Below are 72,089 nucleotides of genomic sequence, written 5' to 3'. Positions count from 1 at the left end.
TCCCCACCGGGGCAAAGAGACCTCACAAGTACCGATTCCTCTCAGGAGTCAGGTCACGCCCCGTGGGAGACGAGATAGTCAGCTCACTCCGCCAGCCTCACAAGGAAATATCAGAAATAGGTCCGAGGATATTCAGCCTAATAGGACCAATCCTCCTCGGCATTCACAGCAAGAAAATGACGGTTCACTAGCAAGTAACCAATTTGGGGTTTGAGGTGCGAACTTGAGACAGGGCCTCTCCATCCCTCGTGATAGCCAGCCCCAGAATCCCACAAGGAACCAATAGTTACCTCGCAATAGAGCGGTATCGGAGCATACCGAAGTCAGCAGCACCAACTCCAAACTAGTGAAGAAGCAACAGTGGTGACGTCGCAAAACACGTCGTACCTCGGTCAGGAACAGTTTGCCAGCAAAGCCAGAAGAGCAAATCAAAGGGAAGGAAGAAGTGAGCTCGATGGCTACGAAGACTGTGCCTCCACTGCTTTGTCAGTCGTCCCCTCTATCTCTCAAGTTCTTGGCGACTCCAATGCCTAAAGACTTCAAGATGCCTCCCTTGGAAAAATACGACAGGTCATTCGACCCCAATGACCATGTGGACTCTTTTCAGTCTCAGATGCACCTAGCTAGGGCTGATGAGTCTTGTATGTGTGTGGCCTTCTCCACTACATTCAAAGGGGTGGTCCGCACCTGGTACCGGAATCTCATGCCAGGCTTCATCAAAAGTTGGTCCTAGTTCGTAGACTTATTTACCTTGCACTTCATCACTAGCAAGAAGTGCCCAAAGTCACAAGAAAGCCTTCTCAATGTAGTTTAGAGGGAAGGAGAATTGATCAGAAGCTATATTAAGCACTTCAACGACACCTACCTACAGATACCAGACCTCGCATCGGCAGTAAGACTCACTACAGCGAAGAAAGGAATAACCCACATGGAGTTTAAATGGCATGTGGTGGCCAACAAACCAAAGGATATCACCGATTCCTTAGGCTAGCTGATTAGTTCATCGGTACCGAAAAGGAAATCAATCAGAAGGCCGACAACCCCCCAACAAAAAAGAGGAAAAGAGACAATGAAGAAACAAGTAATGGCAGACAAAAAAGAAGGAAAAGCAAGTCCTCGAGCAGGGGAAGAAACAAATCTAGAAGCTAGTCTCCCTCGTGAACTTGCAAATCAGGTCGGCGCTCTAGAACCCTACCTGTTGAAAAAACGAACTACACGCCATTGAGCACTAAGTGAGTAGAAATCCTAATAGCCATTAAGGACTCCTTCTTCGTCAAATGGCCTCTCAGGTTAAGGGGAGATCCTACAACAAGGAACCAAAATGTCTACTGTCATTTCCATAGAGATCGAGAAGCTCCGCGATGAGATCGAGAAGCTTATCCGCCGTGGATACCTAAAGAATTTCATACTGTGAGAAGAGAGAGGCCAAGTAGATCAACAAATAGATCGACAGGGGGACCAGAGAAGGAATGCCCCCAGGACCAGCAGGCATAATGAGCAATCGCCATGACAGTTGCCTGAGGAAAGACCGATCCACGGGGTAACTAACATGATTACCAGCGGGTCCATCATCGAGGGGTGTACATCAGTAGCCGGGAGGACCTCAGTCCGCGAACTAGAAAATGAAGAGGAAAACCTGCCAAAGTGACCTCGGCTTGAAGAACCAATATACTTCACAGAGGACGATGCACACGGGATCCAATACCCTCATGACGATGCCCTAGTGGTAAAAACGAGAATCAACGACTTCGAAGTGAAGCGCATCCTAGTGGACTCAGGTAGTTTGACGGATATATTATTCAAGGAGACTTTTGACAAGCTACAGCTACAACAGAGCGATCTAAAACTGGCAGACGCTCCTCTGGTAGGCTTCAGCGGTAAGGAAGTCAGACCTCTTGAACGAGTCATGGTACCTGTAGAGGCCGGCATGTGGCCAAATATCGTGAGGTTTGAGCACACATTCTTGGTGGTTGTGACTCCCTCTCCCTATAACGCCATAGTAGGTCAACCCATCACGCATGTCCTACGTGCAATAGTATCCACCTACTATATGCTAATGAAGTTTCCAACTGATTATGGAATAGGAGTTGTGCGAGGTGACTAGCTTGAATCTTACAAATGCTACGTAGCTGCTCTCAAAGGAAACGAAGCTAGCGGATGATGTCGTGCTTGAGCGACTAGCAGAATATGCTGACGAGTGAGCTGCCTGACAGAGGAGACGGTCCACATCCCGATCTCAATTGACGACCTGACCAAGACTCTCTAGATCGGTGCCTCGATCAACGAACCACTCCTCTCCAAACTAGTAAGTTTCCTACACAGAAACTTTGATATTTTTTCTTGGTCCGTGGTAGAAATGCTCGGAATAGACTCCAAGATTCTAACTCACAAATTGAATACCGACCCCTTAGTCAGGTTAGTAAGATAGAAGAAGCGCAACCTCGCCCCAGAATGCTGGAAGGTAGTCGATGAAGAAGTTGGGAAGCTCCTCGCGACAGACTTCATCAGGGAAGTCCATTACCCGAGCTGGGTGGCTAACCCGGTGCTGGTGAAAAAGGCCAATGACAAGTGGCGCATGTGCATCAATTATACTGAAATGAATAGAGCCTGCCTGAAATATAGCTTCCCGCTACCCAAGATCGACCGCCTGGTGGACGCGACCTCAGGGTATGAGTTGCTAAGCTTCCTGGATGCCTATTCCGGTTACAACCATATTAGGATGGACCCTGCCGACGAAGAGAAAACTGCTTTTATAACGGAGCTCGGGTTGTACTGTTACAAGGTCATGCCCTTCGGATTAAAAAATGCCAGGGCAACTTTCCAACTTCTTATAAATAAGATTTTTGAGCCATTGATCAGCCATGAAATAGAGTGTTATGCAGATGACATGGTCGTGAAGACCCAATTGTCAAATTCTTTATTAAATGATTTAAAGAGTGTTTTTCAAATTTTGCGAAAATACAACATGAAGTTAAATCCAAACAAGTGTGTCTTTGGAGTCACCTTGGGTAAATTCCTAAGCTATATAGTCAACCGACGTGGCATCGAAGCCAACCCAGAGAAAACAAAGGCCATCCTAGATATGAGACCACCCTGCAAGATAAAAGAGGTTCAAAGGCTGATTGGCTGGATAGTTGCCTTGAGCCGCTTCATGTCCAAATCGGCAGACCGGTGCTTACCCTTTTTTAAATCCCTAAAAAAGAGTAAGGACTTCGAATGGACTGAAGAATGCCAGCTCACCTTCGACAAGCTGAAAAGATACTTAGGTACTACCCCAGTTTTAACCTGACCCGAGGAAGGGGATGTATTAAAGCTATACCTCTTTGTGAGTGACGAGGTGGTTAGCTCGGTACTAATCAAAGAAGTAGATCGGGTCCAACGACCCATCTACTATGTTAGTAAATTTTGCAGGATGTAGAAACCAGGTACTCGGAGATCGAGAAATTAACATATGCGCTAATCATAGCAGCTCGCAAGCTTTGTCCTTATTTCTAGGCCCACACTATCGCCGTCCTCACCAACAAACATCTGAGGCTCATTATGCTCAAACCCGAGGTGTCTGTGAGATTGACGAAGTGGTCTATTAAGCTGAGCGAGTACGAGCCTCGGCCAGTAATCAAAGCCCAAGTCTTGGCCAATTTTGTAGCGGAATGCATGTTCATCACTACAACCCCCGAGTTGTCCGAGCTCAATCACACGACGGGAGCTTCAACCAGCGCGACACCAGTCCCAGTTAGAGTAGGACCGACCTGGGACGAGGAGCCCTGGATTCTCCATGTCGACGGCTCATCTAACCAGTAGGGAAGTGGTGCAGGACTGATTCTGTATGGCTTGAGCGAGGTGAAGCGGAATATGCTCTCCGGTTCGAATTCATGGCATCAAACAATGAGGCAGAGTATGAAGCATTGGTCACCGAGTTAATCCTAGCAAAGGAAATGAAGGCAAAGCACCTCGTCATATGCAGCGACTCACAACTAGTGGTAAACCAAGTCACCGGTGAGTATGAAGCCCATGACCCCACTATGGCTACTTACTTGGCCAAAGTTAGAGAGATCCTATGCGGCTTCGTCTCCTACTTCATCAGATAGATTTCGAGATCTGAGAACACTGAGGCCGACAACTTGTCCCGATTAGCCAGAACAAGCAGTAACACCATGCAGACTGTGTACATAGAGGACTTACCTCGGCCTAGCATTCTCAGGGGGGCAGAAGAAGTCGCTCCCATATCACAAGCATAACCGAGCTGGATCGACCCACTCGTAAGTTATCTGCTTCATGGGACCCTACCTGCAGAATGCAATGCAGCTTGAAGGGTAGAGCGTCAGTCAGCTAAGTACATCCTTATAGATGGACAACTGTATAGACGGTCTTTTACGCTCCCCTACCTGCGTTGCTTGCGACCCTTAGAGGCCGAGCACCCACGACACCCATGAAGGCTTGTGTAGTGGACATTTGGGGGGCAAGGCTCTCACACAGAAAGCATTACGACAAGGCTATTATTGGCCCACGATGAAGGCAAATGCACTCGAGTTCATCAAGAAGTGTGACAGGTGTCAGAGGCACACCAACATTCACCATCAACCCGCTGCCAATTGAAATATCTCACTAGTCCGTGGTCCTACGTATAGTGGGGAATCGACATCCTTGGCCCTTTCCCGCCAGCAACATGGTTGAGGAAGTTCTTGGTTGTAGCAGTAGACTACTTTACGAAGTGTGTGGAATCCGAACCTTTGGTAACGATCACAGCCCGCAACATACAAAATTTCTTTTGGAAAAACATAGTATGTCACTTCGGGCTACCTCGGGTGCTGATATCCGACAATCGGAAGCAGTTCGAGGATATCAAGTTTCAAAAATGGTGTGCCAAAATGGGAATTCAATAGAATTTCACCTCGGTGGCTCACCCTCAGGCAAACAGTTAAGCGGAAGTCACTAACAGGGCAATACTTCACAGGTTGAAAGCTTGCTTTGCCCGAGCCAAGGGATTGTGGGTGAAAGAACTGCTCAGTGTCCTTTGGGCCTACCAGACCACTCCAAAACTGCCATAGGTGAAACCCCCTTCAACCTTACATACGACACAGAGGCGGTGATCCCGACAGAAATCGATGTACCTATGTTACGATTGGGGCCTACGATGAGGAGGCGAATAATGACGAGCTTTGTACCAACCTAGACCTAGTAGAAGAGGTACGAGACTTGGCTTACATTCGAACTGCAACATACCAACAAAGAGTAGCTTGGCACTATAATGCATGGTCAGAAAATGACACTTCCGCGTCAGTGACCTGGTTCTTCGGAAGGTTATGGTACTTGAGCCCAGTGTTGGTAAGCTTGGACCGAATTGGGAAGGTCCGTACCAAGTAAGACGGGTGTTCAGGGAAGGCACTTATGAGCTTGAGACTTTGCAAGGGAAGCAGATACCTCTAGCATGGAATATCGACAACCTGAGAAGGTACTACATGTGACCACCAAACTGGTCAAAAAGCTTGACCAAACTAGAGAGAGGATTGCGAGTCACTCCCAAAAGCCTAAGGGCCATGGTGCCAAGCTAATAGAAGACCTCGGCACTGCGATAAGTCCTAGTTGCTTCTTCGGCATAGGCATACAAGTCCTAGTCGCCTCTTCGGTATAGGCAGACAAGTTCTAATCGCCTCTTCGGTATAGGCAAACAAGTTCTAATCGCCTCTTCGGCATAGGCAAACAAGTCCTAGTTGCCTCTTCGGCATAGGCAGACCAGTCTTAGCCACCTGAGAGATATAGACAGCTTGGGGGCAAACCCTACAGTGTGCAGACAGGTTGGGTGTATGCTGTACAGTGTCTGCCCACCTTGGCGCACAATGACACGAGGTTATTCCTACTTGGAGTCCAGCTCGTTAGCTTGACAATTCGGGGTAACTTATACTTGGAAAAAGTTCGCTCCTATTTGGTTCAGCTCGCTAGTTCGGGAGTAATATACACTTAGAAAACTTTTGCACAAAGATTGCAAAAACACTTGTATTTCATTAGTATGGAATTTCGAGTACAAAAGAAATTACAATGGACTGAGCTCAGAGGCTCAAAGTATTACAGAAAGAGGGGGATCCAAGAAAAGAGGCATTTAGTCACTTCGGGGCTCCTCGTCCTTACTGGAGGCTTCAGTAGGGGGATATGTCTCCATGTGGTCCTCGAAAGCACCGGTCTTCACATCCTCATCAAGTAGGTCGTTGTCACTTTCTGCTTTGGAGTCTCGGTCCTGGGCAGCTTCATCGGCCATCTCCTCTGTGATCTTCGATGTAGTTATGGCAATGAGGTCGAGCTAGGGAAATTCACATGGGCCTCCTCTACAGCCTTAGCCTTGGCCTCCTCCACCACTTGAAGAAGCAGCTCGGTCCATTCTTTTACATGGGCCAAGAGGTTCTCCACCTCCCTCTTTAGTTCTGCCTCATGCTCCTTGAGCTACTTTTTCTCCGACATCAACAAGGTAATCAACTCCTTCTTAGCTCACACGCCATTTTTCAGTTGGTTATTCTAGTTGTGAGCTAAGTTCAGTTAGGCGTGGGCTTTCTGGGAAGACTCCTTGGCTTCGAGAGCCCGCTTCAAGTTCACCTCGGACTGATAAGCCAAGGCATGAATGGAGGAGTTCACCTGCCAAGAGAAGAAAATAAGCATCGGTATATAAAGAAATTCAAGTATAAGATTGGAAAGACAAGTTCAGGAACTTACCACCATACAATGAGTAGCCGCTCAAGCCCCGAGCTGAGCAACTGGTAGTTTGGCCCAACGAGAAACCTCCTCGGCAAATATCGCATCCTTGCTCTTGAGGAGGCTGAACCTTGGAGTCAAAATGCTTCGAGCTGCGTCATCACTACCCAAAGAAGTGGCGGCCGCAGGAACGAACTCTGAAGACGTAGTCTCCTCGGGCATGCGGGGTGGGGAGGGCTTGCTCGAGTCCTCCTCGACTAGATCTAATACGGGAGGCTGATTGGCAGACGGGTGCTCGGGCTCGGGAATGGTGGCTGGTGGGTGCTCAACACGAGCCCTTTTTGAGGCTCTCTTCTTTTGTTTCCCCCTCTTCATGTTCCCGAAGAGCTCTGCGGCGGGGTTGTCCACGGCAACTGCAACAAAAAACAAGCTAAGTCAGATACAGTATTAAGGTAAAACAAATGGAAAAAGTACAACAAACAATGACCTACCAGGACTCAGACCGGCTTGCACGAGCTTCTCCTCGGTGACAAAGTCTTCGAATTTCAGGCCGAGCTCCGACCAAGATCAGAGCACCCCCCTTGTCTTTAGGTCCAACCTAACACCGAGGTCCTGGATGGCTGCCCTCCAGTGAGTTGGGAAGGGCCACCCCTCAATGTTGCGGACCACGAAATAGCGCCTCTTCCAGGCTGGGACCTTGTTAGGGAGCTTCTGCAAAAGTTTGAAACCAGGGTGAGGTGACAAATAGTAAGTTCGCCTATGCTCGGACAGAACACAAGACAAATTCTTCTTGATGGAAAGAATAGAAGAAAAGATGTCAAGGTCAAGAGGAAGATTGCAATCGTGGAAAAGTGAAATGGTCCCTATGATGTTGCGGATGGAGTTCGGGTGTAGCTGATCTATAGGGATGTCAAAAAATTTTATGACCTCAACTATGAGAGCGTGAAGTGGAAGACGAAGACCAACAACGAGCTACTCCTCAAAGATCACGATCTCGTTATGACCATGATCCCAAGGGAAGTTAGCTAAGGAATGCTATAGATGAGGTCATTGGGAAGTTTGTACCAGGCTACTAAGGTTAGGAGCCTGTCCGCCGTCATTGTCGACGAGCCAAAGTTGTTTGGCAGCCGACCTCGGTGTGAGGTGGAAACCAAGTTAGCCGAGGCCTCTCGCTCCTGACCCGAAGCAACCTCCTAGGTGGGACAGGGATCCATGGTCTGAGCCGAGGTACCCACTTCGGCTCCAACGGACTCACTGCTCCCACCTAAGAGACTATTAAAACTAAAGCTAGACATGCTAGAAAGACAAGTAATCAAAAAGAAAAAGCAACGGGGGACTCACCAAAAGAAAGACCGAAGAAAGGAAGGCGACCTTGGAAAGACACCGAATTGAAAGACTCGAGCACGACCTCAGATTGCGGATCCGCGAACTTATGGAGAAGAAAATGAGCCCCTTGGCCCCTATTTATAGCCAGATTGTCCGGGAATCAATGGTCGAGATCAATATGATCCGATGACTCCTAGAGAAACCGATTGCATAACCCCTGAGGTTGAAATTGATTTACTATGTGTTTTGACGTCCGCAGAGTTTATAAACAGTGTGACGCCCGCGCGTGACTCGTAAGCGACCTGGGTTATTACTTGGTTGAGTCGGGCGGTCGAATAGGTCCGACCGGTTATTCGCCCTTCAAGTCGCCTAGACTTCGTGCCAAATCCACATAGACTCGTCATGAACTCCCTGCACCGGGTTGAGACCCTTGGCATGAGGAGTGGGGGGCAATTGATGAAGGGCGATTTGGCATGACCTAGCAAGAAGGGGACACGTGGACGCGATCAGATCAAGGGATGACAACTCAGCTTGGCAAGTCTAGTTCGCAACATTCGGAGCTCGGGTATTCAGCCACCTTGGCCCAAATCCCACCTCAGTGTAGAGACACCTCGACATCCAATCCAATTTGAGACTACAAAACTGAAGTACCAGCTCGAAGCTAATGACCCGAATCACTATGTAACCGACTCCAGAGGCTTCTCCAACGGATCTCGAGTTTCTCGGGATCACGATGAGCCAACAGATCCCAAGTTTTTAGAGATCACTATGAGCTAACAGATTCTGACTTTCCCGAGATCTGACTATAGTCAGATCACGCAACAACATTAGTCCTCTATGTTGTAGTATCGGGAGCATGTCAAGCTAGGTCTACAATGGCTGATTGGCTCGGGTCAGCAAGTTAATGCTTTGAAGGATCCTTCGATTGATGGGTGGAGTTAGGGGTGCTCATGGTTCGGTTAACCGAACTGTGGGGAATATTTTGGAACCAAACTAGTACTACCAGTTTTTAGAAAAACGGTAACCGGAATTGAATCGAAGCCAGTTGGTTAACCGATTTGTTTAACTATCAGTTTGGTTCATCGGTTTTTCAGTTTTTCAATTTTTACAATATATATTATAAAAATATATAAATATAAAATAAAAATTATAAATGTATATAAAATTTTATATTTTAAATAATAAATAATATATAATATTTTATAAATATATATTTATATATAATGCATATTTATTAATTTATAAAATATAAAAATATAAGATATATAAAATATAATATACATAAATATATATAAAATATATAAAAATATAAAAATATATGTATTCCAATCGATTCGGTTAACTCCCAATTTTCTATATTGATTAATCGAAACTGAACTGGTACTTTCGGTTTGTTAAAAACACCAAACCAATCGATTTGGTTAACCGATTTTTCAGTTTGGTTTCGGTCGGTTTGGTTTTTCGATTTTTTTTCTTACCCCTAGGTGGAGCCCTGACATGATTCATGAAGCTGGGGTAAACCTCAATTGCCGAGTTGATGCTTTAATTGATCACTCGCGCTATTGTTGGAAGTAGGAATTAATCGAGAGAGAATTTCTTACAGAAATCACAAATGCTATTCTAAATATGAGGCTTACTTCTAATATGGACAGAGATGATGTACTAGTCTTGAAATTTACACCTGTGGCAACCTGACTACATCATCAGTGTGCAAATTTTTGAATAGAAGTCTTGCCCAATTGGCCAATGCTCAAATGACTTTTTTGTGATGTTTCATGGAGGGATTTTTGGCATTACAAAAACATTCCCCCTCGAGTTCACCATGCATCAACAATGGTACCCCCGTGAAACCTCTGTTTGAAAAAAGGATCAACAATATCGACCATTCTTGTAGCATTTGCTCTAAACATGAAGAGACATTGGACATGTGTTATTTCAGTGTGAATCTCCAAGACGGGTTTGGTAGGGTTCCTCATTGGGTCTTCACATAGATTTTCACCAAGGTTGGAAGGTTACAAATTGGATTTCTCACTAGACTGAAACTGAAAATCCACTAGAGTCTGGCAAATTATCAACTCTTGCTTGATGTGCTATTGTAATGTGGCATATCTGAAAGACTCCTGATGCTGCGCAATCCGAGCACTCCTAAATGGCAGTTTACTGGCTCCTATCTGGCGATGGACGGTACTTGAGAAGAAGACGGTGAAGGATTCCCGGGGGACTTGCCAGGTGAAAATACGGTGCGGGTAGCGCAAGATCAAAGAAAGTTTGAGATTAACTCAAGATACAAGATGCAAGATACCTTTTCCCCTTCGACCATGGGGCTCTTAAATGCAGGTGTTCTTGTCAAAACAGGCGTAACCGCCACTAGCTCTCTATCACAACCATTATTTGCCAGGGCTGCGCAGGTAACTATTGCAGGGTACCTAGAAGGGATAGACACGCCACCACCTGTCGAGCGACGTGGGTGCAGTCTGCTGGGTTGGTAGGGATTCCGCCATCAGCGAGGAGACGTGATGTAGTCTGACGGGTATGGTCTTGTCAGATAAAAAGCTTCCTGAGAACTCCCCGTCACTTGACAGTGAGCTGCCTTGTAGCGAGCCATCCCATAGCGAGCTGCCCTGTAGCGAGCTATCCCATAGCGAGCTGCCTTGTAGCGAGCTATCCCATAGCGAGCTGCCTTGTAGGGAGCTCCTGGATGGGTCCCGAGGTGATTCCACCTGAGGTTACCTTTGGGGCAGTCTTCTTGCCTAAGTATTAGAGCGAGCTGGTTCTCTCAGTTCGCGATCTGGGATAGACTTGTCTTGGAGTATTCCCTTTCAACATACTGGGGTTCTCGAACTCGCACTGTAGCGAGCTCATTCTACGACGAGCTGTCCTGCGAGCTCGTTACTTAGTTGCAACCAGGATGTTATGCTGAGCTGTTGCTTATGCTGAGTCATGTCCACGTGTCACCTTATCAGGAGGTCGGGTCAAATCACCCTCCATCAATTGCTCCTCACTCCTCGAGCTAAGGATTCTACTCTAGCACGAGGAGTTCATGGAGTGTGACGGGTGGAATTGACCTAAAATTCAAACTTGATTGACCAATCGCATTAAATACACACGTGGATGTCAGGACTTTTCGAATGCCAAAAAGTGCGCCAAAATGGCTCTCACCTCCGAAAGTCGTGCAGCCAACATTACCTTAATCATGGAAGACGTGCAGCCAGTCACATTTCGGTTTCAGTAGACATACAGTCAGCTTGATTATGAACCGTTGATTTTGTGGACACAGTGGCTATAAATAGGAGGGCCCCATGCCTCATTTCCTTCATGCCAACTTGCCTTGCCTTCGGATTCTGAGGTCGCGCCTTCATCTAGCTACTTGAGCTCTTCTTCTGTTCACACCGTCTTTCCTATTCAACTTTCCTTGGTGAGTCTTATCACTTTGTCATTATTTCTAGGTACCCGTACAATAACTTTCCCCGGGGCAGTGACCAAGATGACACCCCCTCGAGCACAAGGGGAGCTTGGGGGTAGGCCCCGGAGGCTCGTGAGGCCTCCAGCGAGACAGCTTCTACCTCCTGGGGTAGGGAGCCGGACAGCTTTAGTCCTTCCTCTATGTTGATGGAGAGACTTAGGACCTTGGTTCTTCAGTTTAACCTTCCCAGAGACCTCGTCTACAATCTCCCTTTCGGTGACTATCCTTGGGAGCACGGTCCCCACGAGATAGCGATCTTCTAGGAACAGCTCATCGCTGGCCTTCGTCTTCCTCTGCATCCTCTGATAGTGGAGGTTTTGAACCACTTCAATGTTACTATTGACCAGCTTCACCGATAGTTGGGACTATCTCTTTAGTTTATGAATGCTTCTCCTAGAGCACCTCTAGAAAGGCGTTCCTATTATTTTTCTCCCCGTTTCAGCTTCAAGCTCTTGCACGAGCTACCGAACAGGTTCCTGACCTAGAAGCGGGACTATTTTGTAGTCCGCAACCCTGAAGGGTGGCCCTTCCCAACTCACTGGAGGGCCGCCATCCAGGATTTGGGTGTTGACTTGGATTCCAAAGTTTGAGAAACGCTGTAATCCTAGGCAGCAGTTGGCTTCCATTGGTCGGACTACTTGACCAAGGACAAGCTCGCTCAAGCCGGCCTGAGCCCTGGTAGGTTGCGTAATGCCTTGTAAAAAAAGTTTTTTATTTTTATTTACTAGACTAATGGATTGTGATTTTTTGGAAACTATCCTGTCTGGTGTAGATGCACACCGCCTTCTGTCCAGCAACCAGAAGCGTAGGGCGAAGAGGTCGTGCCCTGGCCGCTTCCACTTCCGGGAGTACTGAGTTCGGGGCTGCTGATCCAGCCTTTGTTTCTCCACCACCTGAGGTCCCACCGGTCCCGTTCGATGGAGTAGCCACAAAAGGTGGCGCAGAAGAGCCCGAGCTCCCGGCACAAGGGTTGTTCCCTCCGCCTGAGCAGTCACACCCTTTCCCTTTCCCGCGGTTTCCCACCCGCTGGTGGGAAAGCGTCACTGACTTCACCGTGGCTTCGCGAAGGAGCCGAAAGGCGGTCTCCCACAAGGAGGTCGCTAGCTGGGGAGGGATGGACCCCAAGCAGCTCACCAGGCTAGCCTTCGCTCACTACATGGTGGTAAGTGACTACCTTTTTTTTTTTCTTCTTTTCCTTTCTTCTCCTTTTTTTTTGACCTCGGCCTTTTGTTGGCAGGTGAACTCTGCTATCCACGCCATGGCCCTCCAGACCAACATTCACTCCGGCGATGCTCTCGCTCAGAGGTCAACCGTGCAAAAGCTCCAACGTGAGCTCGATCAGGCCCGAGGTGAGGTCCTTCAGGCTCAAAAGGGGAGCGAGGCCCAGGAGCTGCTTGTCCAGGACCAAGAGGCACATATCGCCCGACTATCTGAGGAGAGAGCTCGCTAACGGGAGGAGTCATCGAAGGTGGTAAAGGAGAGAGAGCTTCTTCGTCAGCATGTCCGGGACTTGGAGTCCATGCTTCAGGATTGGACTCCAAACTTCGACACCATGGTGGAGGCTGAGCGAGCCAAGGCGGTGTGGGACTTCAAGGACTACCAGGAGTACCATGAACTCTAGGTGGAGTATGGCTCGAGCTCCTTCCATTTTGGATTTAAACTCTTCCGCTGAGTGGTCCGAAAGAAGTTCTCTAGGTTCAACCTCAATGGTATAACAATGAAGGGTCTGGATCCAAGGACGACAGACCTAGCGGAGGAGGAGGAGCCTGACTCTCCGGAGAATGATGAGGATATGGAGGCGGTGGATCCCTGAGGCCGGTTGCTGCTCTTCTGTTTTCTTTTTCTGAATGGATTCTGGTGGTTCCTGGGTGTTAGAACCCGGTTTTAAATATCTCTTTTTTGAAGAACTCTCTTGGGCGGTTGGGCCCCACTTTTTATTTGCTTTTTGTTGAACTTTTCCCGAGCTGTTAAGCCCAGTTTTTTGTTTACAGTAATGAAATGTCTTATCTTTCTCTGCTAAGTGTTGTGTGCTCTTTACTTTCTGCCGAAGCAATTTTATCACTCGAGCTATTACAGCTACATGTACGGAGTAGGATCTTTCAGTAGTTTTACCCCGAGCTGTTCCTTATCGAGTTCAACTAGTATACCGAGGTGATCTATGCTTCATAGGTCTCATTCCCGAGCTGCCTACGCCTTTGGTATTAGTACTTAGCCATTGTCGATGAAATGGTTAGGTCTTTTACAGTGTCGAGGTCTTAGTTAGCTCGGCGTTTTAGCCCTTAGGCTGAGGGAGTGACTCATAGTCTACTCAGTAGTTTGCCCATGCCATAGAGGCGATTGGGTCTTATCGCGCTGAGGTCTGTGTTAGCTCGGAATTTTGGCCCTTAGGCTCTAAGAGTGACTCGTGGTCTACTTAATAGTTCGCCCATGCGATGGAGGCAACTGGGTCTTATCGCGTTGAGGTCTGTGTGGCATTTTGGCCCTTAGGCTCTGAGAGTGACTCGTGGTCTACTCAGTAATTCGCTCATGCCATGGAGGCGACTGAGTTTTATCATGCCGAGGTCTGTGTTAGTTTGGCATTTTAGCCCTTAGGCTCTAGGAGTGACTCGTGGTCTACTTAGTAGTTATAGGTAATATTGCCTTAGGTTGACAATATTCCATGCCCGAGGTACTTGTTTCCCTTCTAGGGTTTCAAGCTCGTATGTTCTTTCCCTGAGCACTTGCTTTACTCGGTAGGGTCCTTCCCAATTTGGCCCGACCTTACCAACACCGGGCTTAGGCACCATAACTTTGCAAAGGACCAGGTCGTCGACGTAAAGGTTCTGCTTCTTGACCCTAGCATTATAGTACCGAGCTACTCTCTGTTGGTAGGCCGTGGTCCTAATATATGTGAGGTCCCGTACTTCATCAAGGAGGTCGAGGTTAGTGCGTAGCTCGTCTCCATTTGCCTTATCATCATACGCTTCTAGTTGTAGCGAGGGAACCTCAATCTCGGCTGGGATGACTACTTTAGTGCCGTAGGTGAGGTTGAAGGGGGTTTCGCCTGTGGCGGTCCTCACTGTAGTCCGGTAAGCCCATAGAGCACTGGGTAGCACGTTTGCCCATAGTCCCTTAGCTCGGGACTATGCGAATACTCTCTTGCCACCTCCCTGCTCTTGCCGCCCTGTTTGCCAGTTCGATCTCCAGCTGTGGGAGAAGTCAAGATTGGATCTTGACATCAGTTCTTTGAGAAAGGACTGAAAAGGGAAGTTGTGCTCACATTCCATCCTGCTGTTTCGTGTGAAGGACAGAGTTCTTGGGAAGAACACTGCTGATTCTGCTCCATCCTGCATTGCGCCATCTTCAGTGGGAGCAGTCTTTGGATCCTTCCTTGGGCGTGAAGACCTTCGTTGGGAGATATTACTTCTCCGTATCAGGTATTATTCTCTCCCATTTCTTTTGGTTCAGATCTGGTTCAGTTTAAGGTTCAAGATTTATCCTTGAAAATATGATTTTCTAAATAGGGAATGTGATTCCCAGTTGAAGGGAGAGAAAAATTTTTGAAATTCGCCCCTTATTCCGCAATCTTTGGGCGTCCATGTGATGGATCTCTCAACCCTTCACCGGGTCCATCCTGATTTGGTTGTAGCCTGAATTGGCGTCTAAGAAGCTCAACAACTCGTGCTCTGAGGTCGCGTCCACCAGACGGTCGATCTTGGGGAGTGGGAAGCAGTCCTATGGGCAAGTTCGATTCAGGTCGGTGTAGTTGACGCACATGCGCCATTTACCGTTAGTCTTTTTTACCAGAACAGGGTTGGCCACCCAGCTCGGGTAGTGGACTTTCCTAATAAAGTTGGTTGCGAGGAGCTTCCCAACCTCCTCGTCGACTGCCCTCCATCGCTCTAGGGCTAAGTTGCATTTCTTCTATGTAACGGACCTAACTACAGGATCAGTATTAAGCTTGTGAGTTATGATGTTGGGGTCTATGCCGGACATCTCTGCCGCGGACCATGGAAAAACATCTAAATTTTCAAGTAAGAAGCGTGCCAATTGAGATCATAGGGGCTCTTCTATAGAAGCGTCGATCTGATGTGTCCGAGTTGGATCCTCTGCCGATGCCGGAATGGAGACAATTTCTTCTGTGGGTGCAGCTTGCTCCTCGCACTGCTCCGTTGGTCGCTACAGCTCGAGGTCGTCGGCCACCTTGGCTTTCCCTTTGAGGGTGGCGATGTAGCACTTGCGAGACTCAAGCTGGTCACCTCGCACTATCCCGATTCTGAAGTCCGTGGGGAAATTCATCGCCAAGTAGTAAGTGGAGACCACTGCATATAGGGCATGGGTGATCGGCCAACCTACTATGGCATTGTACGGGGAGGGGGTTGCGACCACTAAGAAGTCATGGTTGAGCCTCACAGTTCTAGGCCAGGTGCCGACTTCCGTAGGTACTGTAATCCTTCCCAAGGGCCTGACTTCCTCTCCGTTGAAGCCTACCAGAGGAGTGTTCGCGGGCTTCAGGTCGCTTTCTTGGAGCTGGAGCTAGCCAAATGTTGTTTTGAAGAGGATATCTACCGAGCTGCTAGAGTCGACAAGGACATGCCTAACTTCAAAGTCATTGATCTTGATCTTTTTGACGAGCGTGTCATCATGGGGGTAGTGGACCCCATTCGTGTCGTCCTCCATGAAGAAGATTGAATCTTCTGTCCTTGGCCGATTCGGTGGGTTCTATTCTTCTCTTGTGGCCTCGCAAGCTGATGTCCAAGCTGCAGCTGTGGTACAGCCCGTGACAATCGAACCTCCAATGATTACGTGGATAGTCCCCTAAACTGGTCTCTCTTTCGGGGGCTGCCTCGACGGTTGCTCTGCCTGCCTACTGGATTTGGGAGCATCTCTATTCTGCTCCCCCTGCCAACATGCCTTATTATTATTATTATTTTTTTTATTTTGTACAAAATTTCTCAAGTATCTGCGACGGATGAGCTCTTCTATCTCGTCGCGGAGGTTTTTACAAATTTTGGTGCTATGATCGTGATCTTTATGGAAACTACAATACAAATTTTTATTCCTTACACTAGGATCGGCCTTCAGCCAAGGTGGCCATTTCACATATGGGGCGTCCTTGATCGCCATAAGGATTTCGGCCCACTTTGTGTTCAGGGGCGTATAGTCTGTTCTTTCTACTGTTGGAGCTCAGGAAGGCTGACTCGGCCTCGCCCCCTGAGCTAGGTCTTTTTTCTTTTTACCGCCCCCTTGAATCGAGGACTCAAATTCCCTTTTTCTCTTTTCGGGTGCACTTGCGTGCTTCTAGATGATTTCCTCCTCGGTCCCTATAAATTGATCCACGAGCTTGAGGAACTCGGTCATAGTCTTGGGTTGGTTAACTACCACATGCCACTTGAATTCTTTATGAGTGATGCCTCACTTGGCTGCGGTGAGACGAACTGCGGAGTCCAGATCACGTATTTGCAAACAAGCATCATTGAACCGCTTGATATAACTCCTAATGGACTCCCCTTCCTTCTGGACTATGCCAAGGAGGCTCTCTTGAGTTTTTGGGCACCTTTTGCTGGTGACAAAGTGGGAGGTGAAGACTTGCACGAACTGTGCCCAACTTCTTATCAATCTGGGCACAAGGTTTTGGTACCATGTGCGAGCCACCCCTTTGAAGGTGGTGGAGAAAGCCACGCACATATAGGATTCACTAGCCCTTGCCAGGTGCATCTGGGACTGAAAGGCATCTACATGATCATTCAGATCGAAGGATCCATTGTACTTATCTAGGGAAGGGAGCTTGAAATCCTTCGACATAGGGACTGCAAGAAGTTCTGATGACAGAGGGGAAGGGACCGACAGGAGAGGAATAGCTTTTACTTCTTCTGAGCTTACCTCCTTCTTATCCTTGAGCTCGGGCAGGACGCGGGTGGTGGTTCGGCGAGCTCGTTGGAGCCTCCGCTGATGCTTCATCGGCTTGACGTTGGAGCTGCTGGCTTCAGTATTACCGAGCTCGATGGGCTCGGACTGCTGATGATAGCTGTGAACCAAAGGGCCCTGCCTGTAATCTGTGGCTAGGACCTCGAACTGGTTTTTTGCGAGCGGGAGCTCGAACTGAGAGTGCTGAAGTGATGCGGGCCTGACCAGCTGGGAGGCCCCCAACCTGCCCACAGGCTGTGAGGCGGGGGTGACTGGTCTCTCCTTCCTACCGCGGGACAAGGCTTGGCTTTTGGAAGGGTTCTGGGTTTGAGAGGCCTCTCCCTGGCTAGGACGTTCGCTCCGACAGGAGGGCTTGGCCTGCTTCGAGGCCGGATGTCGAGGGGGACGCGACTGCTGGGCCTGAGGCAGTAAAGGGAACTGTTGTTGGTACTGGTACTGAGAAACTTGATGCAACACTTGTTGTTGGTAGAGTTGAAACTGCTAGAACTGTTGCATTTGAGCCTGCATGGCTCGCATGCACTGCACCAGGTCTTCAAGCTGGTTTTGGTGGCTCACTGGGGGAACAACGGAAGGTTCAGTAAAGGTTGCTCCGGCCGCAGAAGGGAGTGGAGAGTTCACAGGTGCCACTGTGTGAGGCACGTTCAAGCTGGGAATTCCGTCCATGGAGAGGGGGACAGTGAACTGTCCGATGCAAACAGTGGGGAGCTGAGGTTGTTCCCTAGGATCATTCTGGTCGGCACCACGTCCGACATTACTAGAGGAAGCCATGAATGCTGAGTTTTTGAGAGGGAGTTGTGGAGATTAGAGGAAGGATTTTTGAAGCGTTCCCACAGACAATGCCAAATGATGTTGCACAATCCGAGCACTCCTAGCTGGCAGTTGACTGGCTCCTAGCTGGTGACGGACGGTATCTGAGAAGAAGACGATGAAGGATTCTCGGGGGACTTGCCCAGTGGTAATACTCCGATGCTTAAGTTAGAACACCTGAGAGAGCGATAAGGAATGCAGAGAGAGCTAAGAGTGCGGATAGCGCTAGATCAATGAAAGTTTGAGATTAACTCAAGATACAAGATGCAAGATACCTTTTCCCCTTCGACCATGGGGCTCTTAAATGCAGGTGTTCTTGTCAAAATGGGCATAACCGCCACCGGATCTCTATCGCAGCCATTATTTTCCAGGGTTGCACAGGTAACTGTTGCAGGGTACTGCCCAATCGGATGAGAGACACGTACCCGGAAGGGACAGACATGCCACCACCTGTTGAGGGACGTGGGTGCAATCTGTTGGGTTGGCAGGGACTGCACCGTCAGCGAGGAGATGTGATGCATCTGACGGGTACGGTCTTGTCAGATAAGAAGCTTCCTGAGAACTCTGCGTCACTTGACAGCGAGCTGCCCTGTAGTGAGCCATCCCATAGCGAGCTGCCTTGTAGGGAGCTCCTGGATGGGTCCCGAGGTGATTCTGCCTGAGGTTGCCTTTGGGGCAGTCTTCTTGCCTAAGTATTGGATCGAGCTGGTTCTCTCAGCTCGGGAGCTGGGATAGACTTGTCTTAGGCTATTCCCTTTCAGCATACTGGGGTTCTCGAACTCGCGCTGTAGCGAGCTCATTTTGTGGTGAGCTGTAATGTAGCGAGCTGTCCTGCGAGCTCGTTACTTAGTCGCAGCCAGGCTGTTATGCTGAGCTGTTGCTTATGCTGAGTCATGTCCACGTGTCACCTTCTCAGGAGGTCGGGTCAAATCACCCTCCATCAACTCCGAATCTTTTGTGCATGAGAACCCTGTCCATGCCTACCCACAATACACCATCCCAGTGAATTGGGAACATCTTTCCCTGTATAATACTATGCAAAGGATGAGATGTTCTCCATGTGTGACTGCGATAAACGTGAGCAGGAGATCCGGGTTTTATCTGAAAAGTTAGATCCAACGATCTAGCCTTAAAGGGAATTAAACTTGAACCCCATAGGATTGTAGTCAAATCTAGTTCTCACATCAAGACCATGGAGGAGATGATTTGTTCGAATGGGCCAGATGAGGAAGCTACAAGTACTCTGAATCTGGATTACATTACTACTGGTCCAAGCTGTCTACGGGTTGGATAAAGTTAAGTTTTGATGCTTATTTTATTGGAACTAAAACTGGCGATGGGCTTGCCTCAAGGGACCACTCTGGCTCCTTAATTTTCACAAGATCACTGAACTTGGACTCTAAATCGGCAGTAGAAAGTGAGTCCTTGGCTTTATTAGAGGCTCTATGATTTATTAAGAATCTCCAACCAAACAAGATTCTTTGACGTGATGCTCTTGAGGTTATTAGCTCTCTGTTGGGGAACTCCACCCCTCCTTGGCGTATCAAACTTCTGATTGCAGAGTGTAGAGAGATCTTTTTGTCCCTCTAAGATTGTTCAATCCATTTTGTTCCAAGAAGTTTGAATAAGGCAGTGCATGAATTGACTAAACATGATCTATCTCTTAATAGCATGCATACCTTGGTCCTCAGCCCTAGGCTTACTTGTGGATATCTTAGTTGAAGACACGTCTTCCTTTGGTTGATGGATTGAGTATGTGGTGTTGCCAAACTGGCATAAAAAAGGTGGAATCTCTATTGGGTAGCTGCTTGTGCTTCTATATGTCTTTACACGATAATCAACCACTCTCTAGAATAAGTTATCAAGCATCAAGGTTTTCACTAAAGGCTTGAAGTTGCTAAAGATCGATTTTCTACAACAATTCAACTGGAAAACAACATTTTTACATTAAGTGGTAATAAATTATTTTTTAATCTTTTTCTAGAATCTTGATGTAAATCAAATGTGTGATACACTTCATAGATGCTAAAAAAACTGAACTCAATCTTCCTTAGAAAGCATAATTCTTTTTGGGTTCGTCTCCTTGTCTTTCTTAAGCTTAAATATGTTATGAAAGTCAGAAAACATTTTTAAAATCCAAATGAAAGGTTTCCAAACATATGGGAAAAATGTGCCAAGATTTTTAAGTGATTGGTATTGTCTATCAAGAAAAAATAGATTTGATTGTAAAAAATAGTCGACTACCCAAATTCATGTGTCGATTAATTGTGGCAATTGAGGCATGCAAATTGCCCAATCTAAGATGTGCCAACTACTCAACAAACATGTGTTGACTACTCAGATAGACTAAGTTCACAAGCTTGCCAATTGACTAATTAGGAGGAATTAATTGAATAAAGGAGAAAAACATTCTTCCCTTATTATTGTAGTCAATTGTTGGAAGAATGTAGTCGTCTACCATGAAGAAATTTGATCGTTTGAAGGCTCCAAAAATACGAAGTGCCTTTTAACAAGTTAGAGGAAATTTAAATCATTTATTGAAAGAGTAAAAGCCCTCAAATGACTAGAAAACGATTACTTGCTCTCAATCTCCTATAAATAGAGGGCCTCAGCTTGGTTCAAAAGATAAAGTGTGTAAGTACATGGAGTGAACCATTGTGATAAATGATATGTCCACAGTTAAAACATAGATGCAATCGTGTGTCCGTGAACTAAAATCACAAATACATAGTGTGCAGCAACACCAAAGTTTGCAATACGTCTACTGGTGCAAATACAAAGTTTGAACCAAGCTAGACCCCGATATGACCCCTCTAGAGGTATATTGTATCAAAATTTTGAACTTTGGCTCTAAATGCACGCTTTTGGAAGACAATCTTGCAATGGCAACAATGAAATAAGAATACCACACCGTAGGCATTAAAACATAGGAAACACAACGCAAATTCATGGTTGTAGTGCAAATTCACTATCGCAACACAAACCTAGATTCAGAATCACAGTAGACATTATGCACTACCTTGAACACCCCATTGCCTAGTCCAACATTATAAGATTCACTAGGGTAGCATCAAAACACCACAACACTCCTGCATTGTGGCATCACAACGCATCACGACACTTGCAATGTCGCTCTCAAATACTTAGATGCTCCCACAAGAGGGATCGCGCCATGTGACAACAAGCAAATTTCTAGAAGAGGCTATAGCTACAAATATGCTTACATGTTGACTCTAAAGACAAGAGTTCTCGACCCCAAGAAATTCTCATGGACACATGGCAAAACACCGAGTCTCTAACCTGTTTAGCACTTAACAAATTTTAACCACCTTTCCACTGTGGGAAAGTTTCATTTGTCTCCTCCTTGATTTCCTCTTAGATCCTAACCTTTTGTCTATATAAATAGGGGAGGTTCAAAGCCTTCCAAAAAAGATGATCCTCCCGGACTTCTATGTAAGTCCTACTATTCTGTAGCCCTAACTCTAGGGTTGTTCTACAACCCCTTTCTCCTTCTATCTTATTTGACCATTCTCACTAGGCTTTTAGAGCCTGACCATTAGTGTCGAGTCCAACCTCCCACAATAAGAAAGCAAGATCAAAGTTTGAATCAAAGCTTATGAAAAACAACATGTGCTTTCACTTGTACATATCGTATATGGTTGTTAGATAGAGAAATCTAGAGCTAGAATCTTTAAGAGGAGATCTCTATGCTTCATTAGTGTTAGAAGTGAGCCTTGTTGAAGTCTTTGAGCTTGCTCTCACCCATCTGTTGAGATCTCTCTCCCTGAGTTGAGCAAATGTGAAACTACTCTAACAATTGTTTAGCTTGAATTGTAATTATTTATATCTATCTATAAAGAGGCTACTTTTGCATTGTAAATCTACTCTTGTGCTTATTAGTAGAGGATCCTTTAGTAAGTAGGTATTCAGCTTGTTAAACACAATTTAAGGTCTTATTGATACCTGATTTAAGCCCAACTATAAGGTCTTGCAAGCACACAAAAACCATATTGGTTTAGGTCTTGTTAGCACTCCTATAAGTCTAACTAGGAAATGTATTGTAGGCACCTGTGAAGTCTTGCTATTTGTAAAGGCTTGGCTAATGTTTAGGAAGTCCAGTTAGTTAGTGGAAATCCTCAATGGTGGACTAATGTAAAGATAAAAATCTCTTTGTGCCTTCTTGTTTTTTTTTTCTTTTTAAGTTTATATTTTTGCTAATTTATTTCAACTACATTAAACCTTGAAATCTTGTATATCTATACTTTATTTTGTTTCTTTTCTTTTCATCTATAAATATAATAAAAGCTAGTGAAATTTGAGATCTAACTCTACTAACTGATTTATTTTTACTATTATTGTTGTTTACATTTATTGTCTATTTACATTTACAACAGCATTTACTTTTAAGCAGTTAGTTTTATTGTCTTGATAGCTGGTCCATATCACAATTATCTTGTGTAGTAGGTCCTTTCTCTCTGTTACTTACTTGTTTATTGCTAGTCCTCTCTTTCTAACTGCATAAGGCACACACCATCAAGTGCAATTGTCATTTACTTTGTGCTTATTTACATTTAGTTGCTCCTTCACATTTCTATAGTCATTTACTTTTATTGTTGTTATTTATTGATTAATTGCAGAACCACTAACGAAGATAACAGGTTGTAGCTCTTAACCGTTTAATTTAGGGTAAAAGACTTAAACATCCCTTGAGATTTATGATAAATACTAAGGGGCATTCTTTTTTTGGATTTTGAGAGGGGGGAAAGTTGGTCAATGGGAACCAAAATCCAATTAACCAAGAATCTCATGTTCCTTTTTTTTTTAGATTTATGTGGGAATCAGGGAAAGTTTATTTACCTGGGTATCACTTAACCCATCTCCTAGGTGGGTAAATAACTTTCCCACCTAGGGGAAAGTTGTCAACACTTGAATGGGACAAAAATGCCCTTTTAATAGTGGATTTTTATGGATAAAATGGTCATTGCCTTATTTACATGAGAAATAAAAGAACATGGATAAATGTACTTACCCGGGTAAGTGTTTTCCAGTAAAAACTTACCTAGGTAACTGCATTTACTTGGGTAAGTAACTTACCGAAAAGTGAACGGGGCCTAAATCCTCTCCTCACTTTTTGAATTGGACTAAGGCCTCACTTGTCATAGTTATGTTTAACAAGTTCATCAAAAAGCCTTTTTTGCCCTTGCTAAGTTTTTAAATTTCCAAAATAGTGGAATCCAAACAGTAGTGACTACTGACTCCTCTAAGAAAAAAAATGAAATGATTGATTGTCTACTTGTTTCCATGAAAAAGTTATCCAAAAATATAACCTCTTGCCTATAGACCCACCATGTTCTCAGCAAAACTGAAAGAGAGAATGAATCATTAAAGAGAAATCTAAAAAATAGAGCAACCCAAAAATAAAAATGAATGCAAAGAAGTTATTAGCCATTCTATGTGGCGCTTAAAATTGTTATCCCCGTCATTTGGAAGTGTTTGTCAATACTTTATAAACACTTTCAAATCCTCCACCCAACACATGATCTAGCCTGAAAGTGAACATAAAGGAGAAAAAGAAAATAGAACCTTTTTGTTAAGTCTGAATTATAAGGTCATAGAAAACAAGAAGAGATTAAAAAAATCGTAATCTGATTCTATGAAGAAAACTAAGAGCAAAAGATTGAGAGAAGATACAACAAAAACCAAGTATCGAACAGTTATGACTTCACTTCAATCTAGTGACAAACAAAACATAAACCATATTGGAATTTCTTCTGGAAAATGGACAAATCATATTGAATTTCTCAGTTATTTTGAGTCATGATCAAAGGAAAATAAAGGGGCAAATTTGGGTTTTTAAAAATAATTAGCAACATGTGATATCACATGCAAACTGATTTGGACGGATTGTGAAAAGAGGGGGAGTCTTTGTCTGATGACATCATCCCATAGGGATGTCTTAGTCCAATTTCAAAAATGAAGGGGGGTTTTAGTATTTATGAATAAACTCAAGGGAGTTTTAAGTCTTTTACCCTTTATATCAGCTGCTATCTTCTTGTTCGAAGTCATTATTATTGTTGCCATTATATCTGCCTTTTTGATTTGTAGCTACAGGTTTAACAGTTTGATTAATTTACGTGTACTATCTTGAATAACTATTGAACCTAATTGACTAAACCTTTAGTCTTTCCATACATATTATAAGGATTAGGTTCAGTTTGAGGGAAAGGGTCTTGAACTTGATTCAAAGGTCTGAGAATTCGGATTGAATTCCAAGACAATCAAAATTTTTAGAACTCTACCCAGTTCATCGGTTCACCCCCTCTTGAATAAGGCCATCTGTCCCAAATCCCAATCAATCTGTCGATTCTGTCCCAATCAGAATTTTTAGTACTCTACCCAATTCATCCCCTCTCCTGAATAAGGCCATCGGACCAACAAAACCAAATAAAAAACTGATATCTGAAAAAACAAAACAAGACAAAACCATACCTGAGCTTTTCAATTCGAATTGATGGTTTTTTGAATTGGATCTTCAGTTTTTGGGATTTTCACGAGCACCCTGCATTTGAATATACGCTTGAACTAGATATAAAATGGAGCAGGTTATATCCAAATATGGTTTGAATTGTGTTTGTTTCCCATTTCACAGATGGTCATGAAAAGGTTCAAAATTTCGTCAGGCTACACCCGACAAATCCAGCATATGGGGGGGTGTTGATACTTTGAACCTATCGAACTGTCTGATTTGTTGTGGACTGCAAGTTTTTTCGTAGGAGTGGATATGACAGATGACACTGGAGATGGGCTATTTCAATTTGTTGCAGATCTGGTAAATGACGATTGATCGTTTGCGAAACTTGACAGAATCTCATGCTGTTGCAACTTGCAAGCTGCCATCAGATTAAGGGAAAATGGAGGATGTGGTTACAGCAAATCATGAATGGTTTGTACGAAGAATTCTTATCAGTTCATATTAAGAAGCAAAATTGAGGGCCCATAAGTTGTTGTTAATAGGAAGGGAAACAATAATCCCATTATCTTGTTTCTTTTATCATCTGTACACAGCAACCAAACGATCAAATCGGTAGGTCCCAAGATGGGAAAAAGGCACTTGACCAGATTACATGATGAGTTCCAAAGCAAGTAATATAATAATGTCTTATGTTGTAAGCTTACATGATGAGAACTTCCATCTCCATGAGGCTTGGGCACCAATCACATCATTCAATGATAAAAGGGTTTCTCCCTCCTAGTCCACTACTTTTCATCTTCATCCTATGGAGGCATAAGCCAGTAGCCACAGTTTCCTCATAATCAGGAAACTGTGGCTTTGTCCGACATGGCTGGATGCCTGCAGTGCACCAGCAATGACCAATCATTTAATTTAAGAGCAAACTACAAAGCTGTGGCTGTTGGTGCAGCACAGCTGGATCAAAGACTAGTGCTTCAATTTTAAGGCTAATCTTTAATACTAAAAAGCTGCAGCTATTTAGTACTTGTTCAAAGCTAAACCTCTCATGCCTGCAAAAAAGATCACTAGAGCTAGATCACCCCAGAACAATATAAAAATATCACCTCTAAGTCTCTTTTCCACCCTTATTCAGCAGAATTGGTACTTTTATGCTTTGTGTTCTGCATTAATCTGGGCATTCCAACTGGTAATGTTTTGCATGTGTTCCATCTTTTACCAAACAGTGCTTTCTTTTTAATCTTTCCATATCTTTTCCTCTGTAAATTGATGCCTAAATCACGTTTTGGCAAAGCTTGCCTTTCCATTCAGTCACTCTTATCAAAATTTGTTCAAATTTCCCCGATAAAAGAATATCTAGCTAGGGTATCTTTTACATAGAGCTGTAAAGCGGGCCGAGCCATGCCAGGCTTAGGGGGTTCAGGCCCACAGCACGGCATGGTCCACACACAAATTTTTGTTTTCAATTTTATTATGTTAATTTATTCCAATTTCATTTTACTATTTCGTATATGAAGAATTGTAATATTGCATACATTAAAATTCATATGGAATAAAATTTTAATGATTTTTATCAATTCATTGTCTATCTTGTTTTTTTTAATTTTTTATTATTTGCTTTTCAATTTTTCTTAAATAAAAGGAAATCATTTTGGCTCGCTGTCCAGGCCATGGCCGTACTGGGCTCCCCTCTTTGCACATCCGTGCCAAATAAACCTATTCATGGCTGAGCCCATTCAAATTTTGGCAAAAGCCAAAGGTTCATTAGTTATGAATTTTTTTTTAGTATTCGGTGCTATGCAACATTAATAACTTCCCCTGACCCCTTTTTCCCCCAAGTACCCACCAACGCTGAAACAAACCAACTAACCCACCAACGAGCCTGTCCTCGATTGATATTAATTTTGGATTAGAATTATCCAATCAAGGAAATTATTTTGCAGCGCCATCAAAATTTCAAAATGACATGCGTAAGCCTAGCCATTGCATGCATAAACCATATATGAAAAGATAGAGCTCTAGTAACACCTAATGTACTAGACTCCATAAGAAGCAAAACATGAACCACAGGCACATTTTGGTACCTAAATGCAAGGTTCAAAAAATTGACACGTATCGAGAGCCCTCCTATACAGAGGGAGTATCAGGGTTCTGATCAGTTCAGGGGGTGGAAACTTAAACAGCCCCCCCTGAACAGGTTTTGAAAAAAAAAAAAACTAAAAGAATAGTATCGATGGGCGTATCGATATTTGAAACCTTGCCTAAATGTACATTGAAGAAATTTTCCAAAGAATTATATTGGAGATGAGCCTCGATGCCAGATAGAGAAAGAGGGAGAGCGCTTCTCCAATAAAGAGGGAAAGAGCCCCAATAAATCCATATTTTCCGAAACCCCACAATACTCGACAAATTTTCTACAGAGTGGTTTCACATGTCCTAACAGTCATTGTCTTCATTGATCAACACAGTAGTCAGGTGCAAAAGAGAATTTCCAAAATTGAGAAACAATAACTAAACTAATTTCTGTGATATAATACCATTTGTGGTCAGAGTACATTAATACTGTAATATAACCTCCAATGTTTTCAGGAGGAACCATATAGAGAAATTTCTCAACTATACAAAATTACTTCCCCTTCTTATTGGCTCCCATCAAACAATACTGAAGCTTCCGACCTTTCCTCATGTAAAATGAAAATAATCATCATCAAGTAAGAGCAGTAGTAGACATACATCCAAACAAGGAAAGTAGCCAAGAATGATAGTTCAGCTGCCTTATCAGCCAAAGAATATCTTGCACCAGAACTGAATGCTAAGAGCCAATGTCATGGCAGAGAACCATAAAAGTTAGATAAAGGCATGGGTTCTGAACCACTATTTTGTTTGTTTCATACCTCAAAATCACTTGAGTGATTCCATTTCCTATGTATTTGCTTTTTCCGAAGTTGAAGATGTGGTCATTGGTACAGGCTGAACAACTTGAGACTCATCAGAGTTAACACGAGAAGCTTCCTTTTTCAACTTATGGTTGTTGTATGCAGCTACACCTGCAATGGCTGAAGAAAAAAATCACTTAAAGAATGCATCAAGAAAATTATTCCAGATTCTTTTCATTTCAAAACCTATTACACAACAGCCTCCTAGTTGAAAGGTTATATTAATGCTTCCTTCAATCATATGTCCTGGTAGAGCTTGTGTCTTTTAAAAAAGGTTGTAGGAAAGATAGATAACAATTGAAGAGAGAAAAGAATCTAGGTTGTAGGAAAAACAAAAATGAAAATTTTCATTTTTCAAAAGAATGAAAAAAATATGCTGTGTTTACTAAGTCTGCATTTGCTAACAATGCAAATGCAGAACCAATGCAGATACATACTCCAGTTTGGTTTTGCAGTTATTTGGTAAGAATACATCTTTGTACTGAAAATGAAGGTGTTTTTTTTTCTGACATTTAAGAATTCAAAATGGAAGCAAACTTTTGTATTCAAAGTTGGTCAATGTAAAAAAAAGGTAGAGCCAATCATGAAACTTGTGTTTGTACCCATTACAACAACCAAAGACAATATAAAATTTATCAATGCAAAACCGAACCAAGTTTGCATTCTCACTTTCTAACTGAATTTGCATTTACATCAATACATATGCTTTTTGCATTCTTACCAAATGCAGCCTAAAGCACAGCATAAGAGTATTCAGCCAAAGTGCAAGATAAATGTGCAACAGGCTGTTATAGCTCGAGATAGAATACTCATATCCATCTGATCAAGAGCTCAAACACAGTTCAGAATGTAAATACAAAAAAAGAAAAAAAAAACAGTCTAGAATGATCTCAAATCATAAGGTAACTGGTCAGGAAAAGCGAGCCCCTATTAGCACATTAAGCTTAACATATAACCATCTGAAAGACTGGCCTAAGATTTGAATGACCTCAAATCCAGATTGAGCATGTGCTCAATGTGCAATGCACATCAGCAGATGCACACAAGATGTCTAGGATTCCTTAGGAAAATAAATATTTAATACTAGATTTTTTTTGTTATTATTTACCAATGGCATAACCAAACAGGTTTATAACCGTCAACTTTGTATCTGCAAAAAGAAGAGCTGACAATAAAACAACCACCCAGTCCTTCACAACTCCAGCAACACGAATGGTCAGAGCACTTGTATGTGAGATCACAAGGAAAACCGAGAGGTTCAGTGCAAAGGTACAAAGAGAATTGAGAGTTAGTATGAGCGGTTGAAAGGTCCAGGTTCCTTCTGCATCCATCTTAGGCTTCTCTAAAAATATCCAAGGAATGAAGAGGCATAAAGCACTGCAGAAGGAGAAAAAAGATTTTGCTTTCATGAGCAGAATTTTTCAATATTTTAATTTCCAATTAACATCAGCAGAATAGGTTCCACAAGTTCCTTGAGAGGAAAAAAAAAACAATACATGCCTGCAGGGACTGATGTAGTACATGACAGATATAGGGTTTAATTTGAGACCCTTTCTTTTCACCAGAATCTCCATGAAGATAAGCCTCAAAGCTTCTCCGACAACACCACCCATTTGGTAAACCACTCCAATCCAGCTAACATTTATTTCCCCATAAGAAGCCACAAGAACACCAAAACTGATAATTGACATTATCAAAAGCATTCTACAGCTCATTACTTCAAGACCAGCTGCAACTCCCAAAATGAAGACTGCGACGGGCACTACAATATTCAAGCAGGTGGAAAAAATAAAAGGATGTAAGTTCTGAGAAATTCAATCTCTTATTACCCAGATAACAGGGGCAACCATGAGATACAGGCAACTGTTGTATAAACAATTAGAAATAATTAATCTCTGGAAATACTAATCACTAATCCAAGTATTTCTCAATATTCTAAGCTATTAATCCATATAAAAATAGGAATTTGAAGATCTCAGGGAAACTTACTGATAGCTTTCAACATTTGTGCAAATGCAACAGAGATATACAGGTATGCAGTGTTTCCCAGCCACAGAGTCATCGCAAACATCGCACCAATCGGAATAACAGATGTAGCATATCTGAATGTTAAGAAATTAATTAGCTTCTATTCCATGCCATGGACTATACTTCTATGCCATTGAAGCAGTTACCCAAAGAAAAGGAACAATCGATTGAAATCGATACTGAAATATGAGAATAAATTCTAAATTACCATAACTTAAACTTTCTTGACCTTGACAAAACAGACCCTATTTAAAAAAAAATAAAAAAGAGAAATATTTAGGGCTATTTTGACCAAAAGTGCTGAAGTATATGTCCCAAAAGTGGCTAAACATGTTTCCTATATCAGTCACTTGTATATGCTGAAAGTTAAGATGGGCAAGTTTTTTTTTTTTTTTTGGATAGACGACTTTCAAAATGAAGAATACAAGTTTTCAAAATCCAGGTGCACTCTTTGGGCTAAATAATATATCTTGTGCATATTGTGTATCCCATATTTTTTGGGCCAATTTATTATGCTGTCTCACCTTATTTCTCCCTCTTCTTTTGTAAGGAATGATAAACTTCATATCTGCTCATGTATTCTGAATGAATCTCCTTTCTTACCAATAAATAACCCCAAAAAGTTCTCAGGTAAAGCTTAGTTGAGTTAACTAGATTTTCATTTTCCATTTACACAGAATACAATGTATTTCTGTGCATTCGCATGTATATTTTATGAAATTATTTTGCTTTCTAACATATATCTAAAAGATTAAATTAATATTAAATATCCAAACTTGATTTCAAGCTTAAGCAGAGATGTTGATTGCTTCGGAATTTATTAACAATCACATAATACAACTAATAGTGATCCCAAGGTTGCCAAGGAAACCAGTTCCTTTGTATTCTGCTTTGTTTTTGGAGGACCTGTTCAATTGATGGGTCCAGGCTCTCATGTTTTGAAAGATTATCACTCTGTATTCCTCCTTACTTTCTCATAATAAAATCTAAGCTATCCTTCTTGGTGATTCTCATCCATGATCAGATAAAATTTCAAAATACAAATCTTGGTAGCAAGTTTGCTGTATGTGAAGAGGTGGAAAAGGATCCAAATGACCTGTTCATGCAATGCAAAATATCCAAAGAGATTTGGGGATTCTTCCTTTCTTTTGTTTTTTGGGTTGATTGGAAGATACTACGCCAGGTACAGTGGCTGCTGCAATTATGGCCATTCATTGCTTTTGATACAATGGGAGCCACTTTATGCACAATCACATCCTACTTTTTCTTTGCAGGAATTTTGGAAGGGAAGAAATAAAAAACTTTGAAGCTAAATCAAGGTTGTTGCCCAGAATATGCAAGAACATATATTGGGCTATCTTTAACATACAAGACTTCAATGATATTCCTAATCCATAGCAGATGAAAGTGCCTTTATTGATAATAAAAGCAAATAATGTACAATAGTAAAATACACTCCAATGGAGAGTGAAGAATAGACCCAGCCAGCTAGTCACATAAATTCCTATAATAGCCTACCCATGTGGGAAAGATTACCAGTACAAACAGCCTCTTAACCATTTTACCTGACTGACTTCAAGCATATTAGTAGGTCTAGTTTTGACATCAAGTGGGGAGAGATAATGAGATATTGAATGTAATTTTATTTATATAATTGTTTTGTTTGTTTGCTTTTTCCAATTCAATATAAAAGGGATAAAGTGATTATTATAGGAGGTTGTCTCGCTCTCCACAACTACAGTAGCTTCCATATATGGGAGACCATTTACTATTGGCCCATTTGTAAGCCCACTCTATGAAGTCCAATATACAAGACACTAGAAGGAATATTCCAAGGCATAATCCAAAGAGATAAGGCTGGTGTTGGGGTCATGGCTGAGCTGGCCCTGAGAGACACGTGGCCGCCTAGTCATCGCCCAGCCACGATGGCACAACCCAAACACAATGGCATAGCCTGGCCATGTCAGGATAGCTCAGCCACATCGGCTCAGCTCAACCGAGCTATGTTATTACCGTGGCCCCCTGTCTCATCCCTCCAGCCATGTCAGCCACACGTCCCATGGATAAGCTCAACCGCGGATAAGGGAGGTGAGAAGACAACTCCGCCGAGGAGTAGGACTCTACCTCGGTAACCTTGGCGGCATCCCTATCTCCCCGGTAGCATAATCCAACCAGGAGACGAAACCCCAGCTATAAAAAGGTGCCCCATGCTCAAGGTAAGGGATTGGACCCAGCTTCTAGCACCCACACCGTTACTTTGCTCGGACCAGCACCCTCATTGCTCGGCCCGACCATTCACCGCCCTCTCACTAACTTGAGCGTTGGAGTACTTACTCGGGGATAACTCCTTGGGCCTCTGACTTCTTCTCTTGATCGCAGATTACATAGCACGACACCGTCCTTGTAGGCTCGGCACCGCCCAGTCAGCAAGGATTATCTGGTTGGTCTCCTCAGTTCGTGCACTACCTCGGATTGAGCAACATCAGTTGGTATTTTTGTTCTTCAAGATTTTCTATAGAAGGCATTGTACCTCTTTGTTTTCCTTTTAGAGTGACTAAGTATTTTGAAATTTGAGCTCTGCAACTTTGTTGTGGTTGAGAAGTGACAATATTCTCTTTGATAGTGGGACTTCATCATCCCCACATTCATCTCTTCCCACCATCTTCTCATTTGTCCATGAAGCCTTCTTCCAACCACAAGTTTTCAAATATGAAGAGGGATGGCTTATATTGAATTCCAATCCAATCTAGACAAATAGGTGTGTGGTCAGATCAGATAAAGATCTAGATAGGGCCTTATGAAATAAGTCGGGAAAATTTTCTCCCCATTCTGTAGAGATCACAAATCGGCCCAACTTTACAAGAGCTACTTCCTCCCCATTGTTTATCTATGTCTCACACCTCCCTTCTCATGAGCAAAACAAATAGTGTAAAATCTCCTACCACCCAAGGCTTGTCCCATTCCTCTCTAACTGCATTGAGTTCTGCCCAAAACATAGTCCTCAATCCGTTGTCATTTGGGCCATACATAGAAGACAATACAAATTCCCAATCATCCTCAAGAATGTGAAACCAAATTGAGATGGAAAATTGCCCCACCTTTTTACCCTTCACCCCCACTGAATTTGTGTCCCAAATGACTACGAGACCTCCTGCAATACCCTCAATAAGTAAAACTTCCCAAATCACATTAACCCCACATATTTCTTATTGTTTGAGCTTCCAAACACGAGAGTCTAGGGAGTCTAGGGAGCTTGGGGAAATGTAGGCTTCTCTGAGAGAAAGGAGGAGATCATTAACTCACTGATCTCCGAATCCCTTAAGGGCCTTCCATGACTCAAGTTTATGTTGCTTTCAGTGGGAGAAGAGGGGAGACACTGGGAGATGGTTGCTTCTTTGTTAAGGGTGAGATTGAAGAGTCTAGGGTGTAGAGAGACTGAGCCGAATGGGCCCTAGTATTTGTTTTATGATTAAGCAGTGTTCCTTTAGTTCTATATGTTAACGGGCCTTTTCTTCATGGGCCTCTTAACCTCTTTTTAATTTCTTTTAAGTTCTTGCTTAGTCGACCGTCCACTTAAAGGGCAGACTTGTAATTAGCCTAGTTAATTAAGATTGTAAAAGATTAGTGAAGGGAGAGAGGAAACTATCAAACTCTCTTCTCCTTTCCCTTCTTCCTCTCCATCTTCTTCTTCTATTCTGCTGTAATCCTCTTTTCTCTCTCACTCTTTTCTGTTTTAATCAATTTATTTACATCTTGGTATTAGAGAGATAAGTTGCTAATCAATCAGAGTACTGTTTGCCTGGTTGGTAGAGGGTTTGGAGAGTTAGAATCTGGCTGAAAATTGCCAAGAAGTGAGGCTATAAATTCTCTGCCCAAAACCCTAGCCGACTAGAGAGTTTTCAAGTTACAGGTTCAGGAGAAGGATTGGGTGTGGCGCTCAGGGTTTGGGATGTGTATTTTGATCCCTAGAAGTGTGCAGTTGAGATTTGAAGAAGGTTGGGAAGCTCTGGTAGGAGCGGCTGCTTCATCTCTCTTCCTCCCCGATAGCTAGGTGCAGTGAAACCCTAATTTTTGAGTCTCTAGATATTGTATTGACCTTAGTTAGGTTTATAAAGACTGAAAAACTAGTTTTTTGTTTTTGTTTTGTTTGATCAATGGAGCAATCTAGAAGTGAAATGAGGTAGATGTCGGTATCCGAGGTTGGTCAGGTAGATTCCTTTTTGACTGGAGTGACCACAATTATTAGATGGAACCAATTTTCTAGCCTAGGCACAGTCTATATGGATCCATGTTTGTAGTAGAGGTAAACTAGGGTATCTCACAAGTAGTAGGGTGAAACCTGCAGAAAGGACCTTGCATATGAGAAATGAAATAATGGATGCAGGAGAATTACACAGTGATTTGATAGTTGGTCAACCCTATGTAGCCCCATATAAGTCAGCATTACCTCTAAATGACTTCAACCAAGGAGATTTGGGACAGTGTTACAGAAACATATTCATAGAAGTTAAATGTTGCAAGAGCCTATAAGTTGAAGAGTGATGTGAACAATCTAAGATAGGGGGAGAAGAGTGTAGCAGTTTATTACTCCATGTTGAAGTCACTATGACAGGAAATTGATGCTATGGAGACAGTTGTATGGGAGAGTACTAAGGATGCAGAGACATTTAGAAAACTAGTGGAGCGAAATAGGGTGTTTGAGTTTCTCACAAGACTCAATCCGGAGTTCGACATTACTAGGTAGAACATCCTTGCTAAAGATGAGGTCACTCTTGCTCAAGCATATGCTATGGTAAGTAGTGAAGAGAGTAAGCAGGAAGTATGGTTATAGGGACCACCTACAGAACACTTTGCACATGTTGAAATAAAGCCAAAGGGGCCAACTGAGAAGAAATAAGTGATATGTGAATACTACAAGAAACCAAAGTGTACTAAGGAAACCTATTTGAAACTTCATCCAGATCTTCTCCCGGACAAGTTTTGGAACAGCAACAATAACAACAACATTAAGAAGAATGGTCAGACTAGGAAGCCTAAGAATGCTAATGTTGCCACAGTGCTTGAGGGTGGAAATAGGGAAACTGAAGAAAGATAAGCTATGGTGCTGCTAATAGCAATAATGGCAAAGCTTGAAAAGTATGGGAGGTTACTTAATCACTTGGGGACCACTGCTTCAGCATCCAACCCTTCAGGAAACACCTCATCATCCACATTTGCTCACTCAGGTACTAGTGCTTCTGCAAATCATGCTATTGTTTCAGGTAATCATAAAATCCCTTGGATTATTGATTCTGGTGCATCAGACCATATGACCAGTTTATCTAACTTCTTTTGTTCATATCAGCTTCTCTCTGGTAGAAGAAGATATCCCTTGTTGATGGGTCTCTTGCTCCCATCTCTGATAAAGGAGATATCAAGGCCTCTGGCACTCTTGTCTTATCCTCTATTCTTCATGTCCCCAAGCTTAATACCAACCTTTTATCTGTTAATAGCTTGACTAAATCCATGAACTGTAGCATAACCTTTTTTCCTACTCATTGTGTTTTTCAGGACCTAAAATCTCAGAGGACAGTTGGGAGTGACCATGAGGCAAATGCAATATACTTGTTAAACACACCTGACAGGAGTCTTGGACCACCTAATGGAGTAGCCTTGGAGTATGCTTTGTCAGAGTCTATTGATAGAGTCATGTTATGTCATTTACCTTTTTCTGCTTTGAGTCATTTGTTTCCTGATATGTTTAAGGGAATGTCTTTATCGAGTCTTCATTGTGAGTCATGTGGACTTGCGAAGCATTGTCAACATTCTTATTCAACAAGCAATAAAAGATCTATTTCTCCTTTTCATATTATGCACTCTGATGTGTGGGGGCCATATCATTTGCCTACTATGGGGAGTTACAAGTATTTTATCCTCTTTATTGATGATTATTCTCGTTGTACTTGGATTTACCTTATGAGATCTCGGGATGAAGTACCCAACTATTGTGCAAAAGTTTCATAAACTTATTCTTAACCCAGTTTAACACCTAGATCAAAATATTCTGATATGATAATGCTATGGAATATTTTGAAAATAACCTTTCATCCTACTTTGAGACCTTTGGGGTTATTCATCAGAGTTCCTTTCCACAACAGAATGGAGTGGCGAAAAGGAAGAACCGCCATGTGGTTGAGGTTGCTAGATGTCTCCTTTTTGCATCTCATATTCCTATTAAATTTTGGGGGGGATATTGTCTTTACTACCACATATTTGATTAACCGTGTGCTCTCCTGGGTTTTGGGTTTCAAAACCCTGTTTGGCCTTCTCTTTTTGGATGAGGATCTCTTCTCCCTTCCTCTTGAGTTTTTGGGTGCACTTGCCATGTGCATGTTCATAATCATCGAAGACACAAATTTGAGCCTAAGGAACATAAGTGTATCTTCTTAAGATATGCCTCCATACAGAAGGGATATTGTTGTTTTGATTTGATTCGCGGCTCCCGCTTTATCTCTAGGGTTGTCACATTTGCTGAGTCTATTTTTCTTTGGTATTTCTCCTAAGGGAGAGCATTTTGAGGAGCCGTTTGCTATGTCTCCAACTGTTCCTCTTCCAGTTCCTTTTGAGTCTTCTATTGAGTCATCATCTTCTGTTGCCTCTCCTTCCACTATGTCTACCTCACATGTTCCTGCTCTTCCGCCTCCCCCAACTCATCCTCCTATATTTCCCCCCATATCCTATTGTCCAAAGGTGGTACCTAAGACAAAGATTCAGGCATGGGCAAGTTGTTTCCACTCCTTCAACAGAGCCTCTTGCACCTCCCATCACTATTGAGGTAACAGGTTAGCCTTCCTCTGACCCATCTGCTACCTCCCAGACCTTGACCTTCTTATTGCCCTTTGCAAAGGCAAGCGAAAGTGTACAACACATTGTATCTCTAAACACCTGTCCTATAGCCTTTTATCCCTTACCTATTATTCTTTTCTTGTCTCTGTTTCTACCCACGTGATTCCCAGGTTTGTACCAAAAACCTTGTCCAAACCTGAATGAAGGGATGCTATGATGAATGAGCTAGATGCTTTGCATAAGAACCAATACCTGGGATATTGTGGGCTTGCCTGAAGGGAAGGAACCAACGGTTTGTAAATGGGTATTCACTATCAAGTATCATTCTAATGGCACTATTGAGAGGTTTTAAGGATCAATTGGTTGCTAAGGACTACACTCAAATGTATGGTATTGATTACCTTGAGACTTTTTCTCCTGTGGCCAAAATGACTTCAGTTCAAGTTTTGTTGTCTCTAGTTGCTACTTTTGATTGGCCCCTTCACCAGTTTGATGTTAAAAATGCCTTCTTAAATACATGAACAAGTCTATATGTCTTTACCTCCAGGGGTGTATGGAAAGGAAATGCAAGGGAAGGTGTGCAATTTGAAGAATTCCCTCTATGGTCTCAAACAATCTCTTCAAGCTTGGTTTGAGAGATACAAAGCTGCTCTTATTTCTTTTGGTTATGCACAGACTCAACCTGACTATACTTTGCTTGTGAAGAGAAGTAACTCTTTGGTGACTTGGCATAGAGTGATTATTAGCATTCATGGATTGGCAAACAATGGTTGGGAACTTGGGATGCAGGAGTCGACCCCAGGGCTTCCCGATGCTCTCCCTGGAAAGCTATTCATGGTATTTTACCTTCATTCCTTCCTTATGTCAAATTTGATGTTTGTGCAAGAAATAAGGTGTTGTTTTGGGAAGATGCTTGGGTTGGAGAAAGTCCCCTTAATGAAAGGTTCCCTTCTATTTATTCACTTTCTGAAAATAAAAGAAAAGTGATCTCTTTAGTTTTTACGGATAACTCTTGGGACTTAGGTTTGAGGAGAGGTCTAAGGAAGTCGAAAATGACAATGGTGGATGAATTAATTAAACTTCTAGGGTCCACCTACCTGGATCAATCTTGTTTCGCCAGTAGAATTTGGAAACCTTCCCCATTTGACGTGTTCACTTGTTCCTCCTTTTTGATATACTCGTTCAATCATCAAACCCTGTAAGGAGCTTTCCTTCAAAGGAGATTTGGTGTCAACCTGTACCCCCAAAAATTTGGGCTTTTTGTAGGGAGGTGGTTATCCAAAAAATCAATACTCTAGATATGTTGCAAAGAAAAAGGCCAAATGTTTGCCTATTAATTTCTTGTCCATTTGTATGCTTTATTTGGACTTGATTCTCTTCTATCTTTGGTTGTAGGTGGACACCTCCCTCAGATGTGGCAAGCCTTTTGGACCCAAGCTTTTTCAGGCAACCGAAGAGACGTGGAAGATTAATGTGGAGAGCCACAAGAGCAGCTATCTTCAGTTTGGGAAGAAAGGAATAATAGAATCTTTAAAGGAGTGAACAAATTCAAGGAAGCATTTGTAGAAAGGATAATTATTATGACTATTCAATGGTTGAAAACTTTGGATTTGTTTAAAGACTTCTCAGCAGAAGACATTTACAGGAATTGGGAAGTGGTGGCTTCTACAACTTCCATGAAACCTATTGTGGAGGAAGTGTGGTCCCCACCAACACAACAAAGAGTGAAATTGAACTTTGATGGGAGTTCAAGAGGCTACCCGGGCCCTTTAGGTATAGGAGTATTTAGAGATGAAAATGGCAGAATTGTGGCTTTGTTTTCAGGACCAATAGGAGTGGGGGACTCATTGAGAGCGGAGGTGATGGCCTTACTTCAAGGTGTAAGATATGCAAAATAGTTGGGGTTACACCAAATTGAGATAGAGGGAGACTCTAAATTGTTGATTGAGTGGCTGCAATCTAGTAAGTTGGAAGCCTAGATTTATAGACAGCCCATAAGGGAAATCCTCAACATAACAAGGGAGATCGATGCATGCTTCAAATGGACAAGGAGACCAGCTAATGGTTTAACTGACAAGTTGGTTAAACAAGGGACTGTGAGGGAGAGTATGTTCTGGGAAGTTTTGTAAGAAAGATTACTAGGGGCTCAACACCTACTTGGGGGTTGACAGCTGTACTTAAATCTGGAAAGTTATTTTAAGTTATTTTAATGAAGTTACCATTTCCAATAAAAAAATGATATTTTTTATCAGTTTATTTATATGATAATTTAGAAATAGAAATTAGCTCCAAAAAATAAAAATTGACCAATTAGAAAACAAAAGGTTATGAAGAAAAAAACATTCATTTTCTTCACACTGAGAAATAGAATAATTTGTGCATCCATCATAAAGCTAATTACAATTTTAAAAAATCAATACTGGTGATCTACTCCAAAAGAAGCGACCCAATACTTGCTTGTCACCCCATTGGTGTGTTCTATGTAAAGCGGATGGGGAGACTGGTTTTCACCTACTGGTGTCTTGTCACCCCACAAGGGCAGACTCTAGAATTTGGATCCCTACCCCCACTGGCTTTTTTTCTTGTGCTTCCTTTTTCAAAGTCCTAAGCCAGTCCACTAGTCCTATAACCCCCCCTTTCCTTGCTGATGAGGTTTGGTGCAGAGAAATCCCTCCTAGGGTTGGTAGTTTTGTTGGGAAGCCTATCTGGAAAGATTCAACACTGGTGATCTACTCCAAAAGAAGCGACCCAATACTTGCTTGTCACCCCATTGGTGTGTTCTATGTAAAGCGGATGGGGAGACTAGTTTTCACCTACTGGTATCTTGCCATTTTGCAAGGTCAATTTGGGAATGGGCTTTTTCCCTCTTTGGGTGTAGATGGAACCCTCCATCAGATCTGCATGGCCTCTTTTCCCCTTCTGTCTTCAGGTGGCGTAGGAAAAGGGGAAGGACTATGTGGAGAGGTTTGAGGGCTGCAGTATGTTGGACAATATGGGAAGAAAGAAACTACAGGATATTCTCAGCAGCTGAGAGAGGGGTGGAAGAACTAAAGGCTATCATTCATTTCAGGGCTGTACAGTGGCTGAAATCTTTGGAACTATTTACAGGTTACACAGTGAATGACACGTTGAGGAAGTGGGGTGAAATAGCAAAGTGCACACAGACCATGTCAGTAATGAGTGTGTCTTGGACACCTTCACCTGCTGGGTTCATGAAATTAAATTTTGATGGGAGTAGTAGGGGGAACCCTGGACAATCAGGGATGGGGGGTGTCTTTAGGGATGAAAATGGGGTCATTTTTTCCTTGCTCTCAGGCCCAATTGGAGTGGGTGACTCCCTTAGAGCTGAGATCTTTGCAGTTATGGAAGGAGTCCAGAAAGCCAAGGAGATGAACATCAAAAAACTCTTAATTGAAGAGGATTCGGAGGTGGTGATAGGGTGGCTGAATGCGTCAGCAATGGTTTATGGAGGTACAATAATCAGAGGAGGAAATTTGAGTGGCTGGTGCGGGAGATGGAAGTTAAAATGTTCTGGGTCAAAAGATCAGCCAATTCTCTAGCTGATGGTTTAGCTAAACAAGGGGCAGAAAGGGATTCAATGTTTTGGGCTAAGTTGTAATTTTTTGTCTCTACCTATTCTTTTGTTTTCTTGATTGTACTTGGAAGATAAGTGTGTTTGTCTTCCTTATGTAACCTCTTTGGTGAATTAAAGAAATTGTTACTGATAAAAAAAAAAAAAAAACTATTCCCTTTGGTGCATTTAGTAAACCAGTTGCAACAATTCTTTATGTAGTAAAAATATAAAAAATAAAAATCAATTGGGAACAACTATGTGAATTTAAAATGGAAAATTAGAACTTTTTTTTTTGATAAATGGAAATGGAAACTTCATTTGGTACTCACATTTCAGTAGTCATTCCCTCTTCAATCTTCATAATCTGAAAAGAAAAACAAAAGAAATTAAGTGTACAACAAAGAAAATCAGCCTTGTTTGGCACATCATAAAATCAGCTCAGCAAAGTTTAATAAGATCAATACCTTCAGAACTTTGGTAAGGAGAAAACATAAAACGGATGAGAAAACCATATGGAGTAGAGTCAATCCGAGAGGATAGGGGAAGTTGATTTGTTTTGATGATAAAACCCACTGCATTTATAGGTTCAAAAAAGTATCCTGTGTTAACCATATGAATATACAAATTTTCAAGAAAGCAACATTTTCTTATCATTGTCAAACTACCATGGAGAGAATTAGCATCACTAAGACTTAGCTGGATACAAAAATGCTATGAAATATAGCTAAGTTTATAGCAAACAATATCCAAATCCAGATGTTGGATCAATGGTAATGAATGGATATTAGATCTTAGATGATTTAGTCAGTGATTCTTTTATCACCAACCATTGCATTTTCTTTTTAACTTAACGAAAATTTTCACTTACTGTTAAAAAAATATGATATCTTAATATGTTAAGTAGACCTGTTCAAAGGCTGGGCCGGGCCGGGTTTTGGACAGGCTTTGCCTCTTTATAAACAGAAAATGACCAGGCCCAAGCCTGAGCCCAAAGTCTGATCTGGACAGATATTTTATAATATATTAATTATATATTATTAATAATATATTATATATTATATAATATTCTATATATTATAATATATAACACTTTTTTGTTACTAATCTTATTATTATATAGTATATATTATATATTATTAATTTATATTATATTTTATTATATATAATATTGTTGGACTGTGCTGAGGCTCGGGCTGGACTTACTTGGGAAAGCCCGAGCCTGAGACTGAGCCCACAAGTGTAAAACCTTGTCCAACCCCAACATAGAATGGGCCAGCCCATTGGACTACTTGGCTCATGAGCAGGTCTAATGTTAAGAAAGATAAATAGCAAAAACAGCACAGCTTTTTTTTATCAATAACAAGAAACTTTATTGAAACTATGAAACTTAAATCACAAGAGAGGGGGAGGTAAATTGTCCTAACTCACCCACCAGCAAATTACAAAGAAAACACAGCATTGTACATAATTACCATATCAGTGTAAGAAAGTTCACAACATGAGTGTAAGTCATGGTAGAAAAAATTGTTCCTCAGAATTTTTCAATAATACCTAAATATTGTAATCATTTAGTACCATATTGTTAGCTTAATAAATAGCAAAAACAGCACAGGTTTTTTTTATCAATAACAAGAAACGTTATTGAAACTATGAAACTTAAATTACAAGAGAGGGGGATGTAAATTGTCCTAACTCTCCCACCAGCAAATTACAAAGAAAACACAGCATTGTACATAATTACCATATCAGTGTAAGAAAGTTCACAACATGAGTGTAAGTCATGGTAGAAAAAATTGTTCCTCAGAATTTATCAATAATACCTAAATATTCCAATCATTTAGTACCATATTGTTAGCTTAATAAAATATCTGATCATTTGACACTTCTTTATTGATTTTGACCTCAGAACTACATAAAATTCTTCATGATTTTATAATGGATAATTTTTTATAGGGTTTGGAATGCATGCTTTATTGGTGCCACATCCTGTTCTTCCATTTCCAGGGATAAAGAAGTCATTGTTTGATGGCAAGGAATTAGAAGGAACACAAATAGACTGCAAGAAAAGATACATGTCAAGGTAATCCTTGCCTTGCAGACCTGAAAGAAAGGCTGATAGGACAAAACAAAAGGGAGATTGTTACGAAAACTTAATCCCACCACCTTTAGGAGATGTTATTCCTTTGATAGTTACAGAGCCAAAAAAAGAAGGAAAAAGAAGAGGATAGGAGACCTTTCAAAGAAACTTGATTGGGAAATTGGGAAAGGAAATTCCAGGTGAAGAAGAAGAACAAACTTCTACTACAAGAAAGAACAAATGAGTGAAAGTATAACCTCTCAACAATCTCTCCTCCCTGGCAGCAACTCCATTCCACTGCTAGGCATCAATTGTATGAGATGTTACTTGACATAAATAGATGGTTGGACATGTAAGAAACAACCACAACATTAATGATTAATCAATTGATGGAAACCCAGTTACATAACAAGCAATTTGCATATCATAAGGATCTTACATGGACCAGAAAAGCAATGCCAAATCCACATCCAAGACTGCCCAATCAAAGAGCCAAAATGCTTAAGTCTCATTGTATCCTTTAAGATTTTTTTTTCTTTTTTGAAGATAAATAAAAAATAAAATTCATTATCAGACTCCAAAACAGGAAAAAACTCAGCAGCAAAAGCTGAAATCAAAAAGAGCAAGCAGCCCCTCCTGCAGAAGTCTCTTTCTTCCTCCAAAACTGACCTCTGTTTTCTTCCAGATCTCTAAAAACCTATCTAGCAAATTCCTCAACCCTGATAAAAGATAACCTCCACCTCCATGTCAACCACCTCATCCAAATCTAACTCGCCCTGCACAACACGAGTAACATCCATAACCACCTCCTTCTCATGAACAGATCCACTCGAAACCTCATTACCTCACTGTATCCTTTAAGAATAACCCTGTGACTATGCAGCCTAATTCATGCAGATGCAACATCATATCAGACAGCTGATAGCTGATTCCATTAGTTGGCAGTTGAAAACAAGCGGAGATAGAGGAAACACTTGCATCATTAACAATATCCTCATTTTGCATTTTCATTGTTCCCACTTTTCTCTTTCTCTTTTTTGTTTTCCTAAGTTATTTGTCATTCTGTAATCCTTTTCAGTTTTCTCCAGCTTTTGCAAAAGTAAAACAAAATATGTAATGCTTGATACTTGATAGTGTAGACATGTGGCTATATCACTGGATAAAGTTCCCTGTAAGTGGATCAAGATTGTTGGAAATTGACTTAAGAGAAAGATGTAGTTTGAGAACATCAGAACATGATTTATAATTAAGGTATTGCACCACCATCAAATATCCAATTTTTCCCTCAATTCTATCAGTTCATACTCTATACAGGGGATGGAGACACATTTAGTGTAGTTTAAATTGACATTTCCTGAAAAATAGTAGATTATGATGCCTAATTTTTCCTTGACTAGTGTTAAAAAGCATAGGACAGTTTAACATGCTTCAATCTTTAGTCACTTCAGCAATGTCTCATGCATTAAAGTTTGCAAGCCCGTAAATGATTACCAAGAGACTATGTAAGAGAATATCCACTTTATAGAAGCAGTAGTTTCCTTATAACAATTGTTATCAATTGGTTGGGCCTGGACCAGGACCTGACCCAATTAGTAAATGTGTAGAACCAATTCCAAAGCAGAACCTATAGGATCTGTAATCAGGACCATTGGGTATGATTCAATAAGACCCAATTATAATTGATAGCTATGTCTTAACCTGTAATTCGACAACAAAACTACTTATTTGTTAATTTTTTTATCAGTAACAGATGTATTATATTATATTACATTTGCTTAACAGAAATTTGTACAACTTGATAATGGGAGTGTCGTTCCCAATTTTCATCCCTATAATATTACAACTATCAATTTCAAATTACATAGAAACCCAAAAAAAATTGCTGCCTCAAAGCCCCTTGTTTGTCAAAGGAGTCAGCTAGCCCATTTGCACTCCTTTTGATCCACTTGATTCAGCTTCTATATCCTTTGCAATCCTTTCCACTTACCTTATCATGTGCTTAATGGTCACTTGTCTAGTAAGACAGCAATCAGTCCTAGTTTAGATGTGAAATAAACAAGGAAGAATGCAAACAATAAAAGAAGAAGAGAAGAAGAGAAGAAGAGGAGAAAAATTCAAAGAAGAGTGTGGGTCATAACTGAGGTTGTCGCCCCACTCAACTATAAGTAGGTGAGTGGTTTTGGGGGAATGCATATACTGCCTAGCAACACCACTGCATAAGAAATGTCTGGTCGTGTGAGGCAAAGGTAGAGAAGTTTCCCAACCAACCATTGAAATATAACTTTGTCTTCAAGAGGCTCTCCACCTTCTACACTAATCTTATGATTTTGTTCAATAGGTGTGTGAGCAGGTTTAACACCCAGCTTCCCAATTTCTTCCAAAATATCAAAAGCATACTTCCTTTGGGAAACAAAAATCCCATGTTTAGACTGTACTACCTCAATGCCCAGGAAATAATGTAGCTCTCTCAAGTCTTTGACCTCAAATTCTTAGTGAAGAAGTTCCTTAAGAGAGTCAGTCTCATAGGTATCACTCCCTGTCACCACAATATCATCCACATATAGCAAGTAGAGTTAAGGAGGAATCCATTTTCTTAATAAAAAGGGTGTGATCTGATTCGGCTTGCACATGGCCGAATTTTTCAAGAGCCCATTTAAATCTATCAAACCAGGATCTAGGAGACTGCTTCAGTCCATATAAGGCCTTATTAAGCCGACCGACCTTCTTCCCTGCTTCTGTACTATAAAATCCAAGAGGTAACTACATGTACTTCTTGCAAATCACCATTGAGGAAGGCATTTTTAACATCCATCTGGAACAATGGCCACGAGAACTTGGTTGCAATGGATAGTAAAACTCTGATAGTGTTCAACTTTGCTATTGATGCAAAAGTCTCCAAGTAGTTTATGCCATATGTTTGTGTAAACCCCTTCGCAACTAATCTAACCTTATATCTTTCAATGGAACAATCGACTTTATATTTCACTATAAACACCCATCTACACCTAACTAGTTTCTTCCCTTAGGCTAATCAACTAATTCCCATGTATTGCTCTTTAGAAGAGCATCCATCTCTACCTTCATTGCATTCTTCCACTTAGGTACTAACAAGGCTTCTTGCATTGTTCTGGGAATGGAAACAGCAGCAATAGATGCCAAGAAAGACTTGTAGAATGGAGACAAATGATCATAAGATAGGAACTAGGAAATACAATGAATTGTAAATGAGGTACAACAACGCTTCCCTTTACGGGCTACAATTTGAAGATCAAGATCATCCAATGGAGGAGGAGAAGGATGAACAATGGAAGGTATTTCATCTGTAGTGGAAGATAAAGGAATTGTGGTACTTGGATCTGGAGCCGCAGATGAAATTGGAGTTGGCCTAGATTGCTAATGACCGAAATCAACCTGCCTCCACCGCCTGTGATATACCCTCAAATCCCAACACCTTTGACAACCCTCCTCACCACACTCCCCTTCAGTGATTGGGACAGGTAATGGAATTTTTGATGAATAGACACTATCTAACTACACTCCCCTTGAGAAGAAACTCCAGGATAATAGGGTACATCCTCAAAGAAAGTGACACCCATAGAAACAAACTGTTTCCCGAAAGTAGATTCATAGCAGCAATATCCCTTTTGAGTTTGTGCATATCCAACGAAAATGCACTTTGAAGCTTTAGGATCAAATTTGGAATGATGAAGTCCAAGAATCTGAACGAAGCAAGTACATCCAAAAGTCTTAAGGGGAACAGTAAATCGTTTTGCTTTGGTGGATAATTCCATGGTCAAGGAAATATGAAGCCAATTATTTTGCAAAATACTCTTTAGCATTGTCAGATCTGAAAATTTTGATTTTGACCCCAAACTGGGTCGAAACCATCTGATGGAAGATCTAAGTCAAGGTAGGAACCTCATCTCGAGAATGCATAAGTTAAACCCATGAAAAACGAGTATAGTTATCAACAAACAACAAGAAATATATGTACCCCTCCATAGTAGTGATGTGATATGATCCCCAAACATCAGCATGCACAACTTCAAAAGGAATATTACTTCTTTTATTGCTCAAAGAATAGGTTGTTCTACAATGCTTTGCAAGTTCACAACTTTCACATTTCAAACTAGACATCTGGACTTACTCAAACAAACTGGGAAACAAACTCTTCAGAGACCTAAATGACAAATGACCTAACCAATTATGCCAAAGCATAATCTAACTCACAAACTGAGAAACAAAAGACCTCCCAACTTCTCTATTTTCCCCATGTGAGCTCCCCTCCAAGTAGGTAGATTCCATTCGTCTCACAGCCAATCCCAATCACCTTCCTTGTCTCCAGATCTTGGAAAACACATCGATCAGGAAAGGTCACCGAACAGTTTTGCTTTTTAGTGATGCTACTAACTGAAAACAGGTTAGTACTAAGCTTAGGAACATGCAAAACTGAGGACAAAGAGATGGCATTAGACAATTTAATGTCTCCCTTGCCAAAAATGGGAACACGAGAACCATAAGCAATAGACACTTTGTCTCTGCCAGAGGATAAACAATAAGTAGTAAATAGTGAGGACAAGCCAGTCATATGGTTAGATGCACCTGAATCTATAACCCAACAAGGTTCAGTTTTACCTAGGGCTAAGACATGATATGTTGAAGCCTGTGTACCTGAATGAGCAAATGTTGAAGTGGGAGTAGTAGATGTTGTAACTGGTGGTTGAGATGAAGATGTTGAAGTGCCAAATTTCACTTTCCAACTGAGTCAAAGCAGCCCGGATAGCAGCTAAAGTGTCTAGGGATGTGGCTCTTGTATTGGATAAGGGTGTACCATCAGTAGTGATAGCCACATTTGCATTTTCCTTTTTTGTTTCTGAGCTTTGCTAGAACTAGATGTGGATGTAACTTCCAACAGGTATCTTTGGTATGCTTTTTGGTTTCTTGCAATGTTCACACACTAGCTCCCTCTTATATTCCTTCTTCATATCCCTCTCATTGTCACCCCCAAACTTGGTTTCACAGCTGCTAAGGCTGATTCCAATGGTTGTTGATACTACAACATAACCTTTCTCCTACTTTCTTCACTATGCACTAAAGAGGAAACTTGTGACAAGGTCACACTTTCTCTGGTGAGGAGTTTTTGTCTCACAATATCATATTCTGAATTCAAACCGGATAGGAATTCAAAGACCCTATTGGTTTCAACCTGTTTTCTGAAGGTTTGTGCATCCCTCTGACTTTCCCACTCAATTGTCTCTAGGTGATCAATTTCATGCCACAAGGATTTCAAAGTGGAGAAGTAAACTGAGACAAGTGTCTCTCATTGCTTAAAATTGTTTACTTCACATTTCAGCTCATAAACCCTAGCAACATTAAGTGTTGGGAGTAAGTTTCTTTCATGATGTCCCAAATCTCCTTAACAGTTTTTGCCCACAAGTAATTTCAGCTAATGTGAGGATGCATGGAGTTGCACAGCCAAGTCATGACCAAATAGTTCTCCTAAACCCATTAGACATATGCTTTTTTTTCGGTTAATTAGCAATAACCTTCCCCTTTTCCACTTTTCCCCTTTTTTTACCCAAAGTGCTGATTGCGGGATTTGATTCCGCGTCAATGATGGGACAACCCAGCTAGCACACCAACGAGCCAGCCCTCGATTGGTCCCATTCGGCATATGTTGGGTCTTCCTTGGTTGGTTCCTTTACATCCCCCATCATATAACTCAGTTTTCATCTACCCCCAATAGCCATCATGACTGACTGAGCCCATTCCAAATAATTTGATCCATCAAATTTGATAGTGGTAATCTAAAGCGTGTTCTCAGTCATGTTTCCAATACCACCAGCCCCCAAAACACTTCCCCTTGATTTTTAAACTCCATTCCTGCCATCTCTTTCAAGAAATTGATCAAAAGGAAACCCCTTCAATGCTGAAACAGGTGTAATTACACCCAGAAATTGCTAACAGCCGACCTAGAAGATTGAAATAGGTCTACCAATCACCCAGAAATATTGGAACAGGTCTAACCCAGGAACCAATACCACTCAATCTGAAATACTGAGACAAGTCTAACTGTTACCCAAAAACTGATAGCATCATAAATTTAGGGTTTAAAACTGAGAACTGGTCATAGGTCAAGAAAAAACCCTAAAAAATCAGAGAAAATAGAGAAACTCCCAGACACTCCTTCCAGATTACTCAAATCAAACTCTGATTGAAGTCGACCTCAAAAAGAAATAAAAACTTACTTAGAAAAGTTTGGCCGCCACCTCCAATCCACAGTCTGAACCCTAATCTTGAACTTTCTTCCTTTCCTCTGGTTCTTCCTGATCACTGGACACCTTCCAAGGCTCTACAATCCCTTGGGCATCCTGCTGCGCTCTACCAGCAATCTCCAAGAACCAGCCAATTGACTTATCTTGGGTAAAACTTCCAACCCTAGGAAGTTCTCATGCTTTCGGCCTAATTAGACTCACATGAGAAGCCTCAGGTTGGCTCTTGTACAAACTTATCTAGTAAGACTGCAATCAGTCCTAGTTTAGATGTGAAATAAACAAGGAAGAATGTAGAGAATAAAAAGAAGAAGAGGATAAGGAGAAAAGAGAACACAAAGAGGAGAAAAATTCAAAGAGTGTGGGTCATAACTGAGGTTGTCGCACCACTCAACTATTTATATTAATGATTTAAAACAGGGTAAGAAACCAGAACTACCCCTACTGCTTACATAAGCTAAAAGATAACAGAAAATAACTACCAACTAATCCGGCTAACATACTAACAACACCATAAGCAACATAAACAGACATGCAGCAGTGGGGACCACATTATTGTTCTACATCTCCACATGATCCAAGGAGCACATCTGTTGTAATTTTCCCATGAAATGACAAACTATGAGTCTCCTGCCACCTTGACTTACCTAAGTCCCAACTGCTTTTCCAGTCGAAGACCTTGTAGCATGGCCAAAAGGTCAGCCTATAAAGAATTTCCCACACCAACCGGCCCCAAAAACAAAGCCAAATTCCTCCTTTCCGAGTTTCTGACTACTCCTATTCCTGCCAACCCTGGGTGCCAAGAGAGCTTCCATTAGTAGAAGATCAAGACTGTAATCAGTCTTGAATCCTAATAGGTTTTAGGTTTACAAAACAGAAGAAAAGTGAGAGAAAGGAGAAGGAATATAAGAGAAACAGGAGAACACAAGGGGTTGAAAGGAGGGACAGATTCTAACTGATCTGCCGCCGCCACTCTCTTATTATTTATAGGTTATGTTCAGTACATAATGGAAAGGACAGATATGCCCTTAGTACTTACATGATAAATAAAGTAAATAAAAACTGAAATAAATAACAACTGAATTAACAAACTGACTCAAATTGACACTACTATAACTGAAACAAATAACTACACATGTTGTCCTACAAACACAGTGGGGCCCACATCAGTGTTCTCTACACTCTCCCTCAAGTTGGGAGTAGATATTTATCATTCCCAACTTGGATAGGTCTGTCTCTAACTTCTTCCTTGGTACAGCCTTGGTGAGGATATCCGTGAGCTGCATATTAGATGTGATGTACAGAAGACACACTTCTTGTGATATGACCCTCTCTCACACAAAATGTCGATCAACTTTGATATGTTTAGTTCTGTCATGCTGCACTAGGTTGTGGGCTATATTAATAGCTGCCTGATTATCACAATACAACATTACGGGCTTTTCATAGTCAATACCCAACTCTTCAAGTAGTAACCTCAGCCATAAGATTTCAGCCACTCCGTTAGCCATTGACCTGTATTCCGCTTCAGCACTAGAGCGGGAAACAACACTTTGCTTCTTACTCCTCCAAGAGACAAGGTTACCTCCCACAAGGGCACAATATCTAGAGGTAGACCTTCCGTCATCAACACTCCCAGTCCAATCGGCATCTGTATAGACTTCCACCCTCATGTGATTATTATTCTTGAGCAGTATACCTCTACCTGGGCATCTCTTCAAGTATGCTAATATTCTCTCTGCCGCAAGAAGATGAGAAGTTCTAGGGGAGTGCATGTACTGGCTAACAACACTAACTGCGTAGCTGATATCTAGCCGAGTGAGGCAGAGATATAGGACCTTTCCAACCAACCGTAGGAACATAACTTTGTCTTCAAGAAACTCCCTGTCCTTTGCACTAATCTTGTGATTTTGTTCAATGGGTGTATCAGCCGGCTTAACACCCAACTTTCCAGTTTCCGCCAACAAATCTAGAACATATTTTCTCTGGGAGATAAAAATCCCCTACTTGGATCTAGCAACCTCAATACCCAAAAAGTACCGTAATGCACCAAGATCTTTCACCTCAAGCTCTTGATGAAGGAGCTGTTTGAGGGACTCAATCTCATGGTTGTCATTTCCTGTCACCACAATATCATCAACATATACTGCAAGTAGTGTCAGAGAGGACTCCACCCTCTTGATGAATAGTGTATGATCTGATTGGGCCTGTACATAACCAAACTTTCCAATGGCTAATCTGAACCTATCAAACCAGGCTCTAGGTGACTGCTTCAAACCATACAATGCCTTGTTCAGTCGGCAAACCTTCTTATCTGTCTCTGTATCATAGAATCCAGGAGGCAACTGCATGTAGACCTCTTCCTGTAAGTCTCCATTCAGAAAGGCATTTTTAACATCCATCTGAAACAAGGGCCAAGAATGATTTGCTGCAAGGGATAACAAAACTCGGATGGTGGTCATCTTGGCTACTGGGGCAAAGGTCTCCAAGTAGTCTATACCATAAGTCTGAGTGAACCCCTTTGCAACCAGTCGGACTTTGTACATTTCAATAGAGCCATCAGCATTATGCTTCACAGTGAACACCCATCTGCATCCCACCGGTTTCTTTCCTTTTGGTAGGTCAACCAGTGCCCAAGTATTATTCTTCAACAGGGCATCCATTTCAACTTGCATTGCATCTTTCCATTCTGGAACTAATAAGGCTTCTTGCACTGTTCTTGGAATAGGGACATCAGCAATGGAAGTGAGATAGGACCGGTAAGATGGAGATAGATGATCATAGGATAAGAACTGTGAAATGCTGTGAGCTATAGAAGTGGTGCAATGTCGTTTCCCTTTGCGAATGGCAATAGGGAGATCAAGGTCATCCACAAGAGGGGACGTGGCAATAGTGGGAGGTGTCTCAATAGGCTCTGGATCTGGAGCCGCAGAAGGAACTGGAGCTGGTTGGGACTGTTGATGACTAGGATCAACCTGCCTGCATCGCTTGTGATAGACTCTCAACTCCTGCTCCCTCTGACCACCCTCACCACTACAGCCTTCATTACCTAGTGGAATAGGTAAAGGAACAGTCCCACTCAAAACAGACCCACTTCCACTCTCACTACCCTCCCCCTGAGGAAAGAAACTCAAAACAGCCCCACTCTCACTGCTCTCCCCCTGAGGAGAAACTCTAGGATAATAGGGTGTCCCCTCAAAGAAGGTGACATCCATGGAGACAAACCTTTTCCCTGAAATCGGATCATAGCAACAATAACCCTTTTGAGTTTGTGCATAGCCGAGGAAAATGCATTTGGAGGCCTTAGGTTCAAACTTGGAATAATGAGGCCCGAGAAGCTGAACGAAACAGGTACAACCAAAGGTTTTAAGGGGAACAATGAACAACTCCTCATCTGGGTATAGAAGGGAAGAAGGGGTTTTCATATCAAGAACCCGAGAAGGAACTCGATTAATGAGATAAACTACCGTGAGGATAGCATCACCCCATAAGCGAATAGGTACATTGGAGGTAAACATAATGCTTCTAGCCACCTCCAAGATATGCCTATTCTTCCTTTCGGCAACGCCGTTCTGCTGTGGTGTATAAGGGCAAGTGCTCTGGTGAATAACTCCATGGCTAAGAAGGTAGGAGGTCAATGGCTGAGCAAAGTATTCATTTACATTATCAGATCTAAGGACTTTGATTTTGGCCCCAAACTGAGTGAGAATCATCTGATGGAAGTTTTGGGTTAGAGCAGGAACCTCATCCCGAGAACGCATAAGATAGACCCAAGAAAAGCGGGTATGGTCATCAACAAACAGTAGAAAATATCTGTACCCACCCATAGAAGAGATATGATATGGCCCCCAAACATCAGTACGCACAATATCAAAAGAGGAATTACTCCTTTTATTACTTAAAGAATAAGAGGTTCTACAATGTTTGGCAAACTCACAATTCTCACACCTCAACTTTGATAACTCAAATAAAGCAAAAAACAGACTCTTCAAAAACTTAAAAGACAAATGACCTAATCAGTTATGCCAAAGCATAACCGGACTCATAGACTGGGAAACAAAAGACTTCTTATCCACTGACTCCTCTCGACGAGAACTCTCTCCAAGCAGATAGATCTCGTTCGTCTCACGGCCAGTCTCAATCACCTTCCTTGTCTCCAAATCCTGAAAAACACATCGGTCAGGTTAGTATCAAGCTTAGGAACATGCAAGACAGAGGAAAAAGATATAGTATCCGATAGATTGATGTCCCCCTTGCCCGAAATAGGAACAAGAGAGCCATCAGCAATGGATACTCTATCTTGGCCAGAGGACAAGTGATAAGAAGTGAACAATGATGGCAAGCTAGTCATATGGTCGGATGCACCTGAATCTATTACCTAGCAGTGGTTAGTATTACCTGGAGCTGAAGCATGGTAAGCTGAGGCTCGAGTAGCTGAATGTGCAAATGCAGATGTGGCAAGAGTTGATGGTGACTGAGATGGTTGAGCTGAACTCCCAACTTCCTTTTCCAACTGTATGAGGGCAGCCCGAACAGCAGCTAAAGTCTCTAGGGATGTGCCTGATGAGGATGTTGAATCAGTGTTCACGGCCACATGAGCATTACCCTTCTTATTTCTTAGTTTTGTTGGGACCAAGTGAGGATGTAGCTTCCAACAAGTATCTTTTGTGTGATTGGGTTTCTTGCAATGTTCACATACCAGATCCCGTTTATCTTCCTTCTTCCGGTCCCTTTCTGGATCACCCCTGGCTTAGGTTTGATAGCTGTCAAGGTTGGGAAAGGGGGTTGAGGCTGCATCATGACTTTCCTCCTAGTCTCTTCACTATGCACCAGGGAGTATGCTTGAAAAAGGGCCATACTATCTCTTGTCAATATCTGTTGTCGCACAATGTCATTCTGAATTCAAACCAGCCAGAAACTCAAATACCCTATTCGTCTCGACTTGCTTTTTGTGAGTCTATGCATCTTTGGGACTCTCCCACTCAAGGGTCTCTAGATGGTCAATCTCATGCCACAAGGATTTCAAGGTAGAGAAGTAGACAGAATCTAGTTTCTCTCCTTGTTTAAGGTTGTTCACCTCACACTTCAGTTCATAGGCTCTGGCAACATTAAGGGGTTGGGAATAGGTTTCTTTCACAACATCCCATATCTCTTTGGCCATCTTTGCCCACAAGTAATTTCGGCTTATATGTGGCTGCATAGAATTACACAACCATGCCATAACCAAATAGTTCTCTTGAACCCACTTGGTGTATGTTGGGTCCTCCTTGGAAGGTTCTTTCACATCTCCCAAGAGGTAATCAAGTTTTCCCCTTCCTCCAATAGCCATCATGGCTGATTGAGCCCACTCCAAGTAATTTGACCCATCAAATCTCATAGTTGTAATCTAAAACCCGGTTTCAGATACACTACCATAATTGTTGTTTCCAAAACTACTTTCTCCCTGACCCTTAAACTCCATCTTTGATCAAGAATTAGTGGCTACAAACTGTTAGAGCCACTATACTAGAAAATAGAGTGAAAACAAGCAGGTCTAAAATCTGATCTGAAACCAACACAAATCTGATCTGATCTGAAATCTGATCTGAAACCAACCCAAATCTGATCTGAAATCAATCGCCTATCACAGTATATGCAAGAAATCAACTCAAATCTGATATGAAATCAATCGGCATGCATAGTACCAGGCAGCCTGTCAATCTGAGGTGCTATTTTCTGAAATCACTACTGTAGGGCCCACTACTGCGAGAGAAAAATTAGGGTTCCAACTGTAGGTCTGAAATAAGTGCTCAGCTGCACTCTCCAAGCAGTCCGCACAAGTGGGACTTGTCGTAGGGTCAATATAAACCCTAAACTGATCACCTCTGAGATGGGGGGGGGGGTTCGGCCCAACAGTCAAACCCTAGAAACAAACTTAAAAACAGTTCGGCCTCTCCTTCTAGATAGGTCCAACCTATCTCGACTGATTGCAGTCTTTGAAACTCAATAAAAAAAAAAAAAAAAACTTACTTATGGATTTCGGTTTACTGCCTTCCAGGGTTACCTGAAGCCTAACCTTCGCTGCTTCTTCCTGATTACCAACTCTCTGCAAGCTGCGACAAGTCTTCAACTGCTGCGAACTTCTCCTGGTAATCTCCAAGATTCAGCCACCGAATACTTCTTCATAAGCTTCCAGCCCTAGCTAGTCCTCATGTGGTCAACTGGACTAGACACACATGAGAAGCCCTAGATAGGCTATGATACCAAGTAGAAGATCAAGACTGTAATCAGTCTTGAATCCTAATAGGTTTTAGGTTTACAAAATAGAAGAAAAGTGAGAGAAAGGAGAAGGAATAGAAGAGAAACAGGAGAACACAAGGGGTTGAAAGGAGGGACAGATTCTAACTGATCTGTCCTTAGTACTTACATGATAAATAAAGTAAATAAAAACTGAAATAAATAACAACTGAATTAACAAACTAACTCAAACTGACACTACTATACTGAAACAAATAACTACACATGCTGTCCTACGAACACAGTGGGGACCACTGCTGTGGGGCCCACATCAGTGTTCTCTACACCATTAAAGTTCAACTTGATTTTGTTGCTTTCTAGGGTTTCCAATCCTCTCTTACTCTATCTTGTTCTCTCAAAAATGTGCTACTTCAGTCCAAGCTTTTAGGATATCAGTGATTGAGAAATCATGGAAGTTGCCCAACGTTTTTACCCAACTCTCTTAGGATATCAGTCCAAAGCACTTTCCCTCTTTTCTTAGGTTGCCTCAAGAAGTCAGGATTGAAAATACCCACCACATCTTGTGGGGGGATCTACCTGCAACCAAAAAGAAAACAGAAAATTTCCCAAATTTGATGCACAGAAGTACAGGAGATTAATAAATGAGATAGAGTCTCACCACTTTCCTTACATAAGAAGCACAAGTCAGGAGATATGCAGGCAAAAGGCCTCCTTTGCAACATATCACTAATATTTACCTTATCAAGGAATGTTTCCCAGCAAAGAGCTTGAATTTTAGGTGGGATACACTTATTCCAAATTTCTTTCAAAGGGAAATCCATTATGTGGGGGTTCGTTGACAAGGATTTTGGAAAACAAGAAGCAAGAGAAAAGACCATCTAGAAAAGACCATTCTAGAGTCCTCGAGGGAAGGGTCTAAAACAACTTGACCAAACAAGTACAGTAGCCAAATCAATGAAGCACATTCATTTTCCCTTAAACCTCTTCTAAAGCCCAAGTTCCAATTTAAACCAATTGGACCATTTGTTCCCAATCAAGAAATAGTTTTCCCCTTGAAATAAGAAATAAAAAAGAGATCAAGAAAATGGTCTTTGAGTGGAGTTTCCCCAACCCACAGGTCTTCCTAAAAGCAAAGTGTGTCACCCCTTCCCACATCAAACTTGATGGAGTTAAGGAAAATAGAGTAGACTTCATGAATTGCTTTCTATGGAAAATCTAGGGAGGAGTGAGGAGCAACTTTTGCATCCCAGCCATTACCTTCCAACCCATAAATTCTTACGATTACCTTGTGTGGTCTCTCTCAAAATGAAATCTCTACAACCACTTACTTGGTAAGGTATTGTTTTTAAAGACAAAGTTACCTAACCCTAATCCCCCTTTTTTCTTAGGCTTTCTAACATGTTCCCACTTAACCAAATGATCCTTTTTCCTTCCTCTCTTGATCCCCATAGAAAGCCTCTCATGTATTTCTCTAGAAGCCTTGCTACCCTAGTCGGGATTCAGAAGGTGGATAAGAAATAAATGGGAAGGTTTGCTAGTGTAGCTCTAATCAAGGTTATTCTTCCTCCCAGGGAGATATAATTCCACTTCCAAAGGGCAAGTTTCCTAGTAAACCTCTCAACAACTGGCTTCCAAAACCCTGCCTGATCTAGAATTTCCTCATAGAGGCAATCCTAAATAACTCATAGGCTAATTCCTGTCCTCACACCCCAAAGTCTCAGCGAACCTCAGAAGTTCCCCTTCTTCCAAGTGGTCCAATCCTAAGTAACTTATTTGTTAAATTAATACATTAGACATCGTAATATGATAATATTGCAAGTATATCATGAGAAAATTAGGTATTAGATTGGAGGTATCTTTATAACATTCTAATATGTACATAATTATATATACAAATAAATAATTGTATATATAGTTGGTTCAGGTCTTAATTGACTTGGAACAACTAAATCCAATCCCAACCCAATTATAATCAGGATGAATAATACAGACCTAGACACTATATGATTGGGCCGTTCAGTTCAGGTCTGTCAGGTCTACCCAACCCACTGACAACCCTACTTTTAACATCAAATCTTGATGTGTGCCAAATAGCTTGCCAATTCTAGAAGAATCACCTAGCATTTCCTGTTGCATACAAACATTTACAAACTATTGTATACTTTATCTATTTTGCTTGGGAAACTTGGTGTCTATGAAATTTTCAATCCTTTTTTAGTTAGAAAGAACAATTTATCTGTTGGCAATAAAATGATTTGTTCCAAAGGTTTAAGTTGCCAACATGATATTGAATTCTTAGACCCACATGCTTCTTTCTCATTGTTGTAATCATCTTTCAACACTGGAATAATCACCATTAAATTAGATGAACCTAAACTGATTATGAAGATTATGCTGTCACTGCTTTAAGAAAGGCCCGAATCACAATATTCCCTCATTTTCTGTGGAATTTGACATTTTACTAGCATTAACTGGTAGTGGTGCCGCTTGTATACCTAGGCAGGCTACAAGGTAAATGGTTTTACCTTGTCATTGTCAATAGCATGCATTCTTTCAAGCAAGACGGACCAGTTACCTCCAACCTTGATGTTGGCCAAAACATCCATATATCACATACAGTCTCATTGAATCCACTGAAAACGCTTAGTTGGATTAAATTACTGAATAACTGAAGCCATTTTGCTGAGCCCAGTTGAATTGTCCAATTTCCTCTCAACCAACAAACAAAACTTCCTTCCTTGTGCCCTTACATAATTAGGTGAAAATAAAAATCGAGAAAGATACAATGAAATCATAGAGAAAACCTAGAATAACAATTCAACTTAAGAATGACAAATAGGAGGTCATTACTATCAGGAAAGAAGGTAAGCAACTACACTACAATCGCAGATTAAACAAACATCACTAAGGTGAAATAACCAAAAATGCACAACCCAAATACACTTCAATTGCAGTTCATTAATGGATCTGAGCAATGACCATATAAATTAAAGCCAATTACATCGGACACTAAGACATGACATGTCTTAAAAGGGGCAGAAAGGTAGAAAATTGACCTTGTTGAAGAAGATCTGACCGCTGGATAGCGCGATGTAGAGAAGGATATAAGCGTAAGTTAGTGCTTCTTCTCTAAAGAACCTCGTCATTCGATCCGCCATTGCCTGAACACAAGCTCTACTGCCCACTTCTGTTTCTTCCAAAAACACAAGGTTTGAGTTTGATGAGGAGCGACGAAAGGGCAGTAAGAAAAAGCAGCACAGCAAGCAAGAGAGAGAGAGAGAGAGAGAGGTAGATATTTACGATAAATTGTCGAATCCTACCCTTAATTTTCTGACAGTTGCTGAAATTTCCCCTTCTTTTTGCGAGCAGTCAGCTCCCTGAAGTTTCTCGCACCGTTGCAAGTACACCCCTTCCGTTAGAATCCGATAACGGAAGCAGTAAAATAGCTAAATACCCATGGATCATTAGATCATTGGTAAGAGAAAAAGGCCTTACAATTTTTCAGACATTAGACATTGGACTTTGGACCTGACAACAATTTCATTGTTTATCCTCAAAATTCCCTTTACGCATTTTATTCATTATTTATTATTAGTATTTAGTAACACACTCTTACTATACCGAAACTTTATAAAAATAATACCTGAATATTATTTTAATAGCAATAAAATATCATTCAAAAATAAATATTATTTAATAGCACAATAATATTAATTAAGAAAATAGTAATCATATTATTATTATTATTATTTAAGTATTTATTTATTTACCATTAAAATAACAATGGTTTATGATTATTTTATATAAGTGTGTTATTTTATTTGTTATTTATTATATAACTAATTTTATATATTGCCTTCATTACTTTAACTATTGTATTAATTTTAATTAATGATTAGTATACTTTTCATTTCACTATTTTATTTTTAACTTTATATTTATTCTCGTTTAATTATTCATTAAGTATTTTGAATTTTAATTATAATTATTTTCTATACTCTTTTATTATTCTATTTATATTTTATTTACGATAATGGTTTTATTGATTTTAATATTATTTGTATAATTACGATTATTTTTAAAGTTTAATTATTTATTACTAAAATAATAATTTAGTATTATTTCATTGTTTAGTTATTTTACTTATTATGTGAATTATTTTCACTATTATTTTTATCTATTTTAGATATTATTTTATTATTTCTAATTATATTTGAATTACTTTAATGGTTTTATGAATTTTATTATTATTTGCTAACTTATGGTCATTTTAATTTTCAATAATAACAACTATTTTTATTTTATGAGTCAATTATTTTTAGTTATTATTTGAATTATTTTAACTACCATTTTATTATTTTGATTTATTATTTTAATTATTCTTATTATTTTGTTAATTTTGTTATTATTTATTTTAATTGTTGTTGTTGTTATGAAAATGACAATAATATATGATTATGTATTTAATTCATTTTAATTATTACTCTCATTGTTTTCATTATTTTACAATTTTAATATTTTTAATAAATTATTATTTTATTATTTAACTATTTAATAATTATATAATTATTTTGAATTATTATTTTACCTATCAGATATATGATTTTATTATTTGTAATTATATTTTATTTGTCGTAATGACTTTATGAATTTTTATTATTTGTTTAATTATGATTATTTTTAATTGTTTAACTATTTATTATTAGAATTATAGTAAAGCATTAGTATTTTATTATTTAATTAGCTTTAGTTATTATTTGGATTATTTTAACTATTATTTTATTATTTTGAATTATTATTTTAACATTGATATAACTATTATAATTAATCGCTATTTATGTTTAAAAAAGGGTAAATGTAAATGAAATGGTATTGTCCTCTTCCTAAACTTTCTAACACCATGGCATCTACACTCCTTTTGTTATATGGACGTTAAAACTATAGCGTTAATTAGTTAAAGTACCGTGAAGTATCTTACAAATATTTAAAGTACCCTTACAAAATCAAGGTTTTAAAAACCAACCTGAAAACAGAATCGCTCTAGCTACCAAATTTCGGGTCAATGGTTTGACCATCCAAGTCAAACAGTTCAGACGGTTTGTATTAGGGCAAATAGTTATATATGAGAAAGGAGAACTGCATAAGAGAGTCAAGAAACTGTTGTCGGCTGAGAAAGAATAAAAGAAAAAAATAAAGAAATGAAGGAAAAAGGAAAAGAAAAAAGGAAAATGAGAGAAAGGAAAGGAAGGAAGGAAAGAGGGACGGTGGGAAGAAGAAGGAAGAGGAGGAGAATGATTCGATGGTGACAGCGACGGCGGTTACAAACACAAATGACAGATTTGAGATCTGAGATATGAGTTCTCAGATCTTAGATCTAAGATCGGTTTTTCATTTTTTTGCAGATCGATTTCTTTGCAACTTCTTCTTCCTTCTTCTTCTTCTTCTTCTTCTTCTTCTTCTTCTTCTTCTCTCTCTCTCTCTCTCTCTCTCTCTCTCTCTCTCTCTCTCTCTACTAGATCTTAGATATGAGTTTGTGTCTCAGACTCAGACTCTCAGTTTCTCCCCTCTTTGCAATTTCTTAAACCATGAACCATTGTCTGGGTCAAATGAGCTGACGGTTCAACCACCCGAGTCAGCGGTTTTCTGATGAAGTCAATGGTTTTTGACCCAAGAACGGGTTAGGGGTGAAATGGAACCAGTTGCTTGGATGATTTCCGAGCTGAACAGTCCAACCGTCCGAGTCAACGACGATTCAAAAACATTGGACAAAATAACATTTTCACCATTTTTAGTGGGTCCCATCCATGTGACAAAGTATGTGTTTGGTTTTGTGGCTGAGCATTTATAGATTGGGTGTTTCTCACATAAACATTTAAATTGAAAAGGGAAAATCTATGATACGGGAAAGATATGGTATGGGAAGAGTTCTGACCAATCAAAACTCATTCATGAATTTTGATAAATAACACATAATTGACTATCATGTTTTATGATGCCAGTTGATTGGTCAAAAAAATTTCACATATCATATCTTTCCCATATCATAGTTGAAACGTTACTTTAAAGGTTTATTGCATTTGTTGTTTTGTTGGGCGTTTCATGGATGTTTCAAGTAACACCACATAAGGCTATCTTCCACCTCAGCTTAACATTTATTGCATTTGTTGTTTGGTTGGGGTTTCAAGTAGCACCCCATAAAGCTATCTTCCACCTCATCTTACAATGCTCCAAGTTAGGGGTGCAAATGGATCGGATCATGATCCAAATAATCCAAATCCAATCCTATTTTTTGTCAAACTCGAATAACCATCAATCAAATTTTCAAATCCAATCATATTTGGTCACCCCCTATTCAATCCAAAAGGATCCAATTCGATCTAATGAATATATATGTATATATTTCTTAACATATTACTTATAAAAAGACATGTATATATTAATAAATTTATTTATAAATATGTTTATATTGCATTTTTGTAAACGCTCTATAAAAGTACATGTATATGAAGGGATGAGAGATCCATCATATGGATGGCCGAACCCTGTAGGAGGATTGGGCGAAATTTCAAAAAATTATCTCTCCCATCTGGGAACCGCATTCCCTATTTTAAAAAATTGCATTTTCAATGATCATTCTTGAAACAAAACTAGACCAGATCTGAAACCATTAGGAAGTGAGGGATATACCTGATATGAAGTAGTAGTAACTCCCACTGAAGGTGTTCATGCCCAAGGAGAAAACCAAAACCTGCCTTCACTGAAGATGACACAGTGCATGTTAAAGTAGGATCAACAGGATGGCTCTTCAGCAAGAACTGGGATTCTTCAGCAAGAATTGAACAGGGGCTGGTGAGCACGACTTCAGATTGCTTCTTCTACAAAGAAGCAATATCAAGAATGCTTCTTGATCATTTCCACAAGTGGAGATCGAATTAGGTAGGGGCGGCAAGAATAGGGAAGAACTCTGCAGATTGCTGTGTTTTAAAACTGAGGAATTCACCCCCTATTTATAGTCTTATTTAGATCAACCTCCTACTCTAATTAGGAGAGAGTTTCTTGATCCAATTCTGATATTTGGATCTGGACTCTTGAATGGATAAGACTTATCTTATCTTTCAGCTAATCCTAATCAGATTATAAATCATATCTTGTCCTTTTTAATTAACTAACTTAAGCCCAGTTTGAATTGGGCTTTAGGCCCATTAAGCTTATGTGCTCACTTACTCCTTAACCTGCTGCCTAGTTGGCTCCCTTTGTATGGTGTGGGACCCTTACATCGATCTACACATCAACCACATAGGTTCAGCCCAGCATTTGTTACAAGGCCTGGCTGAATTCACTATAGGAGACAGTGAACCCCTATGTCCATCACATGGGCTCTTAATGGGCCCAACATTTACACTAAATGGTTTTTGGATCCAGCCACCTTATGAAAACCCAAGAATTGTAGGCAAATGCAAGGTTAGCCCATCAGGTATTAACCTCAATGGTCTTACACTTAATCACTCAGCCCATAATGATCAAGCACTGCCGACAAGAGAGGACCTCTCCCTCGGCTACAAGGTACAGTGTTGCACTCTTTATTCACATGGATCTCGAGAATTAAAACCTTTTGCAAACATTTTGAAACCATATATATTATATCTTTATATAAATATATTTTGCAAAACCAAATTTCAACGTTTGAAATCAACTGCTGACAGTTTAGGTTTCCATCAGAGAGAGTGCATTCCCTGGTCATTCACTTTGTCCGATAAAGGGGCTAATCCTATCACTATGATCACCCACTCAGGTGAATTCTCGGATTGTCCCAATATACCCAGGTTTTGACCCCCTCTAAGGATCTCACTAATTGGCATATCAAAGACAACCTAATTCGACACTTAGTGCAGTATCATAATCGAGTCTAGGGGCCAGGTGTAACAATCCAATTTTGCCCATCTATCTCCAAGGTTTAGGGCAATACTAGAATTTGGTCCGGTTTAGGGTTTCAAAAAAACCCACACCGCATGTCTCTCAGGTCTCACCCTGGTAGCTAAGGCAAGCCACCCCAAACTAACTTGGCGGCACATCAATGTTAGTCTTGGCAAGATAAATCTCCCCAAATCTATCCAACGGCTATGAAGATTCTAAACTAACACGAGTCTCGTAAGTGTACAGTTTAAGGGTATAACACAAAAACACACCAAATCACATGAATCAATTATGCACTTTATTCATTTATAATAAATGACATAATGTACATCAATCTGATTGGAGCTAAGAGCGTACACTGTCTAACAATATATACTAATATATACGATGAAAATAGTTGAAAAGTACTTATATTTTTTTTATATAAATTTTTATGTTTTTTATTTTAATAATTTATTAATTTTTCATAATTTAAATTGTACCATATCAGATTTGGATATCCAACATCCTTAACAAATCATATTTGAATTACCATTTGTGAGATGTAATCAGATCAGATCTCGAATATGTGCTATCGAATAGGGTTCGACTATACCCTAATTGAGGATATGGTTCGCATTCATCTCTCAAAACTGATGTCTACTATGAGCACAAGATTGATGGGTTGAAGGAGTTGATGTACGAAAGGGATGGTAAGATCTCTACGAAGTCATGTGTAAAAGGGCAATGGAGAACGCATGTGATTATTTAGTTGGTAGAAAGTTTTTGTAGAATTCTGGGATTTCCTCGGTTTTTGTTAAGAAAGAATTCTCATTTCTTTGCTAAATTTGAGAGAATTTCATTGTTTTTCTTGAATAATTACTTTGGTGAATCAGCCCTTGAGAATCAACACCTAAACCTGGCAATCCATTCCATCTTGCTTTTATGCTTCCACACCAATACAAACAAGCCTTGCAGTTTGGAAACGGTTTTTAGCCATGTATAGGAAGCAGCATTACAAAATGAGTGGTTCTATTTTCATATAATTAGTGTTGGTCCCGAAAATAAAACCCTATAGCTAGTAGTTAACTATTTCACAAAGAGATTTCATAGTAGTCAATTACTATCAGTATCCTACTACTACACGAAGAGATTCCCTAGTAGTTGATGACTACTTCAACAAAACTCAAAATAGCATGAAGAACGAGTTAGAAATAACAAAATAGTATCAATGCAACCAAGGAAAGGCAAATGAAAGAAACACCACTAAGAACACAAAGGAGTTAGAAAACAAGAATGAATAGAGATTGATAGTAAGCACAAGAACTGTTGAAATAATAAAATGGGTAAAAAGAGAAATAACGTTGATTTCCCAAGTTTATAAGAAATCCCAAATAATCTACACCATACATACTTTGCTCGATGCTAAATAGCATTGCCACTGAGGAAAGATACAAGGATTTAAAAAGACTGCCAATAGTTAATAATAAATCGGTGAAGACAAAACGTTACCACACACGTGCATATTCAAATTTAAAAATAGACTGACACAATGATCTAAAAACACATCGATAACTACGACCCTACCCAAAACCCATAAATTGCACACAATGACCGCGACCACAACCCACCAAAATTTTTGATGATTAAGCACTATTCCAACTGTGATTGTGACCAGGACAACTACTATGCCTCGCAACTACAACCACACTCCCAAAATAGATGGGAATCCCATGGAATTAACCGCACAACGGTGACCGAGGAAAACACCTTTTGACATTCCCTCCCCCCTTAGGATTTTGGTGCCTAATTTCTTTCAAAAAAAAATCCCTCAGAATTTTGGAGGGTATTTTCTTTCAAAAAATTAATCGGAATTTAGGGGCCAGTTTCTTTAAAAAAAATCATCAATTTGGGGGGCTAAATTTTTTCAATAATTCTTCAGATTTTTTAGGGCTAATTTCTTTCAAAAATTCCTCAGAATTTTGGGGGATAATTTCTTTCAAAAATTCCTTAGAATTTATTTTGAGGGTTAATGACATTCAGGCCCATTTTGACTTAAGTGAGTAGCCTCGCTTTTGAGCAAAGGCAAATGTAAAGAGATAGACTTACATAACAGTTGACTAATGTCGCAGACTGACTTGTAAAACGACAAAGCTCAGAAGAAGAAAACAACCACGGACATTCCTCAGTGCAATGAGTTTATGGAATTACCAGCTAAAGAGAAAAGTCAGACGTAGGAAGCCAGTGACTAAAAAGCTGTTACAATAGGATAGAATATGTCTCTCTCAGAATGACATGTGGTAGGCGCTTGTGAGCATGGATCAAAGTGAATTTGCTCCGTGAATCGTAGCCCGACATGTGTTACCATATCAACGAAACAACAACTTAACCTGTAACTATCCAAAGAATATTTTGGAATTCTTGACATTATCAAAACTAATCCTCTTTTTAGTTGATAAATAGAAGGGCTCCCTAACATAATGAGAATATATCCATCTAATGCCAAGCATACTGACACTCAGCCACTTCTTCACCAAAGCCACCCCTTGTGTTCACAAAGATCTCCTGATATTAGCATTTTCCATCCATTAAGGCTATGTTTGGTTTGAAGGAAAATGTAGGGAAAGGAAGGGAGAGACAAAGAAACCAATACAAGGGTTTTGAAGGTTTCCCTACATTTCCCTTCCTTCCCCTACATTTTCCTTAAAAACAAACATAGCCTAAAGTTCCCTTTCCAAGCTTTCCATGCCATTATTCCCCTCGTATACTACTCACTTAATTTCTCTTAAACTTAGACTTCTTTCATAATGCCTAGCCTACAGTTAGTAGCACAAGAATTGCACTATGAAATTTGTGTGTTATAGATCAAAAAAATAACTAAAGTGCAAAATTTGCAAGATAAATATATATTCAAGTTCTGTGATTATCAAGAGAAGTTAGTAAGGTTAATAGCAAATAAAGCACTCACACTCACAAGGCACACAAGATTTATAGAGGTTTAGCAAAAACCCTTACCTATGTCCCTTACCTTAGGATACTTTGGGGGAATTCAACTAACTAGATGAGAGAGATATACATTTAGAGGTTGTAAAAAATGCCTCTACAAATATCCAATTACAATGGTTCCAATGGATTATTATTGAGGGACTTTGTGGATGCCTCTATATTCTATTTTATGCCCCAATTACTTTGAGGGTATTTTTGGTATTAAATATAATTTACGACATGGCAAGGGTTTGCCCATTTTTTTCCATCCTTTTGATGCCCAAGTAAAAATTGCAATAGGGTTGCTTTAGCTTCATCTTCTCCTTCTACTTCTTCTTTCGCAGTATAGGACTGAAGAAGCATGGATTCAACTAGCATTTTGATATCTTAATGGATAGGAAGAGCACGGTAGCTCTAATAATAGATAAGAATAACGTCACCAATTCTATTGCAACAAGTCAGGGCTTTGAGATTTTAGCATAATTTTTGTTGAATAGGAAATGAATCAATCTAATTTAGTTCACTTTAGGTTTCTCCTTGTTAAAGAATAAATGAATCAATCATTCTATTATTCTCCTCCTTTAAATGTCCCTCTTCACCTTCTCCTAGCTCTATTCCAAACGATTTAGCAGATTAGAAGCTCAAGCAATGCTCGATAGACCTATTCCAAACGATTTTAACGAATCAAAAGAACAACATTAGCTCTATTGCTACATGTTAGGATTTTGATGTTAACATTGTTACTTTATAAAGGCCTTTTATTTGAATTCATTGCTTTATGTGGCATTGAATAGTATTTTGATGTCATCCGTAGGTACTCTTACGTAACAAGTGTTAGATTTTCTATAGATATGGAATTTTGTAAAATCAAAACCATTGTCTTATGTTAGCTTCTACCAGTTCTTTCTTTAAATTCACAATTATGTATATATTTTGTGTTCTATGTCGTTAAGGTTGAAGATGTTGTTGTGATTGCACTAGGCCAACATCGACGTCCAAATTTGGTTTGATAGTCCATCTCAGGTTGTTTTATTGTAATATATTAGTTACTTGGCATTTATTTGATGACTTTTCTTCTATAAGCCTTTTATTTCACTTATTTTTTCCTTCTTTGAAACAAATTTGATGAAGTGAATATATTCTCACTTTGGTAAATTTTATACCAAGTCTAAATGTCTGTTTGCCCTATTCATAAAGCTTCAATACTCATTAGGGCATAAATTTTAGTTTTTTTTTTTTGAATTATAGAATAATCATTATTATGATTTTTGTGGACTTATTAAATTTGTTAAAAATTTATTTTGAAAACTATCAGGGTATATGATCACTTTATTAGCTTATAGCATACCCTTGGTTATTTAAAGTTCAAACATACATGAACCCTTTGCCATTTTATTACTAGAAATTTCCTTAATCTTATTCATTGAAAAATATTCAGTTTCAACTATTAAGGATTTGAGAACCTACTTAATAATTTATTGATTAAGAAACAAATTAATAAGCCATTAAGTTCACCCACTTTAGCTATTATCAAACAACCCCTTTTAAGGAAAATCCTAATATTTAAAATGATAAGTATATCGACAAATCTATATCCAATGAACTGAAGTGTTCATAACTCATTTTGGGTTATTATGAGTGTAGTAGAAATAAAAGTTAGGGCTTTTATCCCTATGTGCAATCTGTACTTGATATTGAAGTAGGGGATCATCCAAAACTTTTGTCAGTTCTTTTGATAATCAGGTGTAAATTGTTACAAGATCATTTATTGATTTGTAGTTTAGCTATTTATAATTAGCATATACTTGCATAATACTTGTCTACGGTTAAGTTATGCAAATGCCTTGCCAAGCCAAAATTTTAGGCATCACCTGGCTGCCTTAACTACACTGACATTATCTCTGTGCTTGTAAACTTGTGTAATATGTAACTACATTGCTAGTCATTACTTGTTTGTCATCATCTTTGTTACTAGTTTAATTTTATGTTATAATTGGTCTAATTGTTTGTGCTATTAATTCCTAATTGATCAATGGTCGATCAAATAGCATATGCTCTAGCTTGGGGAGTGGATGAAAGGGATCATTTATATTGGGGGATGGGCTTGTTGGGGTAGTCATATATTAAAACCTTTTTTTTTTTAAATAGACATCCTCTTTGTGGCCATGCTTATTTGCTGTTTTCATTCTTTATCTCACGTCCAAATGCTTTATTCTAAGAAAATGCTTCCATCTTGTTACTAATTAAAAATGAAAACTTTGAGGTGTTAATGAAAATCAAGTTGAATCATGTAGTTTGTTGTCATATATAGGAGTAGTTCCAAGCTACTTAAATAAAGAACTAGAGAACCTATGCTTGGGATTCAAAAAGGCAGAAATAAGCTTTACATTTTTTGTTCCTACATCAGGTAGCCAATAGATCAGAAAGAAGCTTTACATTTTAGTGAATTGGGTTTGAATATTACATTTTAACTAAAAGGTTTTTAAGTTCAAGTCCCACAGAAGTCATTTTAGTTGATTTTGTTTATGAAACTTGGTTTCAAATACCATCTGATTGAAAAATCAGATTGAATCTAGGTCTAGGTATTATCAGATTTGACACTGACTTATTGACACCCCTAGTACATCTTGGTTCTACTTCTTAGAAGGTTAGGTATTTTGAATAGAGTTCTTATGGTTGCATAGAGTAAAGTTATTTAATATTTAAAATCCCGTTTGCTAAAAACAATGCTGGCATGGCATTTAAAGTATTCTTGATGGAGGGCCAGCTCACGACCTATCGAATCAGCCGAACCAGCCGGCGACATCTAGGGAGGAACACGCATCGGATAAGGATGCATGCAGCGGATAATGGTAATGACAGATAAGATCACGTATCCAACATGATAGTGGCTATCGGACGGTGGATGTCAAGTCCAAGTCCTAGTTGTTTTAGTTGTTCTATTTTCCTAATTATTCTACAAGACTACCAACATGTATTATAAATACTTCAGTTTCTAAGCTCAATAGACACACAAGAATTTTCTTTAGCAATTCTCTCTACTAAGGCTCTACGCCTAGCTCTTTACGTGAGGCTTCAAGTCCAAAGCCGATTTGATTGTCCGGGTGCTTGCATAGTCAACCCGGTCGAGCGTGTCACGATGCGTCAGGTGGTATCAGAGCGGGAGTTTTCCCAGTCAGATGGCCAACCAAGACGGTAGCAATCGCAACCCACCCCGTGACGGAGATCGGGGGTTACAAGCTGTTTGGAGAGCAATCGAAAAGCAGCGCACAGCCACGTATAACATTGCGCAGCAATTGGCAGAGATCGTTGGACAACTGTAGACTTTGTTGCGGGAGGATGTTCCAAGGAACCGGGAGAACTCGTACCCAATCGAAGGAGACGACCACGGTAGGCCCCTTGTCAATTCTGTACCCTGACATCCTATTCTTGATGATGATAGTGATGACGAGATGGAACTCGGCGTTGCCCCAGTTATTCCCGGCAACTTTAATCCCCGTCGGAACACTGATGAGTTTAAACTCAAGGTAGATATTCCTACTTTTAGTGGGAATCTAGATATAGAGGGCCTTCTAGATTGGATCACAGAGGTCGACCGTTTCTTCGAGTACATGGAGATCCCGAAAGAAAGAAGGGTGAAATTAGTAACTTTCCGACTGAAGGGAGGCGCATCTGTTTGGTGGGAACGGATGAGAGAGACCTGAATCAGAGAAGGAAGAGGTCCTGTTCGAACCTGGAGGCGCATGAAACAACTAATAAGAGGTAGGTTTTTACCCCCAGATTATGAGCAATATATGTTTGAATCATATCAACGATGTGCGCAGGGTTCAAGAAGTGTCAATGAAAATACATCTAACTAGCAGGTAGCCCGTTATCTGAGCGGTTTGAGACCGGCTATCAAAGACAAAATTGGCGTCCAGATGGTTCTTAGTGTACAGGAAGCAAGGAACCTAGCTTTGAAGGCTGAATTAATGTTCCAAGAGAGGACCCGAGGTGATAATTACCGCTGGTACAGTGGAAGCAACAACAGACTGACAACAGTCGACAAGAACAAATCAGCCCCAGGAGTACAACCTCCTCACCCGGTGAGTATAGCTAACGCCGATAAGGCCCTCACGGGAGGAAATACTCGAGGTAACCCTTTCAACCCTCCTAAACCCAGTAATCCCTATGCAAAACCTGCTCCTTTTAAATGCTTTAAGTGCAATGAAATGGGGCATAGGTCCAGTGACTGTTCCAGAAGGAAGGCGGTTAACATGGTAGAGAGGGAGGAGGAAGAAGATGTTGAAGAGGAAGTATATTGTGGACCTGATGGGAAGGATGAAGAAGGTCCATATGAACATGAAGAATACACCTGCGTTGTGAGAAAATTAATGCTGTCCCAAAGAAGCAAAGATACCACTCAATGACACCGACTGTTTTGCACTAGATGTACTGTACAGGGTAAATTATTTGATTTAATTATTGATACTGGCAGTCAAGAAAATATTATTTGCAGGGATGTCATACAGAAATTGCAACTACTTCCTGAAAAACTTCCGAACCCATATACAATTGGGTGGATCAAGGAAGTCGGCGGCGTATGGGTGGAGGAATGCTGCAAGGTCTCATTCTCCATTCGTAAGTACTCTGGTGAGGTATACTGTGATATTGTAGATATGGATGCTTGCCACATTTTATTAGGTAGGCCTTGGCAGTTTGATATAGATGCAAAACACTTGGGTAGGAAGAATACCTACCAACTCGAGAAAGAGGGTGTACGCTGCACCTTATTACCTATGGCAGAAAGGAATTCCCCAAAGGCTCCAAAGGCAGAGGAGAAAAATTTCCTGACCATTACACACCACCATGCTGAATTTGTAAAAGAATGAAAGGATACCTGCGATGTACACTTGTTGGTGGTAAAGGGAGAAAGCATGAATGAGTCACTGGAGGAAAACAAAATTCCAGTGGAAGTGCATGGACTACTTGATGAGTTCCATGATGTAGTTCCAGATGAATTACCTAATGAACTCCCACCCATACAATATATCCAACATCATATTGAAATTGTTCCTGGTGCTAGTCTACCTAATCTACCACATTACAGGATGAGTCCTAAGGAAAATGAAATCTTACGGGAAAAGGTAGAAGAATTATTGAGAAAGGGGCATATTCGGATCAGCATGAGTCCTTGTGCAGTACCAGCATTGTTAACACCCAAGAAAGATGGGAGTTGGAGGATGTGTGTCGACAGCAGGGCTATTAACAAAATCACTATTGGCTACAAATTCCCCATTCCCAGGCTGGACGACATGCTAGATCAACTTGATGGAGCTGTAGTATTTTCAAAAATCGATCTTAGGAGTGGGTACCATCATATCAGAAACTGTCCCAGAGAAGAATGAAAGACAACCTTCAAAAATAGAGATGGACTATTCGAATGGTTAGTCATGCCCTTTGGATTAACCAACGCACCCAACACATTCATGAGGCTAATGAATCAGGTACTGCGCCCTTTTATTGGTAAGTTTGTTGTAGTATATTTTGGTGACATTTTGATTTACAGTAAATCTATCACTGAGCACCTAGGGCATATCAGAGAGGTCTTGAATGCATTAATGGAAAACAAATTATATGCTAATTTAAAGAAGTGCACTTTCATGAATGATAATTTGTTGTTCCTAGGGTTCATTATAAGTAAGGATGGAATTAAGGTGGATGAGGGAAAAGTGAAAGCCATTAGGGAGTGGCCGACCCCTTCAAACTTCACAGACGTAAGATGTTTCCATGGGTTAGCAACTTTCTACAGGCGATTTATCAAACACTTTAGTAGTATTGTAGCTCCCATCACTGAGTGTTTGAAAAATGGAAAGTTTCAATGGGGAGAAGGACAAGATTAGAGTTTTGCCCTCATAAAAGAAAAATTATGCACTGCTCCTGTTCTTGCCTTACCAAGTTTTGATAAACTATTTGAAGTTGAACGTGATGCCAGTGGAGTTGGCATAGGGGTTGTATTGTCCCAAGAAAAGAGACCCATTGTCTTCTTTAGTGAAAAATTATGTGAAGCCAGGAGGAAGTGATCCACTTATGATAAAGAATTCTATGCTGTAGTTAGAGCATTGAAAACATGGGAACATTATTTAATTGCGAAAGAATTTGTTCTTTACACCAACCACCAAGCTCTTAAGTATCTCAGTAAGCAAAAACAGATGAGGAGTGACATGCATGCAAGATAGTCTGCTTTTCTTGATAAATTCCCATACAAAATTATGTATAAGGTTGGACAGCAAAACATAGTGGCTGATGCTCTTAGTAGACGTGTAACACTCATCAGGACTCTCAGTATTGAAATTGTGGGCTTTGAGTGCTTGAAAGACCTGTATTGCCAAGATGAAGACTTCCAACAGGTGTGGGAAAAATGCATGAATCGACAGTCAACAGGTGATTTCTACATTCATGATGAGTTCCTTATGAAAGGGGAACAACTGTGCATCCCTTGCACCTCCCTCCACGAAAAGATCATCAGGGATCTGCATTGGGGTGGATTAGCAAGGCACCTTGGAAGAGACAAAACAATTGAAGCAGTCAAGGGACGTTACTACTGGCCGAAATTAAGAAGGGATGTGA

At 40.6% G+C, this 72,089-nt stretch overlaps 1 protein-coding gene across 1 annotated transcript; it reads right to left on the bottom strand.

Annotated features, from left to right (window-relative positions):
- Nucleotides 1-27,150: 27,150 nt before the first annotated feature.
- LOC148865974 (Nucleotide/sugar transporter family protein) lies at nt 27,151-57,872 on the bottom strand. Its single transcript, XM_088981554.1, has 7 exons — nt 57,659-57,872; nt 40,481-40,588; nt 40,346-40,380; nt 29,579-29,691; nt 29,090-29,351; nt 28,698-28,966; nt 27,151-27,709 (listed from the first exon to the last, which is right to left on the bottom strand). Exons 1-7 carry the CDS (start codon nt 57,758-57,760, stop codon nt 27,576-27,578), a joined length of 1,023 nt encoding a protein of 340 aa, XP_088837680.1. The 5' UTR covers nt 57,761-57,872; the 3' UTR covers nt 27,151-27,575.
- Nucleotides 57,873-72,089: the final 14,217 nt, after the last annotated feature.

This window comes from Nelumbo lutea, chromosome 3 (assembly GCF_056320005.1).
Source record: "Nelumbo lutea isolate HS-2025 chromosome 3, American lotus-T2T, whole genome shotgun sequence".
In the NCBI taxonomy this organism is placed as follows: domain Eukaryota; kingdom Viridiplantae; phylum Streptophyta; class Magnoliopsida; order Proteales; family Nelumbonaceae; genus Nelumbo; species Nelumbo lutea.
The sequence above is the reverse complement of the archived record's forward strand: the minus strand, read 5'-3'. Positions and strand labels throughout refer to the sequence as shown.

Excerpts from the sequence above, each read along its gene's own strand:
- LOC148865974 (XM_088981554.1), bottom strand. The coding sequence starts at position 57,760 with ATGGCGGATCGAATGACGAGGTTCTTTAGAGAAGAAGCACTAACTTAC. Across the intron at positions 40,589-57,658 it reads GTCAGATCTTCTTCAACAAG|TGGGTTTTATCATCAAAACA; the intron begins GTCAATTTTCTA and ends CTATAAATGCAG. Across the intron at positions 29,692-40,345 it reads GAGGGAATGACTACTGAAAT|ATATGCTACATCTGTTATTC; the intron begins GTGAGTACCAAA and ends CTTAACATTCAG.